Source organism: Salvelinus alpinus, chromosome 26, assembly GCF_045679555.1.
Source record: "Salvelinus alpinus chromosome 26, SLU_Salpinus.1, whole genome shotgun sequence".
NCBI lineage: Eukaryota > Metazoa > Chordata > Actinopteri > Salmoniformes > Salmonidae > Salvelinus > Salvelinus alpinus.
In genome coordinates, this window is record NC_092111.1 from 23,996,571 (window position 1) to 24,061,817 (window position 65,247).

Genomic DNA, 65,247 nt, shown 5'->3' on the forward strand with positions numbered 1-65,247 from the left:
GATCACATTGGTTTCCGTTGTGTGCTGTCCTTACAAGTTATGTGCTGTCCTTACAAGTTATGTGCTGTCCTTACAGGTTGTGTGCTGTCCTTACAGGTTGTATGCTGTCCTTGCAGGTTGTGTGCTGTCCTTACAAGTTGTGTGCTGTCCTTACAGGTTGTATGCTGTCCTTACAAGTTGTGTGCTGTCCTTACAAGTTGTGTCCTGTCCTTACAGGTTGTGTGCTGTCCTTACAGGTTGTGTGCTGTCCTTACAGGTTGTGTGCTGTCCTTACAGGTTGTGTGCTGTCCTTACAGGTTGTATGCTGTCCTTACAGGTTGTGTGCTGTCCTTACAGGTTGTGTGCTGTCCTTACAAGTTATGTGCTGTCCTTACAAGTTATGTGCTGTTCTCACATTTGCAAAAACGTTTCATACAAAACACACACTCCAAGATCTCACACACACACACACACACACACACACACACACACACACACACACACACACACACACACACACACACACACACACACACACACACACACACACACACACACACACACACACACACACACACACACACACACACACACACACACACACCCACACACCCACACACAACCACACACACACAAACGCACCCACGTTATCATACAAACAAACACACACACACACACACACACACAAGCTCGCAACTACACTATTCCACAAGCACATACCCATGCTCACACACACACCTCCTACGCCACCCACAGAAGGGATAATCAATTCAAATTGGAACAGGCCCGGCTGCGCCTCCCACACTAGTGTGTGTGTGTGTGTGTGTGTGTGTGTGTGTGTGTGTGTGTGTGTGTGTGTGTGTGTGTGTGTGTGTGTGTGTGTGTGTGTGTGTGTGTGTGTGTGTGTGTGTGTGTGTGTGTGTGTGTGTGTGTGTGTGTGTGTGTGTGTGTGTGTGTGTGTGTGTGTGTGTGTGTGTGTGTGTGAGAGAGAGAGAGAGAGTGTGTGTGTGTGTTTTTAGCAAACAGCAAGAGGGATAGTTTAGAATATGAGAAAAAGAGAAGGAGGAAGTATAATAGAAAGAGTCTCAGTCCACATGCTGACAAGCTTAATCTGTGGTAATGTTATCATAGGATTAGATTCAGGAACATTTAACAAGTGGCTTGAAAGTTTCCTTGGAGCTGGAGGAAACCAGTGAAAAGACAAGTGAAGACTTTTTCTCTGTGACAGCGTTTAAACCCTCTGATAGATCGCTGGAATGTTGTTCCCTTAACGAGGATATTAACCGGAGACAGCTGATCAATGCCTAATGATTGTTCAGGTCACCACAGTGATCAATGAGTCGCTTTAATCCCTCTTATTCCCATCCAATCAACTGAGAGAGAGAGATAAATGGAGGATGGAGGGGGAGAGAGAAAGTAAAAAGAGAGAGAGAGGGGGAAGAAAGAGAGGGGTGGGAGAGAGAGAATGTAGAGGGGATATACATTTGATGTCGGAAGTTTACATACACTTAGGTTGGAGTCATTAAAACTCGTTTTTCAACTACTCCACAAATTTCTTGTTAACAAACTATAGCTTTGGCAAGTCGGATGACACAATCATTTTTCCAACAATTGTTTACAGACAGATTATTTCACTTATAATTCACTGTATCACAATTCCAGTGGGTCAGAAGTTTACATACACTAAGTTGACTGTGGCTTTAAACAACTTGTAAAATTCCCCAAAATTATGTCATGGCTTTAGAAGCTTCTAATAGGCTAATTGACATCATTTGAGTCAATTGGAGGTATACCTGTGGATGTATTTCAAGACCTACCTTACAACTCACTGCCTTTTTGCTTGACATGGGAAAATCAAAAGAAATCACCTCAGAAAAAATATTGTAGACCCCCACAAGTCTGGTTCATCCTTGGGAGCAATTTCCAAATGCCTGAAGGTACCACGTTCATCTGTACAAACAAAAGTATGCAAGTATAAACACCATGGGACCACGCAGCCGTCATTCCGCTCAGGAAGGAGATGCGTTCTGTCTCCTAGAGATGATCGTACATTGGTGCGAAATGTGCAAATCAATCCCAGAACAACAGCAAATGACCTTGTGAAGATGCTGGAGGAAACAGGTACAAAAGTATCTATATCCACAGTAAAACGAGTCCTATATCGACATAACCTGAAAGGCCACTCAGGAAGGAAGAAGCCACTGCTCCAAAACCGCCATAAAAAAGCCAGACTACGGTTTGCAACTGCACATGGGGACAAAGATCCTACTTTTTGGAGAAATGTCTTCTGGTCTGATGAAACAAAAATATAACTATTTGGCAATAATGACCATCGTTATGTTTGGAGGGAAAGGGGGAGGCTTGCAAGCCGAAGAACACCATCCCACCGTGAAGCACGGGGGTGGCAGCATCATGTTGTGGGGGTCCTTTGCTGCAGGAGGGACTGGTGTACTTCACGAAATAGATGGTATCATAGGGAAGTAAAAGAATGTGGATATATTGAAGCAATATCTCAAGACATCAGTCAGGAAGTTAAAGCCTGGTCGCAAATGGGTCTTCCAAATGGATAATGACCCCAAGCATACTTCCAAAGTTGTGGCAAAATGGCTTAAGGACAACAAAGTCAAGGTATTGGAGTGGCCATCACAAAGCCCAGACCTCAATCCTATAGAAAATGTGTGGGCAGAACTGAAAAAGTGTGTACGAGCAAGGATGCCTACAAACCTGACTCAGTTACACCAGCTCTGTCAGGAGGAATGGGCCAAAATCCACCCAATTTATTGTGGGAAGCTTGTGGAAGGCTACCTGAAACATTTGACCCAAGTTAAACAATTTAAAGGCAATGCTACCAAATACTAATTGAGTGTATGTAAACTTCTGGCCCACTGGGAATGTGATGAAAGAAATAAAAAATAAAATAAAGTGGTGATCCTAACTGGCCTAAGACAGAGCATTTTTACTAGGATTACATGTCAGAAATTGTGAAAAACTGAGTTTAAATGTATTTGGCTAAGGTGTATGTAAACTTCCGACTTCAACTGTAGAGAGAACATGGCTGTGTAATTGTGGGACTGGAGAGGTAGATACCAAGGACCATTCTATTCTACCCCATTCTCTCTCTCCCTCTTTCTCTCTCTCTCTCTCTCTCTCTCTCTCTCTGTCTCATTACGTCTGGAAGTCTGTCATACCTAACTCAAAATCTAAATTCAGTTGATGTGTTGCAATCCAGGTTAACTGGTCTGGACTAACATATAGGTAATGCCCCCTAGAGGGCCTAATGGGCATAACCAAGCTCTCACACGCTGAGAAAACCCACTGACACACACACTGAGTCATCATTGAGGTAAAAGCTGACACAAAACTCAGCGCACACACACACACGCACGCACGCACGCACGCACACACACACACACACACACACACACACACACACACACACACACACACACACACACACACACACACACACACATACACACATACACACACACACTGGGTGGAGAGCTGGGGTGTATATAAGGGGTGTCTCTCTCTCTGAGCGGAGAAGTCCCTTCATCCCTCTCTCAAACACTCCAACACAAGGACTCTCTCTTTCCTCAAGGTAAGAACAGAACTTCTTCTTTCCTTTTCTCTCTCGCTCTGTGAGTGTTTTTCTCCGTATTTCTCTACCTTTATTCAGTTAATTGAGAGCAAATGAATTACCAAATTGGATATAGTTCTTCTTGATTCAGGAATAAGTACAAGATCTCTGGAGAACTATATTTTAACGTAATAATTTTTTTCATTAATCCAAATGCTATATTTTCTTGTTAGGTTGTGTTTGATCAAGAGGATAAATGATGTAGCGTGGACTGCTGTGTGTGTAATGAGTGATATGTTGAAGTGAATGTAAATGATGTAGCGTGGACTGCTGTGTGTGTAATGAGTGATATGTTGAAGTGAATGTAAATGATGTAGCGTGGACTGCTGTGTGTGTAATGAGTGATATGTTGAAGTGAATGTAAATGATGTAGCGTGGACTGCTGTGTGTGTAATGAGTGATATGTTGAAGTGAATGTAAATGATGTAGCGTGGACTGCTGTGTGTGTAATGAGTGATATGTTGAAGTGAATGTAAATGATGTAGCATGGACTGCTGTGTGTGTAATGAGTGATATGTTGAAGTGTATGTAAATGATGTAGCGTGGACTGCTGTGTGTGTAATGAGTGATATGTTGAAGTGAATGTAAATTATCAGTTGAAGTGCAGCAGCTGAAGTGTAGGTTTAGTGATGGGAACAACTGGCAGTGACCTCACTGGTCTCCCCATAGACCACTTTACAGACTGACAACATTTATCAGTCATTCAGATTGACAATTACTGTGCCACACTTACATTTGTGTCATTTTTTCTTTTAGGGTAAAATATGTAAGATTTTTCAAAGATCACTTTAGTCTACATTCTATTATATTCTGTATTATATTCTGTTATATTCTATTGTAGCATATTTTATTTTGACTAATAATCTGGACAAGAAATTCAGTAATTCAGTTATATTCAGACTCAATGAGTGAAGTGATCTCTGAGGGGAGGGAAGAAACAGATCGGGAGTGAAAGAGAAGGAAAAGGTTTATCTATGTCTCTCCAGAACATTTCAATGACCTCATCACATCACTAATGCCTCTTTGGGATGAACAAGTCAAGACTTCAGTAATTTAGTGAAGTTTTCACCGGAGCAGCGCTGAACACAGCAGACAGACGACAGAAGTAGTTTAACCATTCACACCTTTATGTCACATTCCTCTCCACTCCTCTCACCGCTACCCCTCTTCTCCTCTCTCTCCCCTAGATGACGGCAGGGTTGTGTGTGTGTGTTCTGTTGGTGGTCCTGTCCACTAGCTGTTTGGGACGACCCCAGTCCTCTCCCCCCCTCCAAGAGGGCGACCCTGCCATGCCCCCTTCCTCTGAAGGTAAGAACAGGGAGATGTACCACATCTGGATGTCAAATACATTTCAATCAAATACGTTCAAATACTTTAGCTGAGCTTGATTTATCTTTCCTGGTACAATGGAACTGATGGATACGTTTTGTTCAAACTGGTGTCCTGATGATATGATGAATGTTTATGCTTTTTACGGCAATCCTTGGGCTCTAGAAAGACGCACTAGCAATAACAGATTATATCAATCAATTATTATCATAATCTTTTTACCTATGTCATTGAATTGCACCAACCAACCCAAGACAGTAGACAAAAGCTAACAAGGTGTTTCGTACTCCCTTTGATAGCACGTCTTGAAGCCTACGCCCACTTCCTCTCCAAGCCACGCCTCAGACAGACACGCTCCGCCCCTTTGGACAATACCGTCCCATATACGGCAGAAGAAGATGGAGACTCCAGAGCCAACCTCAGTGAATTGTTGGCTAGACTCATCTCCTCACAGAAAGGTGAGTGAGTGAGTGAGTGAGTGAGTGAGTGAGTGAGTGAGTGAGTGAGTGAGTGAGTGAGTGAGTGAGTGAGTGAGTGAGTGAGTGAGTGAGTGAGTGAGTGAGTGAGTGAGTGAGTGAGTGAGTGAGTGAGTGAGTGAATGAGTGAGTGAGTGAGTGAGTGAGTGAGTGAGTGAGTGAGTGAGTGAGTGAGTGAGTGAGTGAGTGAGTGAGTGAGTGAGTGAGTGAGTGTGTGTGAGTGAGTGTGTGTGTGTGTGTGTGTGTGTGTGTGTGTGTGTGTGTGTGTGTGTGTGTGTGTGTGTGTGTGTGTGTGTGTGTGTGTGTGTGTGTGTGTGTGTGTGTGTGTGTGTGTGTGTGTGTGTGTGCGTGCGTGCATGTAAGAGACAGACAGAGAGAGAGATTGAGAGAGAAAAAGAGGGAGAGAGACATGCATGAGAGAGAGGCTTGAGGGTGAGCGGAAGGAGAGAGATGGAGAGAGATGGAGAGAGAAGAGAGAGAATGAGAGAAAGGTATGAGGGAGAGAGAGAAGAGAGAAGAGAGAGACAAAGGGGAGAGAGAGGGAAGAGAGAGAAGATGAATAAAGCTCACATTGTTCTCTTCAAGTCATTTTTAAAGTCCATTTAGGACCTCTATTACAGTGAGAGTGTTGTTTGGTCTAAATGGCTGGTGGTTTAGAAAAGCTTTGGTGGTTTGTACATGAATGTGTGTATATCTTTCCGGTCTTTGGCTTTCGTTCCATCTCCTTGTCTCTGCTTTGTCAGTGACAGGATCTATAAAGACACTTGTTCTGTGACAGGATCAGGGAAGATCTCAGTCAGGGCTTTTACACTGCTGACAACAACTGTAGAGTTATTCTGTCTGAGTTAGTGTGATGTTATACACACGCACACACATACACAGACACACACACACCTCCTTTCAGAAGATAACAGACAGAGAACAGCATGATGAAGACATGTGGACAGATAGCACCATGGGGCTACTGAAGACAGTCTATCTAATGAGTTAGTATTAGACGTATTCTGTAAGAGGTGTTTTTGATAAAGTTCACAAAACAATCCGAATTTACTACTTCCATCTGAGAGAAATATATAAGTGCTGAGTTCACGTGTTAAACTCATGGGTTAAAAACTTGTTGGCCACGTTTTTTCAATTTTCGCCTAAAATGACATACCCAAATCTAACTGACTGTAGCTCAGGCCCTGAAGCAAGTATATACATATTCTTGGTACCATTTGAAAGGAAACACTTTGAAGTTTGTGGAAATGTGGAAGGAATGTAGGAGAATATAACACATTAGATCTGGTAAAAGATAACACAACCGTTTTTTGTATTTTTTTGTACCATCATCTTTGAAATGCAAGAGAAAGGCCATAATGTATTATTCCAGCCCAGGTGCAATATAGATTTTGGCCACTACATGGCAGCAGTGTATGTGCAAAATTTTAGACTGATCCAAATTTTTGATCAATTTTGGATCAATACTATCCAAATGTGCCTAATTTGTTTATTGATAACTTTTCAAGTTCAAAACTGTGCACTCTCCTCAAACAATAGCATGGTATTATTTCACTGTAATCGCTACTGTAAATTGGACAGTGCAGTTAGATTAACAAGAATTGAAGCTTTCTGCCCATATCAGATATGTCTATGTCCTGGGAAATGTTCTTGTTACTCAGGCATTAGCCTACGTTAGCTCAACGTCCCGCAGGGGACCTATCGATCTTGAAGAAGTTTTTAAAGGTCCAATGCAGCCATTTTATTTCAATATCAAATCATTTCTGGGTAACAATTAAGTACCTTACTGTTATTGTCTTTAATTAAATGGTTCAAAATAATTTAAAAAATAGCTTCTTAGCAAAGGGACATTTCTCAAGCAAGAATTTTGCTAGGAATATTTGGATTGGTCTGAGTGAGGAAGGGAAAACAGATAATTAGCTGTTATTGGCAGAGAGGTTTGGAACACTTTCTTATTGGGCCATTAACTAATTCATCACATGGGGATGTCACCTAGCCTGACGACTCACACTAAATTGTTCCGCTGCTCTGTCGTTCGCTACATACTTTAGTCTGAGGCTGCCATCATTGAAGTTGTTTGTGGTGAAGAGAGGCGTTGTACAAAACAAAGTCATCATCGATCGGATTGTCTTCAACCAATCAGAGTATCAAAGCCAACGACGAATCTTCCACGTGTGTTCTGGTTCTGGCCCAACCCATTGGTTTCTGGACCATTTACACGGCCCCAAATGTGCTCGCATTCGGTGAAGGGTCGGGGCGTACTCAGATCCATACTTACTGTGAAGAAGAAACTAAAGTCCGTGAACGTGGCGTAGCATTTGGCCGGAGCAAGGAGTCTGGGTAGCCAGGCAAGATGTCACCATTGAAGGCCAAAACTCCATACCACCAAAACAAGCTGAAATTTCAGGCAACCTTTTCAAACAGCCCTTACACTGAAAGGGCATTATAATAATTTTCACAATATTATTCCAACCTCATTGTGTGGAAATATACACTGCTCAAAAAAATAAAGGGAACACTTAAACAACACAATGTAACTCCAAGTCAATCACACTTCTGTGAAATCAAACTGTCCACTTAGGAAGCAACACTGATTGACAATAACCCCCACCTGTGGACGTCGGGCCCTCATACCACCCTCATGGAGTCTGTTTCTGACCGTTTGAGCAGACACATGCACATTTGTGGCCTGCTGGAGGTCATTTTGCAGGGCTCTGGCAGTGCTCCTCCTGCTCAAAGGCGGAGGTAGCGGTCCTGCTGCTAGGTTGTTGCCCTCCTACGGCCTCCTCCACGTCTCCTGATGTACTGGCCTGTCTCCTGGTAGCGACTCCATGCTCTGGACACTACGCTGACAGACACAGCAAACCTTCTTGCCACAGCTCGCATTGATGTGCCATCCTGGATGAGCTGCACTACCTGAGCCACTTGTGTGGGTTGTAGACTCCGTCTCATGCTACCACTAGAGTGAGAGCACCGCCAGCATTCAAAAGTGACCAAAACATCAGCCAGGAAGCATAGGAACTGAGAAGTGGTCTGTGGTCACCACCTGCAGAATCACTCCTTTATTGGGGGTGTCTTGCTAATTGCCTATAATTTCCACCTTTTGTCTATTCCATTTGCACAACAGCATGTGAAATTTATTGTCAATCAGTGTTGCTTCCTAAGTGGACAGTTTGATTTCACAGAAGTGTGATTGACTTGGAGTTACATTGTGTTGTTTAAGTGTTCCCTTTATTTTTTTGAGCAGTGTATATAAAACACGGGAAAATCTAGTTTTTTGACTGCACTGGGCCTTTAAAGCAACAAGCCAAAAAATTCTAACTTTATTGTTTCAAAAGTTCATGTTCACAGTTTGTACCATGAAATCACAACCTACACAGCTAGTCTGTTATTATGTGCATCACTCTACTGTGTCAATGAGACAGAGGCAGGGGAAGGGTCAGAGAAACAGATGTAGAGCAAAAGAGAGAGAGGGAATAGAATAAGCCAGAAAAAAAGACAGCGGGAGAAAGAGAGATGGAACAAGAGGGGCATGATATTGCAGCTCTGAACCCTGTTAGTAAAGACTGTTATTAATTCTATAATCAGACAGAGGGTTGGGCTTAGAACACTGGCCTCTGACACGCACACACACACAGAGAGAGAGAGAGAGAGAGAGAGAGAGAGAGAGAGAGAGAGAGAGAGAGAGAGAGAGAGAGAGAGAGAGAGAGAGAGAGAGAGAGAGAGAGAGAGAGAGAGAGAGAGAGAGAGAGAGATCATTCTGAGACCTGTGAAGTGTCTTGGCTCACAGGAAGCATGTGAAAGACTCTCTGTAACACGCTTGACATTTACACCTCCTACAATGAATGTGTGTGTGTGTGTGTGTGTGTGTGTGTGTGTGTGTGTGTGTGTGTGTGTGTGTGTGTGTGTGTGTGTGTGTGTGTGTGTGTGTGTGTGTGTGTGTGTGTGTGTGTGTGTGTGTGTGTGTGTGTGTGTGTGTGTGTGTGTGTGTGTGTGTGTGTGTGTGTGGGTGGCGTGGGAGGAGTGTTAAAAGCTCCCCAGTGACACGAACACCATCGATATTACCATAGTTCACACGCCAGTCAAACAACCACGGCCAGATATCTCCAGTGTTAGCCATGTCGTATGTTACCTACTCTCAATCTGGATAATTCATTAGCTAATAAATGATATTCCCACAGCGCTTCTGTTGATACAGTATGTCTCTGCATGCGTGTGGGGCAGCCAAATTGTTCAACCCGCCACAAAGACTCACACCAGTAGAAGATAGACAGGTGATATAGCTCTCTCTCTCTGCTTTCCTCTGTCCCTCCCTCCCTCTAGGTTCTATCCGTAAGAACTCAACAGTGAACAGCAGAGCTAGCGGTCTCAGTGCTAACCACCGGATAAAAGACCGAGACTACAATGGGTGGATGGACTTCGGCCGCCGCAGTGCAGAAGAGTACGAGTACTCCTTGTAAAAAAAGTAGTCACTCTCTACGAGAAAACAACAAACTCAGTCACTGTCCCGCGATAAGAGTATATTTATTCTGTATTTGTTTGTAAACACTACATGATGCAATATATACATATGCCAAATTTTTCAGGAAATGTTTAAAGTTCTGGTTTTCTTTCCTGGTGTTCTGTCTGTTTATGGTTTTGGAGGGAATTGAATGGAATGAAAAAAGGTCAGGTGTTAATGGAAAAATATATATGATGTCATGAGATTAACTTGGATCAATAAAAGTTAAGAATGAACAGTATCTCAACAAATGACTTCCCAAAGACACATGCTCACACCCACGTAAGCATGCACAGATAACAACTCACACAAATAACATAATACCCTCATGGTATCACCTTAAGACGTTAAACTAGAAATATAAATAGTACGTAGTGGCTCATTATAATACATAAAGCTGGTAGAACACAGAGCTCACTTCTCTAGGACCCCAGTCCTGCTGCTTTTCAGTTCTCTCAATTAACCAATGAATATAATTTACTGATTTATAAAGTGCAACGATTGGTCAGAGTGCACACACCTGGTTCCCAGGTCTGAATCAGTCTTTGATTAAAAGGCAAGGATGAAAACTAGCAGACGCTGCAGCTGTGCCCCCTTCACTTACAAACATGTCATTTGTGAACAACAGTACTGCCTGACATAACTGGTTTGCAACAACAACCGACAGGGAATAGACTTCAACATCATGTTGTGATTCATATTTACTGTATGTTGTTGACCAACATCATTAAATGGCAGATGTACCAAACATCAAGCCCAGTCACTGAAATTGAAGTTGAAATTATATAGGGAAATGTAGATCTTGATGTGTTACCAATTCAATTAGTTTTTTTATCAATTGCTTAAGTTGACAAAATGTTTCAATAACATGAAAGCAACATTAGGTTAACCTGTTTGCGCCTGATCGGAATGTTGGCCTACATACTAAACTGAAAATGAAAAAGTGTTTGGAGGTACAGTATCTTGGGACATACCACGTTGAAGTGTTCTGTTACTTGATGGGAATATCATACCATGAACCCGAGATGAGAAAACACAGGAATCTGGAAAATACTCAAATCCTAAAATAGCCTTTATTTTATGTTCTGCTTGGTTTGTGTTCTGTCTGTTCTGTTTCTCTCTACCTGCTGAAATAAAGACTGTTGGAGATAGACTGTAAAGTGACTGGAACGCTGGTGTTCTAACTGGTGGAAATAAAGAAATGACTGCTCATTCTTTTCCTAATAAATAAACCAATTAATAACCAAATCACATCATCAATAAGACAATCACAAGACTATCTCCTGAGCACACTAAACACAGAACGGGTACATATTGACAGAGCTGAGACAGAGAACAGTTAAATATCTGGTACATATTGACAGAGCTGGGACAGAGAACAGGTACATATCTGGTAAATATTGACAGAGCTGGGACAGAGAACAGGTACATATCTGGTACATATTGACAGAGCTGGGACAGAGAACAGGTACATATCTGGTAAATATTGACAGAGCTGAGAAAGAGAACAGTTAAATATCTGGTAAATATTGACAGAGCTGAGAAAGAGAACAGTTAAATATCTGGTACATATTGACAGAGCTGAGAAAGAGAACAGTTAAATATCTGGTAAATATTGACAGAGCTGAAACAGGGAACAGGTACATATCTGGTAAATATTGACAGAGCTGGGACAGAGAACAGGTACATATCTGGTACATATTGACAGAGCTGGGACAGAGAACAGGTAAATATCTGGTAAATATTGACAGAGCTGGGACAGAGAACAGGTACATATCTAGTAAATATTGACAGAGCTGAGACAGAGAACAGGTACATATCTGGTAAATATTGACAGAGCTGGGACAGAGAACAGGTACATATCTGGTAAATATTGACAGAGCTGAGACAGAGAACAGGTACATATCTAGTAAATATTGACAGAGCTGAGACAGAGAACAGGTACATATCTGGTAAATATTGACAGAGCTGGGACAGAGAACAGGTACATATCTGGTAAATATTGACAGAGCTGAGACAGAGAACAGGTACATATCTGGTAAATATTGACAGAGCTGAGACAGAGAACAGGTACATATCTGGTAAATATTGACAGAGCTGAGACAGAGAACAGGTACATATCTGGTAAATATTGACAGAGCTGGGACAGAGAACAGGGGCCTGTTGCACAAAACTAGGATAAGGGATTAAGCCAGGATATCTTGGTGATCCTGGCTCAATTGATCCGTAATCCGGTTGCACTAAAGATGGATAGGGGGCAGGAGGATATGTTATGGTATAAATTACCATGGAGATTTATTCTGTGGAGCTAGCCTGCTCCAGACCAGGCTAAATTCCAGGATCTATTTAATCTCATCCCTAATGTCAGTCAGCAGTCACCACAAATGGAAACCAATAGTTATTTCACTGCTCACTATACATTGTTATCACATATAACTAGACCCACTGTTATTATTTAAACGTTTGTGATCATTAATTTCAATGATTTTGGATAAAAAATGATTTTTAGATGATGTTGCTATCATTAGATAATTTACAGTTTCCCATAGACTATAAGGCTATATATAAAATGATAGAATATTAGGGCCACAGAGGGGAAAAAAACACAAGTCATAATATTGTAACCAGTTGTTTTAAAGGAGGACAGTTGTTAAAATGACAGATGTGGGGCATTTCGTGAAATTGTACTTCAGTATGGTTTCATAAACAAAGACATGCTGATGTGCCAGAATATTAAGTATCACATTGTCATAAGTATCAAAACTGTAAAAACAATATGTAGCTTTTCTGCAGAAAGAACCAGCCTCATAAATTTATGACTTTATCCTTTTTCTTCAGTGTGGCCCTAGTACTCTGTCATATAAACAAATACACATTCCATATGAATATAAAAACACAATGTGTAACATTATGTTCCTTTATTGAATAAGGACAAAACAAAGCAGGTAAACCATCAGCTCCTTTCGAAACTGAAGTCACAGTGACTCTACAAGATGGAAAGCACAGAATCCAAGCATATTATACAAAATGATACATACACATTCAAAGGTCTGTATATAACACACCCTGCATGTCTGCACACTAAAATAAATGCAGGACAAATCCATACACATCAACTGAACAGACAAATGAATGGATGCAGTAGCCTCCCTGCAGCCTTGTATTACACACAGTATAACGCACAAACATCATAAGAGGCCAAATTCGTCAAAAAACGAACCCAAAAAAACCCAAATTCCTCTGCCACCGCAGGACATATTTAACCAAAATTGAAAGCACACATACTAACTAAAATAATTCAACACATATTGGTCCCTCAGCAGCCGACCACTGTCGTCATCAGGGAAGATTGCCGGATTGTCCCAGTCCATGGCTGGTGGCACTCTGGGGGCCCTCTCCTTCCTCAGGCAGGCCACATTGTGGAGGACAGCACAAGCCACAGTAATATCACATGCCCTAACAGGGCTGACCCTTAATTTGTGAAGGCAGTGAAAGCGTGCCTTCAGGAGGCCAAAGGTCATTTCAACTCTGGCCCTGGTCCTGGCATGGGCATGGTTGTAGGCCTGCTGTGCTTCCTGGGGGTCTGTGAAAGGTGTCAGGAGAAAAGGCTGGCAGCCATACCCCCTGTCTCCCAGCAACACACCAGAGAATTCACCTGTCAACACAAAATCTCATCATTACTACCTCATAAACACAGTGATATTCTTGACACAGCCATGATGGTTATAAATAGGGGTTGTGTGGCTTACCTTGTGATAGGCACTGATAGATTTCAGAGGCCCGAAAGATTCTGGAGTCATGGACTGAGCCAGGCCATTTTGCCACAACATTGCTGATCACACAGTCAGCATTGCAGACCATCTGAAATCATAAGATGAGGAATATTACACCAATCAATGCACATCACTGGCAATGCAGAGTGTTCGTCAATGGACAATATCAAAAAGTTATGTTCACCTGAACATTAATGCTGTGAAAGGATTTCCTATTCACAAAATCGGCCTCATGGGCACCTGAGGGGGCTTTTATCCTTATGTGTGTGCAGTCCACTGCACCAATGACATTGGGGAAACCTGTCACACAAAGTAATGAGTATCCTACTATGTGTTAACAGTTGTCCTGTAATTTGTAGATCCTCTTACCTGCAATCCTATAGAACTCCTCTTTGATGTCACAGAGTCTTCTGTGGCCAGGGAAGGAGATGAAGACATCTGCTAATGCTTTGATAGCCAGACACACACTCCTTATTGTGCGGCAAATTGTGGCCTTGTTCAGCTGTTCTGCATCCCCCACTGAGTACAGGAAGGCTCCACTAGCAAAAAAGCGCAAGGCCACACAAACCATTTGCTCCACACTCAGTGCATGGCTCCGTGCAGTGCGGTGCTTAATCCTGGGACCCAGTAGTCTGCATAGATACCTGATGCCATCTGCAGAAAACCTGTATCTTTCATATAGATGGTCATCAGGGAAGGCCAGTGGGTCCAACCGGTCCCTGAAGACCCTTTCTCGCCTGAAGGCTCTCCTCAGCACAAGTGCTTCTTCATCCACCACATCTCGCACGAATGGGCATGCCATTGTCAGAGCAGAAAGGAACACACAATTTTGGGCCTTCATATAGGCTAGTGGCCACACCTGGTGCTGGGGGGGTGGGCAAAAGAGGGCGATGCCTTATAACGATGACTTGGTTGTACTGATTGCTGGGAAAATAAAAAAAAACTTAGAAAGATGCCACCGTCCTGTGTGCTCACAATAAGAGCTCATATGTCATGGCTCACTTGACTTTACGAGAATATACCAAATTTTTATTTTGAGCTGTGTCATCTTCTTGGAGCTGGGGGAGGAAAGAAAAATAATGATTAATACATTTGTGTTACAGTTAGCATACAGTGTACATTGAAGGCATATCTCACCTCCCTCTCAAGTTTTTTTATTTCAAGGTCCAGTTTCCTAATTGTCCTCTTTTTTATTTCGGACTCCAGTGCAAGATTTTCCATCTTTTTCTTCTTGTACTGAATGTCTATGTCTGCCAGTTCTATTTGGCGCCGGAGGTGGTTGCCATACAACTTTCTGATAGCTTGTGAGCTCTGTGAACACAATACAATTAGCGCAGCTGGAATTTGGCAGGATGTGGTGTCCTTTTATTAATACGCACTATGTTGCCAGGCTGGTTTTCCCACTGTATAGCATCTGGGTCCTGTAAAAGAAATTAGATTTTTTGATTTTGATGAGGACTCCTCACCATTGTAGAGTAAATAGTACTTTCACAGTCTTAACATGATACCTCATGCCTTCTGGAATCCAGAGAGATGGTCTCCTCCTCATCATCGTCTCCATCATGTGCTGTTGCTGCTGCACTGGGGCCTTCACCCTATCACATTTAATCGGATTCATATTGAAGCTAGTAGACAAGACATGCCAGGCCTACAGTATGCCTTTGATGGAGTACTCACTGGATCAGCATCGTCTGGTGCTTGTGCTGGTGGCTCTAACAGGAACACAGTGCTGCCAGACACTGCAAGGCAATAGGTAAACCAAAGTCAGACAGTCCAAATTGATTCAATATGAATGTGGTTGTATCCCATGTAGAGATGGAAGGACATACCTTGAATGAAGCGGGTGGCATCTTGGGAGGAACCTATGCTCGTCTCTTTCCCCCCAGGGATCCCCTCTAAGACGGGCCTGCCTTTATTTAGCTCCAAGGCCATGTCCTCTGCTGGGGTAAGGTCAGCCTTTGGTGACCCACCACCCGTGCCTTGTCTGTGGGTATTCTTTTTCACTGCTAAAACAGTACAGACAATGTGTGAGCAGGCACCTTCTGGGTACAATATATGCTTGTGCTTTGTTAAATATTAGTCAGGGACCATACCATTCTGCAGAATGTTCTTGTATTTGATTTTGACCTGCTGCCATGTCCGTTTTGGCCCGTTCATGTTTAATCTACACACACACACACACACACACACACATTTAATGGAGTCACACTGCAAAAAATTACTTGGTATTTTTGTCTTGTTTTCAGTAAAAATATCAAAAAATTTATCATAGCTTTATACAGTGTGATGGAGTTACTTTACACAATTTCACTCATATCTGCAGTGCATTTCAATTAAAAATTTAACCGTTTCATAATTACAGTACAACTGCATTTTTGGAGATGTGAATTAAATATTTGAATTGTAATTGTGATGTTTCAGCGGAGCGGTGAGTGTGTAATTGTGCACTATTTACGCATTCAGGCGGTCTGCAATACTTTGCCACGCTTTTTCTCTTTGCTTTATCACTGTGGCGGTGTTGCCTTTCTTCTTAATTATATCTTTTACCTCCTCGTATGCCTCCATGAGGATTTGTGCTTCCGACGGGGAAAAGTACGCGGCTCTAGTTGCCATGGTAAATCAGTTAATCTGTGATCTGTGGCGGGGTCTATTTGAGTGAGCCGTGAGCGCGCACCTATCCAGGATTGGTTTCACCTGGCTTAATGAATCCGTGTCTGCTCATCCTGGCTTGGTCTTTGTGCAACCAATTAAGCCTGGACGCACATGTTTTGGCTTCATTGAGCTCAGCTGAGTCATTTATCCCGGATGTCTTAATTCTACTTTTGTGCAACAGGCCCCAGGTACATATCTGGTAAATATTGACAGAGCTGGGACAGAGAACAGGTACATATCTGGTAAATATTGACAGAGCTGAGACAGAGAACAGGTACATATCTGGTAAATATTGACAGAGCTGAGACAGAGAACAGGTACATATCTGGTAAATATTGACAGAGCTGGGACAGAGAACAGGTACATATCTGGTAAATATTGACAGAGCTGAGACAGAGAACAGGTACATATCTGGTAAATATTGACAGAGCTGTGGGAATGAAGAGAAATGGACAGAGATTAAATGTGAAGAACATATTCACTTATTCACCTCAGGACAGAGAGTAGTGCATGACAAGTAGAAGAATAGACAGAAATACAGCACATCACTGCTATAATGGATATTCAGCAATGGGTATTATAGCCCAGACGTTCCCAAACTTTTTTGCTTCCTGACCCACCAATTGAGGTGTCTTTCGAGTCGCGGTCCATCATAACGGTTGAGCAGTGAAAAAACATACACAGACCAAAGAATAAGTAAAAAATATTATCTAGGCAGTGGAGAGAACATTCTGCCCTTTCATAGCTAATCTCCTGCAATCCTATACATCCTGCCATGTTGCAGATTAAAAGATAATTTCATACAATTCTACGAATTTTACATGGCTAATGCTTTGTTCTTATGCTCAAACATAACAAAATCAATGGAGGCCTGATGGTGTAGCTGCAATTTTGTTGAATGTAAATGCTCAAAGATTATAGGCTATTATTGAAAAATATATAGGTCCATAATCTTTTCTACATAGTTTCTATTTGGTTTTAGTAATTTAAGTTTACACTGGGTTTTTCTATCCTGAAAATGTATATATTAAAACATGTGGTTAATGTCATCCCACAACCCACATGGACACCTGCTGCGAACCACAAGTGGGTCCCAACCCACAGTTTGGGAACCACCGCAATAGGCCTACATTGGTGGCACATGGCGTGAGATGAAATGCTTCAGTGATAATGGTTCAGATGTCCAAGAGAGAATTTCAGAGAAGGGCATTTCCATGTAAAGAGCCCTATGAGCATTAATGTGACGTTCATAAGAGAACATTACATTTGGTTGCAAATTAAAGCTAAGAGTAATTTTTTTGAATGTTTTATTAAGGCATAGACGCATGTCTACTTTCCATTCAAAAAGTTAGGAACAGGCAAAGGCTTTGATTTTTGGTCAAATGGATGGAAAAGGGTCTTAGAAAACAGCTAGCAGCAAAAGTCTTAAAAGGTATTAGAAATACATCCAAACACAATGTTGAAGTAAAGACCCCTGACAACTAATAGCAACACTTTGATTTCGTTTTGCAAAAATGATTTGCCTTCTGTAAGTTTAAGAAATATAGCCTAGTGTCTTTTCATTTTCAAAATACAGTATAATTTATTGTATTGTGTACTGTATTGTGCTATACTGTACTCTACTGAACTATACTCTACTATCAAGGCACAATGCGAGACCCAGATGCAGACACTGGAGACAGATAGTTGGAGTCTTACAATGTTTATTAATCCAAAGGGGTAGGCAAGAGAATGGTCGTGGACAGGCAAAAAGGTCACAACCAGATCAGAGTCCAGGAGGTACAGAGTGGCAGACAGGCTCGTGGTCAAGGCAGGCAGAATGGTCAGGCAGGCGGGTACAAAGTCCAGAAACAGGCAAGGGTCAAAACCGGGAGGACTAGAAAAAGGAGGATGCAAAAAGCAGGAGAACGGGAAAACCGCTGGTTGACTTGGAAACATACAAGACGAACTGGCACAGAGAGACAGGAAACACAGGGATAAATACACTGGGGAAAATCAGTGACACCTGGAGAGGGTGGACACAATCACAAGGACAGGTGAAACAGATCAGGGCGTGAGACTCTATTGTACTGTGATGTCTTAACTTGTTTGGGGGCGGAGCTCCTTACAATAATAGCCAGTGTGTAGAATAATACCCAAACATGCAAAGGAGGATATTACATATTTCTACCTTTGTGTTGCTATTCAGGATACATCACCATGAAGAGAATGACATGCACAATGATGCATTTCTTTATAGTACAGATCAGGGACCCATGATGTCATTCTGTTACCGTCATTCTGTTACAGCGTTTTAATCCACTTCACTTACTGTAGTTCAATAACCAAAGTCAAGGTGTCATGACGAACCATCAAACAGGCATAGCGTCAATACAGGGCCAAGATTGAATCATACTACACTGGCTCAGACGCTTGTCTTATGTGGCAGGGCTTGCAAACTATTACAGACTACAAAGGGAAGCACAGCCGCGAGCTGCCCAGTGACACGAGCCTACCAGATGAGCTAAATCACTTCTATGCTCGCTTCGAGGCAAGCAACACTGAGGCATGCATGAGAGCATCAGCTGTTCCAGGCGACTGTGTGATCACGCTCTCCGTAGCCGATGTGAGTAAGACCTTTAAACAGGTCAACATACACAATGCTGCAGGGCCAGACGGATTACCAGCACATGTGCTCCGGGCATGTGCTGACCAACTGGCAGGTGTCTTCACTGACATTTTCATCATGTCCCTGATTAAGTCTGTAATACCAACATGTTTCAAGCAGACCACCATAGTCCCTGTGCCCAAGAACACAAAGGCAACCTGCCTAAATGACTACAGACCCGTAGCACTCACGTCTGTAGCCATGAAATGCTTTGAAAGGTTGGTAATGGCTCACATCAACACCATTATCCCAGAAACCCTAGACCCACTCCAAGTTGCATACCGCCCAAACAGATCCACAGATGATGCAATCTCTATTGCACTCCACACTGCCCTTTCCCACCTGGACAAAACGAACACTTATGTGAGAATGCTATTCATTGACTACAGCTCAGCGTTCAACATCATAGTACCCTCAAAGCTCATCACTAAGCTAAGGATCCTGGGACTAAACACCTCCCTCTGCAACTGGATCCTGGACTTCCTGACAGGTCGCCCCCAGGTGGTGAGGGTAGGTAGCAACACATCTGCCACGCTGATCCTCAACACTGGAGCTCCCCAGGGGTGCGTGCTCAGTCCCCTCCTGTACTCCCTGTTCACCCACGACTGCATTGCCAGGCATGACTCCAACACCATCATTAAGTTTGCAGACGACACAACAGTGGTAGGCATGATCACCGACAACTACGAGACAGCCTATAGGGAGGAAGTCAGAGACCTGGCCGGGTGGTGCCAGAATAACAACCTATCTCTCAACGTAACCAAGACTAAGGAGATTATTGTGGACTACAGGAAAAGGAGGACCGAGCACGCCCCCATTCTCATCGACGGGGCTGTAGTGGAGCAGGTTGAGAGCTTCAAGTTCCTTGGTGTCCACATCAACAACAAACTAGAATGGTCCAAACACACCAAGACAGTCCTGAAGAGGGCCCGACAAAGCCTATTCCCACTCAGGAAACTAAAAAGATTTGGCATGGGTCCTGAGATCCTCAAAAGGTTCTACAGCTGCAACATCGAGAGCATCCTGACTGGTTGCATCACTGCCTGGTACGGCAACTGCTCGGCCTCTGACCGCAAGGCACTACAGAGGGTAGTGCGTACGGCCCAGTACATCACTGGGGCTAAGCTGCCTGCCATCCAGGACCTCTACACCAGGCGGTGTCAGAGGAAGGCCCTAAAAATTGTCCAAGACCCCAGCCACCCCAGTCTGTTCTCTCTACTACCGCATGGCAAGCGGTACCGGAGTGCCAAGTCTAGAACAAAAAGGCTTCTCAACAGTTTTTACCCCCAAGCCATGAGACTCCTGAACAGGTAATCAAATGGCTACCCGGACTATTTGCATTGTGTGCCCCCTCCCCCCAACCCCTCTTTTTCGCTGCTGCTACTCTCTGTTTATCATATATGCATAGTCACTTTAACTATACATTCATGTACATACTACCTCAATTGGGCCGACCAACCAGTGCTCCCGCACATTGGCTAACCGGGCTATCTGCATTGTGTCCCACCCACCACCCGCCAACCCCTCTTTACGCTACCGCTACTCTCTGTTCATCATATATGCATAGTCATGTACATACTACCTCAATCAGCCTGACTAACCGGTGTCTGTATGTAGCCTCGCTACTTTTATAGCCTCTACACTGTATATAGCCTGTCTTTTTACTGTTGTTTTATTTCTTTACCTACCTATTGTTCACCTAATACCTTTTTTGCACTATATGTTAGAGCCTGTAAGTAAGCATTTCACTGTAAGGTCTACACCTGTTTTTTTCAGCGCACGTGACAAATAAACTTTGATTTGATTTGATGTCATAACTGACACCCCATTCTTTCTGCAGGTCACATAAAAACTGAGGGAGATTTCATTCATTCTGTTACCAAATTTTACATCTGCACTTTTATTCGAGTAAATTAGTTTTTGTAAAAGAATTCAGTTGAAATTGTTAAAAATAGTAATTGTGTATGTACAGTATTGGTGGGGTCTGAAATTATTGACACCCTTGATAAAGATATGCAATAAAGACGGTATAAAATAAAACTTTCTCACTCATGAATAATTATCAGTACAGAGGGTCAAAGATCATAACTCCAAGACGTGGTAATTGTAGCATGTCTTGGCTGTATGATCTTTGAACCTCTGTAACTTTCTCATTCATCATTATTCACGATTAATTCATGATTATCCGTACTTATGGTAGCATCCACATTAACGTAGAAGTTTTTAGAAACATATTCTATTCTAATTTACAATAAAAGTGACTCCAAAATGACATAATCAGTTATTTATTCGGCACAAAACATTTTACTCTCTTTCTCTGAGCATTTGTGTTAGTATAAAATACATGCAATATAGCTCAGTATTTGAATTATTTATTTTATACAGTCATTTTATACACTCCCCAAAGCACACACATCCTTGGGTCGCTGGTCTTTTCAGTTCGCTGCAGCCAGCGACTGGAATGAGCTGCAACAAACACTTAAACTGGACACTTTTATCTCTTCATTCAAAGACACAATCATGGACACTGACAGTTGTAGCTGCTTTGTGTAATGTATTGTTGTCTCTACCTTCTTGCCCTTTTACTGTTGTCTGTGCCCAATAATATATCTATATATACAGTGGGGAGAACAAGTATTTGATACACTGCCGATTTTGCAGGTTTTCCTACTTACAAAGCATGTAGAGGTCTGTAATTTCTATCATGGGTACACTTCAACTATGAGAGACGGAATCTAAAACAAAAATCCAGAAAATCACATTGTATGATTTTTAAGTAATTAATTTGCATTTTATTGCATGACATAAGTATTTGATACATCAGAAAAGCAGATCTTAATATTTGGTACAGAAACCTTTGTTTGCAATTACAGAGATCATACGTTTCCTGTAGTTCTTGACCAGGTTTGCACACACTGCAGCAGGGATTTTGGCCCACTCCTCCATACAGATCTTCTCCAGATCCTTCAGGTTTCGGGGCTGTCGCTGGGCAATACGGACTTTCAGCTCCCTCCAAAGATTTTCTATTGGGTTCAGGTCTGGAGACTGGCTAGGCCACTCCAGGACCTTGAGATGCTTCTTACGGCGCCACTCCTTAGTTGCCCTGGCTGTGTGTTTCGGGTCGTTGTCATGCTGGAAGACCCAGCCACGACCCATCTTCAATGCTCTTACTGAGGGAAGGAGGTTGTTGGCCAAGATCTCGCGATACATGGCCCCATCCATCCTCCCCTCAATACGGTGCAGTCGTCCTGTCCCCTTTGCAGAAAGGCATCCCCAAAGAATGATGTTTCCACCTCCATGCTTCACGGTTGGGATGGTGTTCTTGGGGTTGTACTCATCCTTCTTCTTCCTCCAAACACGGCGAGTGGAGTTTAGACCAAAAAGCTCTATTTTTGTCTCATCAGACCACATGACCTTCTCCCATTCCTCCTCTGGATCATCCAGATGGTCATTGGCAAACTTCAGACGGGCCTGGACATGCGCTGGCTTGAGCAGGTGGACCTTGCGTGCGCTGCAGGATTTTAATCCATGACGGTGTAGTGTGTTACTAATGGTTTTCTTTGAGACTGTGGTCCCAGCTCTCTCCAGGTCATTGACCAGGTCCTGCCGTGTAGTTCTGGGCTGATAACTCACCTTCCTCATGATCATTGATGCCCCACGAGGTGAGATCTTGCATGGAGCCCCAGACCGAGGGTGATTGACCGTCATCTTGAACTTCTTCCATTTTCTAATAATTGCGCCAACAGTTGTTGCCTTCTCACCAAGCTGCTTGCCTATTGTCCTGTAGCCCATCCCAGCCTGTTGCATGTCTACAATTTTATCCCTGATGTCCTTATACAGCTCTCTGGTCTTGGCCATTGTGGAGAGGTTGGAGTCTGTTTGATTGAGTGTGTGGACAGGTGTCTTTTATACAGGTAACGAGTTCAAACAGGTGCAGTTAATACAGGTAATGAGTGGAGAACAGGAGGGCTTCTTAAAGAAAAACTAACAGGTCTGTGAGAGCCGGAATTCTTACTGGTTGGTAGGTGATCAAATACTTATGTCATGCAATAAAATGCAAATTAATTACTTAAAAATCATACAATGTGATTTTCTGGATTTTTGTTTTAGATTCCGTCTCTCACAGTTGAAGTGTACCTATGATAAAAATTACAGACCTCTACATGCTTTGTAAGTAGGAAAACCTGCAAAATCGGCAGTGTATCAAATACTTGTTCTCCCCACTGTATATATATATATATATATATTTTTTTTTTTTCAAGGGGTTGGATCAGCTTTAATATTGCGGATAGATTGTTGCTGCCATCAATGTAAGTATCTGCATCATTTCCAATCCCCCGTATATTTTTGGGGTAAATATATATATCTAAATACACATATACATACACATACCCATATACATATACACACATAAACATTCATACATATATATACATACATACACATACATATATACAAACATGCATATATATACACACTTTTTTAGAATATACCTTTATTGTTCCCCGCGAACCTACCACCCCAATTAGAGGAAGGTCAGGACTAAAAACAAACAAAATATACCTATTGTAAAATAGATTGTGTCTGTAAAATGTGTATAAGATGTATAAACTGAAGGTAGAAGCCTAAGTGTTATTGTTTATTAGTTTACTCCATTTCTGATGTCCATCCAGTTTGATTTCTATTTGTAACTGTGCTATTTCACAAAAGTTCTGAACCTATATACATTTTACAGACACCGTATGTTTTACATGTGTTATCTTGTTGCTGTTAGTCCCACCCTTCAGCTCCATTCAACCCCTTCCATCTATCTCTTAACACCATCCATATTGGATTTCTATTTGCCATATATTTTTCAACTGTGCAGTGATGCTTCACAAAAGTACTGAACCTTTCTATTGTCATAGCTTCTACAGATTGTAAATTAAAGATAAGCATTTTAGCTCAAATAATTATTATATTATTGATCGATTGACTATGACTTTTCAAATCACCCAGTATTGCTATCTGCAGCGTGAGTTTTAGGTAAATGTTGCAATTCTTCAACCATTCCTGGACCTGTGACCAAAAATTAGCTACATATGGACAGTACCAAAATAGATGATCTAATAACTCTGCCTCCTCGCAGAAATATCTGCAGAGCTGGGAAGATTGTATCCCCCATACAGTATATATAACATTCTATTGGTTGCAAGAATTTTGTATAATAATCTAAATTGAAAAATTTGAAGTTGTCTGTGCTCAATAATGTTTGTACCCTGTTTTGTGCTGCTACCATGTTACCATGTCAATGTTGTGTTGCTACCATGTTGTCATGTGTTGCTTCCATGCAATGTTGTTGTCTTAGGACTCTCTTTATGTAGTGTTGTGTTGTCTCTCTATTTCTTATTTTATTTATTTTTTATTGTAATCCCAGCCCCCGCCCCCACAGGAAGCCTTTTGCCTTTTGGTAGGCCGTCATTGTAAATAAGATTTTGATCTTAAATTACTTGCCTAGTTAATTAAATAAAATGAAATATCCAATTATTGCTAATCTTTATCAAGGGTGTCAACAATGTCAGACCCCACTGTAGTTATATGGTTTGTTTTTTGTTTTTACATTTAAAGTGAATAAGTCTGAGCGTCTTTCTGTTACTGTTGAATTAGTTAGGTCTCCTCTGAATGCAAAGTGCTTTGAGAGCTTTAAAGTGTGATACGGTACTATACAGTTCAGCCAGTCCATTCAGTATCACATGCTCTGACTGCTGCTGTCAGACCCATATAGCAGAGCAATCTAGACCCTATATCTAATCAAAGGTTTTAAAGACAATTTGAGATGTTTTAGAGAGAATTTCTGATTTGACAGTTTGACATCTCTTTCAGTCATAGGCTAACTTATTAAATCATTTAACTGAAGGAAAATGTGTGTAGTGTGTGTGTGTTTGTTGGTAAAACTAGTGAATTATTCAGGTGGTGTGATGAGGTCTTTACGGAGAGATGTGAGCACTGAGTGTAAACAGAATTCCCTGAGGAGCTGCTAACAACAGATCTAGGATCAGTTTACCCTCCCCAATCCTCACCTCAATCATTAGGAGAGGAAACATAACACACTGATCATCGTCTAGTGGACACTTCATCCTTCTCCCTGAGGAAGTTCGTACTATCACGATTCAGGATAAGACCCAGATGCAGACACAGGAGGCGGATAGTACGATTCAAACAATATTTATTATAACAAAGGGGGAAGGGAAAAGGCAGGTCGAGGGCAGGCAGTGGTTCATAAACCAGGTCAGAGTCAGGCAGGTACAGGACGGCAGGTAGTAGGCTCAGGACAGACAGAAAGGTCAGAACCAGGAACATTAGAAAACAAAAACTTGAGAACAGGAAAAACGTGAAACACACTCGTACGACCTGACAACAGACAAACAGAAAACCCAGCAGTAAATACACAGGGGATAATGGGAGACACCTGGTTGGGGGTGGAGACAAGCACAGGTGAAACAGATCAGGGAGTGACAAACTCCTAACATTAGCCCTAACTTTAATCACTAGAGTTAGCTAACATTAGTGTAACATATTGTACATTTAGCATATTCAGAACATATATTTTTTTGCCTTTATTTACCTAGGCATGTCAGTTAAGAACAAATTCTTATTTTCAATGACAGCCTAGGTGGGTTAACTGCTTTGTTATGGGGCAGAAAGACAGAATTTTACCTTATCAGCTCGGGATTCGATCTTGCAACCTTCCGGTTATTAGTCCAACGCTCTAACCACTAGGCTACCTGCCACCCATATCATACGAATTGTAATTTGTAACATATCATACGCAATGGATGATGGAGATCCACAAATTAATATTGTGCATACCATACGAAACATAACTCATACCATATCATACTAAATGGAGTGTCTTGGATTGACGTAGAGAATAATACAAAATGCTCTGAGACCAGGTCGTGAGACCATATTGGCCGGGTAAGCAGTGCTTAACCTGTGATAATCTAATAAAAAAAGATGTTATGAAAAGCCAAATAAAAAAAATAAAAAAATGTAATTAAAAAATGTAAATAAAAATCATAATTTTTTGTTAACTAATGTTTTTTCTCAATGATTCTGGTGGCTTTTATGGTCAAAATAAATGTTAAAAAAATCTAAAACTGCATCAGAACCTCAGGAAATGTGACAATGTATTCATGCCTTCCTTTTTATGCATGCAAATTGTTGACACGCGTGGCCGTTCCTGACTCCAGTCACTGTTAATGGACAGGGTCTGCATAGGCCTCACTGTTAATGGACAGGGTCTGCATAGGCCTCACTGTTAATGGACAGGGTCAGCATAGGCCTCACTGTTAATGGACAGGGTCTGCATAGGCGTCACTGCTTTGCCTAGCTTGAAGTAGCTTCATTCGTTGCGTTGAGCAGTTTTTATATTTTGCGCATGCATATTGCCTAAACGTGAAGACGGCACAACAAGGCCTTTTCCCCCTCGGGAAACTAAAAAGATTTGGCATGGGTTCTGGGATCCTCAAAAGGTTCTACAGCTGCAACATCGAGAGCATCCTGTCTGGTTGCATCACTGCCTGGTACGGCAATTGCTCGGCCTCTGACCGCAAGGCACTACAGAGGGTAGTGCGTATGGCCCAGTGCATCTACTACCGCATGGCAAGCGGTACCGGAGTGCCAAGTCTAGGCCAAAAAGGCTTCTCAACAGTTTTTACCCCCAAACCATGAGATTCCTGAACAGGTAATCAAATAGCTACTCGGACTATTTGCATTGTGTGCCAAAGAATTAAATCTTGGTTTCATCAGACCAGAGAATCTTGTTTCTCATGGTCTGAGAGTCCTTTAGGTGCCTTTAGACAAACTCTAAGCGAGCTGTCATGTGCCTTTTACTGAGGAGTGGCTTCAATCTGGCCTCTCTACCATAAAATCCTGATTGGTGGAGTGCTGCAGAGATGGTTGTCCTTCTGGAAGGTTCTCCCATATCCACAGAGGAACTCTGGGGATCTGTCAGAGTGACCATCGGGTTCTTGGTCACCTCCCTGACCAAGGCCCTTCTCTCCTGACTGCTCAGTTTGGCCGGGCGACAGCTCTAGGAAGAGTCTTGGTGGTTCCAAACTTCTTACATTTAAGAATGATGGAGGCCACTGTGTTGTGGGGGACTTCAATACTGGAGAAATTTTTTGGTACCCTTCCCCAGATCTGTGCATCGACACAATCCACAATCCGCCACAAGCTCTACGGAGAATTCCTTCGACCTCATGGCTTGGTTTTTGCTCTGACATGCAGTGTCAACTGTGGGACCTTATGTAGACAGGTGTGTGTCCAATCAATTGAATTTACCACAGGTGGACTCCAATCAAGTTGTAGAAACATCTCAAGGATGATCAATGGAAACAGGATGCACCTGAACTCAATTTCGAGTCATTATGGGGTATTATGTGTGGATAGATGAGGTTTATTTTTTTAATCCATTTTAGAATAAGGCTGTTACCTAACTAAATGTGGAAAAAGTGAAGGGGTCTGACTTCATTATGAATGCACTGTATATGTGTGGGTAATAATATTTCACATAATAATATTATTGTGTGTGTTTGTACTGTGCGTTTCCCGGCCTCTGCTATTATCCTATTGCTAGTTACCCATTCTAAAACTGGCTATACGTTAAGGGTGTCAGTTATTTATTTTACTGTTGCAGCCGACGTGTATAGTGTTGAGTTGTCAGCGTACATAGACCCATAAGCTTTATTCAAGGTCAGTGGAAGATCATTAGTCAAAACAGAAAACAATAATGGCCCTGGTCAGCTGCCCTGCAGTACATCACACTCAACTCAATTTGTATGAGAGGCTTCCATTAACGAAAACCGTCTGTGTTCTATTAGACAGGTAACTCTCAATCCATAACAAGGCAGAGGATGGAAATCCATAACACCTAAGTTTTTTCAGCAATAGATTATGATCAATGACATCAAAAGCTGCACTGAAGTCTTACAAAACAGCTCCCACAATCGTCTTATTATTATGGTGGCAGAATCTTTGGATAACATTTTCCACAACACTATCAATTTCTTTCAGACAATTATCAGTCATTTGTGTCAGTGCCGAGCATGTTGAGTGCCCTTCCCTATAAGCATGCTGAAAGTCTGTTGTTAGTTTTCTGTAAAATAACTTTATATTTGATCAAGCACCATTTTTTCCTAAAGTTTGCTAAGCACTTGTAACAGGCTGATTGGTCGGCTGTTTGAACCATTAAGGGTGCTCTGCTGTTCCTGGCTAGTGGAATGACCTTTCCCTCCCTCCATGTCTGAGGGAACACAGTCTTCTAGCCTTAAATTGAAGATGTGGCAAACAGGAGTGGCAATGTATTCCACTACCAACTTTAGCAATTTACAATCCAGGTTGTCGGTACCAGGTGGTTTATCCTTATTTATAGATAGCAAAAAAGATATACCTCTTCCACACCCACTTTGTGGAACTCTACACTACAGTGCTTGTCTTTCATTACTTGGTTTATTATGCATGAATATGAAGGCTCAGCATTTGTTGTTTGCATGTCATGCCTAAGTTTGCTAATCTTGTCAACAAAAAAGTTACTAAAGTGGTTGGCAATATCAAAGGGTTTTGTTATGAACAAGGCATCTGCCTCAATGAAGGATGGAGCCAAGTTTGCTTTTTTTGCCTAGAATTATTTAAATTACTCCAGAGATTTTTACTATCTCATTCTTTATATCATTCAACTTTGTTCCATTGTGTAGTTTCTTCTTCTTTTTGTTTAGTTGTGTTATTTCTCAATTTACAGTATGTTTGCCAGTCTGCTGTGTTTCAGACTTATTTGCTCTTCCCTTTGCCTCATCGCTCTCAGCCATACAGTTTTTCAATTCATCATCTATTCACGGGGATTTGGCAGTTCTGACAGTCAGTTTCTTGATGAGCTCATGCTTATCCATAACCGGAAGAAGCAGTTTCATATATGCTTCAAGTGTAGCGTCAGGATATTCGTCATTACACACATCAGACCAACAAATATTTTTCACATCTTCGACAGGTAATGGCTCAGGTGTGTTAGGATTGGAGACAGGGGTAAATGTATGAAGCGAGGACCCAAACTGCCCTTCATCTGGAAGATAGCATAAAGAATATTTAGTGCAGCATTTGGACATCAAATACCAATCTTCACACACACACTCACACTCTCTCGCTCTCTGTGGGAGTTAGTCTTCAAAAGCTTAAGAAACATTCAGTCCAGCGTTCAGACTGCTAATACTCTGGAGAATTGCTCATCAATCCAAACTCACTTCAGTCCGATACACGACATCTCTCTGTCTCTGGCAATCACTCTCCCCATCCCTCTCTCTTTTTCTTATTCTCCCTCACTCTCTCGTACTCTTCCTGTATCCCCTTTATCTTTCTATCTTTCTTTGTTTCTCTCTCCCTCCCTCCCCATCTCTAACCCCCTATATCTCTGTCTATTTTCTTTAAAGGAACTCAAATCTGACACACAATCATTTCCCTTCACATTACAGAAAACAAGTTTCACCATTTCTCAGGTACAGTTTGATCTCAATGACTTATAGAATGTGATTAAAATATTATGAAACTTTACACACATTATCTTAATGATCGACAGCAATGGCATTTGAAACGCAATAATCGTTGACATCTAATTGTGTTGGATTAGAGGCAGCCGCAGTGATATTTGTGGTTATTGAAAGGAGAACACACACACACACACACACACACACACACACACACACACACACACACACACACACACACACACACACACACACACACACACACACACACACACACACACACACACACACACACAGGTATGAAGGTTGAAATGTTCCTGTTCATTTCTCATTTATCCACCAATCACCCTCCATCTTCCTCTCAGCGGCAGTCGCAACACTTATGGAGAGGGAAACATTATATCTGAGTGTGTGCGTGTTCTGAAAACAAGACTTCTTCTAGGAAATAAGCTGTCAAACAGTGCCATCAGCTGGTAGTGGTGTGCAGGCTTTTGCTCACGCCATGCTCTGTCGAAATAACTGTACAAATTATTAGGACCTTGATTAGCTAAATCAGGTGTGTTACAGTGTGGCTTGAGCAAAAGCCTGCACTCCAAGCAATTGATCATTATCAGGAGAAGGGTTGGCCACAAACTCTTATAACTCTATACAGTGCCTTGCAAAAGTATTCACCCCCCGTGGCGTTTTTCCTATTTTGTTGCATTACAACCTGTAATTTAAATAGATTTTTATTTGGACTTCAAATAACTTGTTTCAAAAAATAAATAAAGAATAAAATGGAAAAGTGGTGCGTGCATGTGTATTCACCCCCTTTGCTATGAAGCCCCAAAATAAGATCTGGTGCAACCAATTACCTTCAGAAGTCACATAATTTGTTAAATAAAGTCCACCTTTGTGCAATCTAAGTGTCACATGATCTGTCACATGATCTCAGTATATATACACCTGTTCTGAAAGGCCCCCCGAGTCTGCAACACCACTAAGCAAGGGGCACCACCAAGCAAGCGGCACCATGAAGACCAAAGAGCTCTCCAAACAGGTTGTCCCTGACAACTTTGGGTTGGGTTAGGGTTAGGTTATAAAAAAATATCCGAAACTTTGAACATCCCACAGAGCACCATTAAATCCATTATTAAACATGTTTAAGAATATGGCACCACAACAAACCTGCCAAGAGAGGGCCGGCCACCAACACTTACGGACCAGGCAAGGAGGGCATTAATCAGAGAGGCAACAAAGAGACCAAAGATAATCCTGAAGGAGCTGCAAAGCTCCACAGCGGAGATTGGAGTATCTGTCCATAGGACCACTTTAAGCCGTACACTCCACAGAGCTGGGCTTTATGGAAGAGTGGCCAGAAAAAATAAGCAAACATGTTTGGTGTTCGCCAAAAGGCATGTGGGAGACTCCCCAAACATTTGGAAGAAGGTACTCTGGTCAGATGAGACTAAAATTTAGCTTTTTGGCCATCAAGGAAAACACTGTCTGGCGCAAACCCAACACCTCTCATCACCCCGAGAACACCATTGGCAGGAACTGGGAAACTGGTCAGAATTGAAGGAATGATGGATGGTGCTAAATACAGGGAAAGTCTTGGGGGAAACCTGTTTCAGTCTTCCAGAGATTTGAGACTGGGACGGAGGTTCACCTTCCAGTAGGACAATGACCCTAAGCATACTGCTAAAGCAGCACTCGAGTGGTTTAAGGGGAAACATGTAAATGTCTTGGAATGGCCTAGTCAAAGCCCAGACCTCAATCCAATTCAGAATCTGTGGTATGACTTTAAGATTGCTGTACACCAGCGGAACCCATCCAACTTGAAGGAGCTGGAGCAGTTTTGCCTTGAAGAATGGGCAAAAATCCCAGTGGTTAGATGTGCCAAACTCATAGAGACATACCCCAAGAGACTTACAGCTGTAATTGCTGCAAAAGGTGGCTCTACAAAGTATTTAATTTGGGGGGGTGAATAGTTATGCATGCTCAAGTTTTCTGCTTTTTTGTATTATTTCTTGTTTGTATCACAATAAAACATATTTTCCATCTTCATAGTGGTAGGCATGTTGTGTAAATCAAATGATACAAAACCCCCCAAAAATCTATTTTAATTCCAGGTTGTAAGGCAACAAAATAGGAAAAATGCCAAGGGGCGTGAATACTTTCGCAAGCCACTGTAACTGCAGAAACACAACTGTTTAAATATACACTGAATTAAAATATAAACACAACATGCAACAATTTCAAAGATTTGACTGAGTTTCATATAAGGAAATCAGTCAATTGAAATACATTAATTAGGCCCTAATCTATGGATTTCACATGACTGGGAATCTGTTGGTCACAGATACGTAAAAAAAAATGTAGGAGCATGGATCAGAAAAACCAGTCAGTATCTGGTGTGACACACACATTTCCTTCCCATGGAGTTGATCAGGCTGTTGTGGCCTGTGGAATGTTGTCCCATTCCTTTTCAAAGGCTGTGCAGAAGTTGCTGGATATTGGCGGGAACTGGAACACGCTGTCATACGCATCCCAAACATGCTCAATGGGTGACATGTCGGGTGAGTATGCAGGCCATGGAAGAACTCTGACATTTTCAGCTTCCAGGATTTGTGTACAGATCCGTGCATTATTATGCTGAAACATAAGGTGATGGCGGCAAATGAATGGCACGGCAATGGGCCTCAGGATCTCGTCACGGTATCTCTGTGCATTGAAATTGCCATCGATACAACTTTGACATCAGCAAACCGCTCGCCCACACGACACCATACAGATGAAACCGGGATGTATCCATGAAGAGCACACTTCTCCAGCGTGCCAGTGGCCATCGAAGGTCAGCATTTTCCCACTGAAGTCGGTTACGACACCGAACTGCAGTCAGGTCAAGACCCCGGTGAGGACGACGAGCACAGAGATCAGGTTCCCTGAGACAGTTTCTGACAGTTTGTGCAGAAATTCTTTGGTTGTGCAAAACCTCAGTTTCACCAGCTGTCCGGCTGGTCTCAGATGATCCCGCAGGTGAAGAAGCTGGATGTGGAGGTCCTGGGCTGCGGTTGTGAGGCCGTTTGGACGTACTGCCAAATTCTCTAAAACGTGGAGGCGGCTTATTGTAGAGAAATTAACATTAAATTCTCTGACAACAGCTCTAGTGGACATTCTTGCAGTCAGCATACCAATTGTGCACTCCATCAAAATTTGAGACATCTGTGGCATTGTGTTGTGTGACAAAACTGCACATTTTAGAGTGGCCTTTTATTGTCCCCAGCACCTGTGTAATGATCATGCTGTTTAATCAGCTTCTTGGTATGCCACACCTGTCAGGTGGATGGATTATCTTGGCAAAGGAGAAATGCTCAATAACAGGGAGGAAAACAAACTTGTGCACAAAATTTGAGAGAAATACAAAAAAATGTGTGGACAATTTCTGGTATATTTTATTTCAGCTCATGAAACCAACACTTTACATGTTGCGTTTATATTTTTGTTTAGTATAGAACACCACCACTCTATTTCACCGTGATTGTTGTAAATGAGTGTTCCAGTACTAATAACAATGAATGAATATAGTGTTATATACCGTATATACCGTAAATGTGTTTTATGTGTTAAATCTTAACATGTAAAAAAGCTTGTGAATAATAATAGTTTTGCATATTCAATCAAAAGACTGTTTAGTCAATAAATTACATAATTACACATATCAATGTAAGAGCTAACGAGCGAACGAGTGTGACTCAGTGGACAACTCTTTTGTTAGAATAAGAACATAAACAACCAGTATGAGCATAGTGATGTAGAAACCATATTGAAACACTAATGCTTTTTTTATTCATTTAAGCAATTGAAATTCTCTGGAGTTCTCTGAAGTAAGAAGCAGGAAAAGCTTCTGACCACAAAGACTGTTTAACCTCTATCCCTTTCCTCTGTTCCTCCTTCCCTGTCTCCATTCCAGCAGTGGGTATATTGATCTTTTCATAATTCCCTCACTCACTGACCACTCTGAAACCACTATCCATTTCCCTTTGTCTATAGTCGTTTAGAAAAATAAGACTAATGAAACTTTAACACACAGACAAAACATTAACAAGACTCTTAAAAGTGAACTGACTTATTCTTCTCATTGAGATCAGGGTTGGGGGGAGAGAGAAAGAGAGAGTGGAAGAGAAAAAGAAAGAAGGAGAAAGAGTTGATCATCTATTTCATGAATTTGGTGGAAAATCTTTACCATTAGCAATGGTACATATTCAACATTATCTCACAATCCATTATTACTTAGGAAGAAAGGTTTAGACTATAGTTAGCGGTGCTACATGATACTAGTAATCTAAATACATGGTGATGAAGAAGCTCCAAATCCAGCTGACATGACAATCACATGACGTATAAGTTTCATCTAACTTACTCAGCAAATTGTCAAAGACTGCAGCTACCCAAGTCATAGACTGTTCTCTCTGCTACCGCATGGTAAGGGGTACCAATACACCAAGTCTGAAACCAACAGGATCCTGAACAGATTCTACCCCCAGGCCATAAGACTGATCAATAGTTAACCAAATAGCTACCCAGACTATCTGCATTGACCCTTTTTGCACTAACACTTTTGACTCGTCACATACGCTGCTCCTACTGTTTATTATCTGTCTTGTTTCCTAGTCACTTTATCCCTCCCTATATGTACATATCTACCTCAATTAACAATTTACCCATACACATTGACTCAATACTGGTACCCCGTGTATATAGCCAAGTTATCGTTACTCATTGTGCATTTATTCCTTGTGTTATTATTACTTTTTTTCTCTCTGCATTGTTGGGAAGGGCCCTTTAGTAAGACTTTCACTGTTAGTCTACACCTGTTGTTTACAAAGCATGTGACAAATACAATTTGATTTGAACTACATACATTACGCTTAGTCTACATGTGAGGAGCTTATCCCCCACTGGGCGCATCAATTCAATGTCTATTCCACATTGGTTCAATGTCATTTCATTGACTACAGCAGGGAGAAGTAGCTGTGTTCAAGGGCTAGAGAGGAAAAGTTTGAGCTATTATGGAAGATCATTGTTGATTGTTAGCACTAGTTTGGTAGCTGGTTAAACAGAAGCAGACAGCAGGGTAGCCATTTGGTTTTGGAGCTGGAAGGATAAGCATCGGATAGAACTAGAAGACTAATTCATTGTCAGTAGCTGAGAAAGGTGACTGGTTGTCATTTGTCAATAGCTAGACCAGGAGTACCATTGGTTTGTAGGATTTTGAAAAACTAGCTATAGTACGAGAGGTCTAACAGGTTAGTAACAAGTAAGAAGTTCAGTCTCCTGGGGAAACTAGTTGGTTAGGGTTAATATTAGGGGTCAGGGGTTAGATGCCAGAGGTCCCAGCCTCTACTTGAGGCTCTTCTCTTTAGGCATTTTGTTAGGAGGCAGGAGTAGTTCTGAGTCCTCCTGGGGCCCCGGGCCCTTCATCGCCATACTGGCCCCTACCATAGCTGGATAACTCCTGTTCCTCCTCATCCCCTCTGGTCCAAAGGGCGACCCGGGCCTCCGTAGCCCACCCAGAGGCCCCAGGAGGGGGCTTGGTCCCCCGGTTACACCCCCTGGTCCTGGAGGACACCCAGCCACACCCAGGCGCCTCACCTTGTCCACCAGGTTCAGGTTATGAACTGTGACGCTAACATCTGTCTGGCTCTCACAGTCTCTCCCCCTCTGCTGCCTCCTGCTCCGGCTGCTCCCCATCCCCCCCGCTACTTCCTTCAGAATGGACCGTGCCGGCTTGGAGGCCAGGAAGTTGTCATAGGAAGGAGACTTGAAGTCGAAGCCCGCGGGGGTGTTGGTCCCCGAGGATGGGGGGTCGTGTCCTGTGGGGGAGTTGGGGGGAGTGGAGGGGCGGAGGGAGTCGGGGTGGGGGGCTGGGTGGAGGTTAGGGGTGATAGAGGTACTGAACAGCACCCCTCCGCTCCCCACCCCGGGCCCGCCAGCCCTGTCCCAGCCCTGGGTCTGGTGGTGGTACATGGCTGCAGAGATGCCTCTCTCCTGCAGAAGGCGCACTAATCCCAGAGAGGTACTGGTGGTACGTGTGGCTTCCCTGAAGAAGGGGAAATCATATACACACACGGGCAGGTGCACACACACACACACACACACACACACACACACACACACACACACACACACACACACACACACACACACACACACACAAACACACACACACACACACACACAAAGTCCTGGGAATGAGACGTAGTAGCTAGAGTCAATCTATCAAGTTTTATATATTGTGTGTGTGTGTGTGTGTGTGTGTGTGTGTGTGTGTGTGTGTGTGTGTGTGTGTGTGTGTGTGTGTGTGTGTGTGTGTGTGTGTGTGTGTGTGTGTGTGTGTGTGTGTGTGTGTGTGTGTGTATGTGTGTGTGTGTGTACCTGAGGTTGGTAGAGGACTCAGAGGGTCGTAGTAGACTCATCCTGCGGGGGGTGTGACAGGGCGTTGCAGCGGGAGTGGCCAGGATAGATGATGTCATCACACAGGATGACGAGGACATGCCGGGGTTAACACTGGAGAGGAGGGAAGGGAGAACAACACCATTTAAAAAAGACGTGCAGAGAAAGAACAGAGAACATCACAACAATTGTGATCTATTAGATAACGTGTGGACAGTGAACAAGTGTACACTTTAGAGAGAAGAGGGAGAAGGAGGAGTATGGTGGTAGAGAAGGAGGAGAGGGAGGTGTATGGTGGTAGAGAAGGAGGAGAGGGAGGTGTATGGTGGTAGAGAAGGAGGAGAGGGAGGTGTATGGTGGTAGAGAAGGAGGAGAGGGAGGTGTATGGTGGTAGAGAAGGAGGAGATGTAGGTGTATGGTGGTAGAGAAGGAGGAGAGGGAGGTGTATGGTGGTAGAGAAGGAGGAGAGGGAGGTGTATGGTGGTAGAGAAGGAGGAGAGGGAGGTGTATGGTGGTAGAGAAGGAGGAGATGGAGGTGTATGGCGTGTCTCTGTACCTGGGTGTGACGCGGGTCAGCTCATCAGTTGGGTGTAGGATACGACAGGTAGTAAAGGTGTAGGTAGAGCTGGTATGGGCCATGCATTTACCTGGGTAGTACACAGCTGAAAACACAAAGACACAAACACACAGAATAGTCTATCTGTTCTCCGCTACCTTTTCTGGCTGGAAAAGTGGCAGTGAACCACTGAACCACTCAGTGAACCACTGAACCACTCAGTGAACCACTCAGTGAACCACTGAACCAGTGTGTATATGACTGAACCAGTCAACCACTCAGTTAACCACAAAACCACTACACCACTTTCTCTTTCTCTATCGCTCTCTCTCTGTCTTTTGAATCGCTCTCTCTCTATCTCTTTGAATATAAATGGTTAAGTATTCTTAGTATCTAACGTGTTGTTGTAGCATCTATCATAGTATCTGTATGTGCATATAGAAACATACCTGCAGGATCAGTGTTGCTTAGGTGAGGGGAGGGAGAGGGGGTTGAGGGTGAGGCGAGGTGGCTGGGGGGGGTAGAGGGGTGAGGAGGGTGAGGCTGAAGGGGGAGGGCGGGGGAGGCGGAGGCTGAGGAGGTGGGGAGACTCTGGAAGTATTGCTCTCCTGGTTCATCCTCCTCGAAACCACCCCATGGATACACCTGCAACACCCAAACGCACACACACACCCATGGGAAACACACACACACACACACACACACACACACACACACACACACACACACACACACACACACACACACACACACACACACACACACACACACACACACACACACACACACACACACACACACACACACACACACACAGGTTATTCCATATACACACACACCCATGGGAAACACACACACACACACACACACACAAACACACAGGTTATTCCATATACACACACACCCATGGGAAACACACACACACACACACACAAACACACAGGTTATTCCATATACACACACACCCATGGGAAACACACACACACACACACACACACACTTACCTGTTCCAGCTCTAGTTCCAGAGGCCTGAAGCCTTTAGGTACAACCCCAGGTCTAGCATCCAAGATCACTCCTAAGTGGGGCTGAGCCAACTGCTGCCAGTGGTGAAGGGTCGCAGAGCCTGGAGAGGACAGGACCAAGAGGGAAATACAAAGGGTGAGAGAAACATATTACATACAAGCACAGGCACACACACACACATACATTTTCACAATTTGCTAAATATGGTTAAACATTTGAGAGAAGTGAGGAAAGTGGGTATGTTTTATTGTACTGCATGAAAACATCTCAACTGTAGACTATGGAGGACCTGAGCCCTAGGACCATGCCTCAGGACTACCTGGCATGATGACTCCTTGCTGTCCCCAGTCCACCTGGCCGTGCTGCTGCTCCAGTTTCAACTGTTCTGCCTGCGGCTATGGAACCCTGACCTGTTCACCGGACGTGCTACCTGTCCCAGACCTGCTATTTTCAACTCTCTAGAGACAGCAGGAGCGGTAGAGATACTCTCAATGATTGGCTATGAAAAGCCAACTGACATTTACTCCTGAGGTGCTGACTTGTTGCACCCTCGACAACTACTGTGATTATTATTATTTGACCTTGCTGGTCATTTATGAATATCTTGGCCATGTTCTGTTATAATCTCCACCCGGCACAGCCAGAAGAGGACTGGCCACCCCTCATAGCCTGGTTCCTCTCTAAGTTTCTTCCTAGGTTTTGACCTTTCTAGGGAGTTTTTCCTAGCCACCGTGCTTCTACACCTGCATTGCTTGCTGTTTGGGGTTTTAGGCTGGGTTTCTGTACAGCACTTTGATATATCAGCTGATGTAAGAAGGGCTATATAAATACATTTGATTTGATTTGATTAAAGCCATAAAAGTAAAGCCCAACACAAAGCTAGGGAGGTTGCAGAGAAAGATGAGACTGCAGAGAAAGATGAGACTGCAGAGAAAATGAAAAAAACACACACAGAAAACAGAAGTGAAAGAATAAAGAGATAAAAAGAAGAGAATGAGGTCAGGTTTTTATTGAAGATGCAGAGTAAAAGTTGAGTTAAACAGAAGATGAAAAATGAACAAAGGATTTCATTAAAATTAGTAAATGAGATGAAAGAAATGTAAGTATTATAACAAGAAAGAAAGTAGCAGGGGAAAAAGTACACCAAAACAGATGGAACGGTGAACTAAAGACAAAATAAATAGACTCAGATATCTAACATATTTAGGGGGTGGTAAAGTTGACTAAAACATTAATGTTACATCAAATGTTATCATGTTGCATACTTCTCCCCTCACCAGCAGAGGGTAGCAGCAGCACAACAAAACACCACACTGCTCATGATTAAACTTATATTTTTAGGTTATCCCCAGCCAGCCTCTAGGCTGAGGGTCTCTATAGTAGGAGTGTTGTGAGGTGGAGAGGCCTGACTTACGATGGTGATGCATCAGAGACCAGAAGGAGTTAAACAACATTAAAGATACAGGACGCTCTCCTCTTTCTATCCCTTCTTCTGTCTCTCTCCCCTGTTCTACCTCTCTAGCCCATCTCCTCCCTCGCTCCCTCTCTCTATCCAACCCCCTCTTTCTGCTCCAACTTCTTCTCCCTCTCTCCCTCTCTCCTCCACTCTTTTCCCCATCCCTTCCCTCTCCCTCTCCTTCTCTCTCTACCTCGCTCCCTCCTTCCACATCTTGCTGCCATTCCCTACCTCTCTCCCACGGCTTGGCCAGCCCCTCCCTCTCTTCCCTCTCCCTCTCTCTCCTCCACCCCATCCTTCTCTCCTCCTCTCCCCTCATCCCCACCTTTCTCTTCTCCTCTCCCCTCATCCCCCTCTCCTCCTCTCCCTCACCTTCCAGGGGTTTAACGATCTGTAGTTTGTCGGGGAGGTATGGTCGGGAGGCCCACAGGTGTAATGACCCCAGAGACATGATGCTATCTGAGGGGGTCATCCCGCCCCCCTGTCCCCCCCCATCCTGCGCAACTCCTCCTCCACCTCTCCTCCTCCCTCTCTCCTCTTCAAAGAAGCGTCTCTCGCTCAGGTTGTTCTGGCGGCGCAGGGACAGGCGGCGTAACGCCAGCCTCAGGTCCTCAACACCAGCTGCTTTCTTAGCACGGGCGTCCACACTAAAGCCCAAACAGAAATAGATAAATATTACTAGACTGATGCACAGAAATAGACTATTTAAAAAAAATAACCTGGTGAATATGAAAAGATTGCTCTAATTTCATTTTAATATGGTTTGTTAGATTTTAAACATTTCTTCAGGCGAGGTAAACTGTACAACTATACTGTGTCAAAGACAGGCTGGAACAATCACAGGTTCAGGTATGCACGACTTACCTGTCCTGATTGTCTGCTGCTGACTCCATGAGCATGCTCTGTTGTCGGTTGTCAAGGGCGACGCCGTCACCTCTGACATCCCAGCTAATGCTAACAGCCATGGGCGTGGTCCTGCCACTAGAGTGAGCGGAGCTAAGAGACGACGCCTGATTGGATCCCGGGATGTTGGCGTTGGACGGGATTGGAGAACGCTGTCGGACCATCTGGTTGATGTTCTTCACTGTCTCAAACACACGCTTGTGGTGCACCCTGTTCACACACATAAAATGAAATAGGCATGAGTGTAGGCAAGTATGGTAGCTATGAGTATATATTATGAGTATAGGTGAGTTTATGTTACTAGACAGTATTGAGAAAGATTAGAAGAGTGTTATAAACTAATAGAAGCGTGTGTACTTCTGTTCCCCGCACTCAGGGTCATCCAGACTCATCTCCTTCCTCATCGTCCCCTCTATCTCTGCTGCCAGGGAGTCCTGCCGTACACACACAGCATACACACACACACACACCATAGACACACACACCGTCAGCTCTATGATATGCACCTACACTCTCAAAAGGAGATCACTCTTTTGAGAGTGTACGTTCTGATAATCCCTACCACACACATACCATAGGGTAGAGACCCAGAGGATGGAATCTGCGTGGTGTTCCAGCAGGATGGTTTCTGTTCCTCAAGTACTTCAGCTCTTCCTGAGCCTCATGGAGCATCTCTATACACTCTGAATACTTATCATCCAAATCTGTTAGCTAGAGAGAAGGAACAGAAGAGAGCAGGCTTGATTACTTTTCTCATTGGTAAAGTATTCATGAGGTGTAGGTTGGCAAAGGGTTAGGGTGTGAATCTAACCTCGACTGTGAGTTGTCTCTGGGCATCTTTAGCTGCCCCTAGGTGCTGAGAGAGCTCCTCATTCTCCACTGCGTACTGAAGAAAAACACACACAAAGAGAGTATTGTACTGAGCATATACCACATTGCGTGCAGTGTAGTACTGAGGGTAAAGCATGCGTCTCTCACCGACTTGGCTTTCTTCTGTAGGTCAACTATTTGAGAGAGCAGGTGTGTGATCTCCTCCTGCTGTCGCATGGCGTCCTCTGTCTTCCGAGCCAACTCCTCCGCTATGCTGTTTATCTGCAGACTGGACTGTCCTGGAGACAGGAGAGGAGAGAGGGGAGAGGGGGGATTCATTAGGTGTTTATCTGCAGACTGGACTGTCCTGGAGACAGGAGAGGGGAGAGGGGAGAGGGGGGATTCATTAGGTGTTTATCTGCAGACTGGACTGTCCTGGAGACAGGAGAGGGGAGAGGGGAGAGGGGGGATTCATTAGGTGTTTATCTGCAGACTGGACTGTCCTGGAGACAGGAGAGGGGAGAGGGGAGAGGGGGGATTCATTAGGTGTTTATCTGCAGACTGGACTGTCCTGGAGACAGGAGAGGGGAGAGGGGGGATTCATTAGGTGTTTATCTGCAGACTGGACTGTCCTGGGGACAGGTGGCAGAAGAGGGAGGATTCATTAGCTGCTCTGGCAACATTATTTTAAATATAGAGGCATTCAATGCCAGTGAAGTATATTTTAATTGATAGAAAAGGATGGAGAGCATAGAGAGAGCATAGAGAGAGCGAGAGAGCGAGAAAGAGCTAAAGAGGAAGAGAGAGAGAGAGAGAGAGGAAGAGAGAGAGAGAGAGAGAGAGAGAGAGAGAGAGAGAGAGAGAGAGAGAGAGAGAGAGAGAGAGAGAGAGAGAGAGAGAGAGAGAGAGAGAGAGAGAGAGAGAGAGAGAGAGAGAGAGAGAGAGAGAGAGAGAGAGAGAGAGAGAGAGAGAGAGAGAGAGAGAGAGAGAGAGAGAGAGAGAGAGAGAGAGAGAGAGACAAACTCAGGAGGTATGGATCATGAGGAAAGAAAGAGTATAAGAGTATATTACTCCTCCACTCACTGAGTTCTTTAACACAGTCGTTGACCAGCTGTTGTTCCTTCTCCTCGTAGGTCTCAGTCTCAGTCTTCAGATTACAGGCCTCTGAGCGGAGGGATAGGTTCTCTTCCTCAAGCTCTCTGAGTTTCCTCTGCATAGAGTCAGCTCCAAATCCTGATACACCCAGCAGCTTACTTCGCTTACTCCTAGATGTAGAGAGAGCGGGGGAGAGAGAAAGCGAGAGAGAGAGAGAGAGAGAGAGAGAGAGAGAGAGAGAGAGAGAGAGAGAGAGAGAGAGAGAGAGAGAGAGAGAGAGAGAGAGAGAGAGAGAGAGAAAGCGAGACAAAGGGGGAAAGCGAGAGAGTGAGAAAGAGTGCGAGCGAGAGAGCGAGAGAAAGAGAAAGAGGGAGAAAGAGAAGTTCAGGGGGTATGGATCATGAGCTCAGGGGCTCCTGAGTTCTTCTGGAAAAAATATAATTATAGTTGGATAAATGTGGATAAACTTCAATTTTTTTGCAAGGACTTATACAGGATACTACCCTCTACATCAAAACCTTAAAATAAAAAATCCTTGATGTTGGACAAAATTACCAGAATGGATTCTTAGTACCAAGGACTATCAAGATCAAACGTCTAACAAACCAAAACCTGCAGAAGAAACACAGCGGAACCTGGAAATACCATCCAACACAAAACTGAGTGAGTAATGTTCAGTCTGAACCTGGAAATACCATCCAACACAAAACTGAGTGAGTAATGTTCAGTCTGAACCTGGAAATACCATCCAACACAAAACTGAGTGAGTAATGTTCAGTCTGAACCTACTTCTGAAGTCAAAAAGTAAAAGACAATAATCTCTAGGTAATTTTGTTATATAAAGCTTAATAAATAAGGCTACTAAGCTACCAAGCTGCTAGAACAGAACTGACCTGGCTGCAACTCCAATTAGCACTGAAGTGTGTGAAGTGAGAGGTGTGAAAACTCTTCTGCCATTGTTAGGCTCAAGAGTTTCACAGCCTCCCCCACCCAAATGCAGAGGCCTTTGAAGTCCCTCTCTTAACAGACCCCCTGTCAGCTCTCCCGATAGCTCTCCTGACAACCCCCACACATCCACTGAGGACACCCAAAAGCCAGAAATTGTGCTCCTCATTGACTCAAATGGCAAATACATTAAAGAGAATAAACATTTTCGCAAACACCAAGTGGCTAAACTCTGGTGCCCAAACACTAGGCATGCCCTGGAGCTGTTGTCAGAGGACAGACTAGGGTCCCCCAGCCACATTATAATTCACACGGGCACAAACAACCTGAGGTCCCAGCAGCAAAGGGTGGCCACAGCACTCAAGGGAGTGATTGAAAAAACTTCTTCCACTTTGCCCAACGCACAAGTGGTTATCTCCACCCTGCTACCACGAAAAGACATTCACCTTGTCACCATACAGTGGGTGAATGCAAGCATTTCCAGGGACTGTGCCTCAAAACCTAACGTCTACCTGGCCCACCACTCCAACCTTGACTTGAACAGCCTTTACAACCAGGTCCACCTCTACAAGGCAGCAATCCCAACTTTTGCCAGGACCCTGAAGGAAGTCACCCTCAACCGCAGCCACAGCACCTCACACAGGAGCAACATAGCAATTGTAAACAGGAACAGTTTACATCTGGCTCGAAATTAATAAGGAAATGATCTCAACAGAGAAAAATGTCCTCATGTGTGCTACCTACAGTATCTCTCCCCATACTTTAACGATGACAGCTTCTCCATCCTAGAGGGGGAGATCAACCATTTCCAGGCCCAGGGACATGTACTAGTCTGTGGCGACCTAAATGCCAGAACTGGACAAGAACCTGACACTCTCAGCACATAGGGGGACAAACACCTACCTGGAGGTGACAATATTCCCCCCCAAACTATGACAAAACAACCAACAGAAATGGATCACAACTCCTGCAGCTCTGTCGCACGCTGGGTCTGTACATAGTCAATGGTAGGCTTTGAGGAGAATCGTATGGTAGGTAAAGATACAGCTCATCCCTTGGCAGTAGTACTGTAGATGACTTTATCACTGACCTCAACCCAGAGCGTTCACAGTCAGACCACTAACACCCCTATCAGATCAGAGCAAAATCACAGTCTACCTGAACAGACCAATACTCAATCATGAGGCATCAAAGCCAAAGGAACTGAATAATATTAAGAAATGTTATAGAAGGAAGGAAAGTAGTGTAGAAACCTAACAAAAAACTATTAGGCAACAACAAATTCAATCCCTTTTAGACAACTTTCTGGACAAAACACTTCACTGTAATAGTGAATGTGTAAACTTGGTAGTAGAAGCCTAAACAGTACATTTGACCTCTCAGCTTCTCTATAAAATGTAAACATTTTAAGCAGACAACCGAATAAAATTAACAACAAAGACAAATTGTTTGATGAAGAACGCAAAAACCTAAGAAATAAATTGAGAAACCTATCCAATCAAAAACATAGAGACCCAGAAAACCTGAGCCTACGCCTTCACTATGGTGAATCACTAAAACAATACAGAAATACACTACGGAAAAAGAAGGAACAGCACGTCAGAAAAGAGCTCAATGTAATGGAAGAATCCATAGAATCTAACCACTTCTGAGAAAATTGGAACACACTAAACAAACAACCACATGAAGAGTTATCTGTCCAAAACGGAGATGTATGGGTAAACCACTTCTCTAATCTTTTTGGCTCTATAACAAAGTACAAACAGCAAAAACATATATATGATCAATTACAAATCTTAGAATCAGCTATTAAAGACTACCAGAACTCACTGGATTCTCCAATTACATTGAATGAACTACAGGACAAAATACAAACCCTCCAACCCAAAAAGGCCTGTGGTGTTGATGGTATCCTACATGAAATGATAAAATATACAGAACACAAATTCCAATTGGCTGTACTTAAACTCTTTAACATTATCAGCATTTGGAACCAAGGACTGATAACCCTAATCCACAAAAGTGGAGACAAATTTGACCCCACTAACTACCGTGGGATATGCATCAACAGCAACCTTGGCAAAATCCTCTGCATTATCATTAACAGCAGACTTGTACATTTCCTCAGTGAAAACAATGTACTGAGCAAATGTCAAATAGGCTTATTACCAAATTACTGTACGACAGAACACGTATTCACCCTGCACACCCTAATTGACAAACAAACCAAAACAAAGGCAAAGTCTTCTCATGCTTTGTTGACTTCAAAAAAGCTTTTGACTCAATTTGGCATGAGGGCCTGCTATACAAATTGATGGAAAGCGGTGTTGGAGGAAAAACATATAAAATCCATATAGACAAACAACAAGTGTGCAGTTAAAATTGGCAAAAAGCACGCATTTCTTTCCACAGGGCCGTGGGGTGAGACAGGGCCAGGGGGTGAGACAGGGCCGTGGGGTGAGACAGGGATGCAGCTTAAGCCCCTCCCTCTTCAACATACATATCAACGAATTGGCGAGGGCACTAGAACAGTCTGCAGCACCAGACCTCATCCTACTAGAATCTGAAGTCAAATGTTTACTGTTTGCTGATGATCTGGTGCTTCTGTCCCTAACCAAGGAGAGCATAGAGCAGCACCTAGATCTTCTGCACAGATTCTGTCAGACCTGGTCCCTGACAGTAAATCTCAGTAAGACAAAAATAATGGTGTTCCAAAACAGGTCCAGTTGCCAGGTCCACAAACACAAATTCCATCTAGACACCGTTTCCCAAGAGCACACAAAAAAACGATACATACCTTGGCCTAAACATCAGCACCACAGGTAATATCCACAAAGCTGTGAACGATCTGAGAGACAAGGCAAGAAGGGCCTTCTATGCCACCAAAAGGAGCATAAAATTTGTCATAGCAATTAGGATCTGGCTAAAAATACTTTAATCAGTTATTGCCCTTTATGGTTGTGAGGTCTGGGGTCTGCTCACCAACCAAGAATTCACAAAATGGGAAAAACACCAAATTGAGGCTCTGCATGCAGAATCCTGCAAAAATATCCGGTGTACAACGCAAAACACCAAATAATGCATTCAGACCAGAATTAGGCCGATACCCGCTAATTATCAAAATCCAGAAAAGTGCCGTTAAATTCTACAACCATCTAAAAGGAATCGATTCCTGTCACGTCTGCTCCTGCTCCTCCTCTCCGGCGTACGATGGACTCCATTACCTTCATCATCTCCTCCCCTTTATATGTCACTCTCCCATGTTCACTCACCAGTTGGTATTGTTCTTGTGTATCACCGTACTGCCTTATGTTAGTGTCGTGTTCTTGGTTTTGTTGTTTTATTAAAACGTTTCACTTGCACCTACTTCTGACTCCCCGCCCATCATTACAATTCCCAAACCTTCCTTAAATAACAAAGCCGTCACCTACAGAGAGATGAACCTGAAGAAGAGTCCCCTAAGAAACACATTAGACCCAACCAAATCATGAGAAAACAAAAAGATTATTACTTGACACATTGGACAGAGCAAACTGAAAACAGAGCAAACTAGAATGCTATTTGGCCCTAAACAGAGAGTACACAGTGGCAGAATACTTGACCATTGTGACTGACCCAAAATTAAGAAAAGCGTTGACTATTGTTCGATTCTATTATTAGAGTAAGAACTCGACGGATACTCTGAAAGCTTAAACCAAGTTTATTCTTCCCAGAGGGTCAATGCAGCTGTATTGACCCTCTGAGTTCTTACTCCTACTGATAACAATTAACTTCTGGTGTAGACCCTCTAAACCTAAGCACCAAATATTTCTATAGGATACCTGATAATTAACCCTATCCCAAGTTTAGGAGAATCCATCACTATGTACAGACTCAGTGAGCATAGCCTTGCTATTGAGAAAGGTCGGCGTAGGCAGACATGGCTCTCAAGAGAAGACAAAATGAGCTAGAAACTGAGCTGCACTTCCTAACCTCCTGCCAAATGTATGACCATATTTGAGACATACGTATATCCCTCAGATTAAACAGACCCACAAAGAATTCGAAAAAACAAATCCAATTTTGATAAACTCCCATATCTATTGGGTGAAATACCACAGTGTGCCATCACAGCAGCAAGATTTGTGACCTGCTGCCACAAGAAAAGGGCAACCAGTGAAGAACAAACACCATTGTAAATACAAACCATTTCTATTTATTTTCCCTTTTGTACTTTAACTAATTGCATATCGCTAAAACACTATATAGACATAATATGACATTTGACATTTATTATTTTGGAACTTGTGTGAGTGTAATGTTTACTGTTAACTTTTTTGTGGTTATTTCACTTTTGTTTATCATTTTCACTTGCTTTGGCAACGTAAACATATGTTTCCCATGCCAATAAAGCCCCTTGAATTGAATTGAAAGGGAGAAAGAGATAAAGCGAGAGAGAGAAAGAGGAGGGGTGAGCGAGAGAGAGAAAGAGGAGGGGGTGAGAGAGAGAGAGAGAGAAAGAGGAGGGGGTGAGAGAGAGAGAGAGAGAGAGAGAGAGAGAGAGAGAGAGAGAGAGAGAGAGAGAGAGAGAGAGAGAGAGAGAGGTGGGGGTGAGAGAGTGAGACAGAGAGAGAAAGACATTTAGGAATAGTAAACACACAGACAATACTAACGTGGGTGAGCCAGTAGTAGAGTCCTCTTCACTCTCCTCTGATGCATTGGTGTAGAACTGCAGCAACTCATCCTTCAGGTTCAACTCATGATGCAGCTGGGCCACCTGAGAACACACAGATCACTGAGCTGGTGATGCAGCACTAGCACTCAGTGTTGTTTACTGATATCAAAAACGAAATACCTATAACAGTGGATCTTTAAAAAGTCAAGTTTATACTACTGAAAAAATATACCCAAAATGTATTTTAAAAAACTGACCAATGACACCTAACTTTGCAACATTGGCAAAAAACAGAGCTGGGTTTATGCATGAGGAACTAATGCCCTTGTAACTCAGTTATTATAAATGCATGTGTGTGTACATGCACATGTGTGCTCTTCTGTGACCCAATGTCTCTCTCACCTCCTCTGTGATGTGTCCCACTTGTACCTCCAGGTAGTCATTCTGCTCTGTGAGCGTTCTGTTCTTCTTGAGCAGTGATTGGCCGATCCGAGCAGCCAACTCCAGGTCCCTCTCTTTCTCCTCCAGCAGACGTGTGACAGCATCGATGTCATTGTAGGTCTTCGTCATCTGGCCCACTCTGTCTGCACATAGCACTGTGGATGGAGAGAGGAGCTAGAATACACACACAACTGACTTGACACACACTGTTTATAGAGAAGAGTAAGAACACATTGAAATCTGATTTTAACCAATAGCCATAACCTCAACATATCCTTAACCATACCCCTAACCCAAAGCCTAAATTACACTAATTTACTTGCTAATCAATTCAAATGATATTGTCCATTTCATCCTTTACAGCATGGCCATCTAGTGAGAACCGGGGAATAGTGGTGCGCGGGTCAGCTGTTTGTTTACCCGCACCCGCCCGCAATTGCTAATAACCCATCCACAAGCACCCAACTATCAGAGACTATATGTGATAAAGTGAAAATCTGATGCCCGATCCCGAGACTAACCCACTAATACAGAACAGTCAGACACGTAAGGATTTGTTTTTTTAACAGGAGTGCAGGATTTTTTTTTGCCTAATTTAGATATAGTGCCTTCAGAAAATATTCACACCCCTTGACTTTTTCCTCTTTTTGATGTGTTACAGCCTGAATGTAAAATGGATTACATAGAGATTTTGTGTCACGGATCTACACACAATACCACATAATGTCATAGTGGCATAATGTTTTTAGAAACATTTACAAATTTATAAAAAATGAAAAGCTGAAATGTCTTCAGTCAATAAGTATTCAACCCCTTTGTTATGGCTTGCCTAATTAAGTTTAGGAATAAAGATTTGCTTTAAATGTTACATAATAACATTTACATTTACATTTACATTTACATTTAAGTCATTTAGCAGACGCTCTTATCCAGAGCGACTTACAAATTGGTGCATTCACCTTATGATATCCAGTGGAACAACCACTTTACAATAGTGCATCTAACTCTTTTAAGGGGGGGGGGGTTAGAAGGATTACTTTATCCTATCCTAGGTATTCCTTAAAGAGGTGGGGTTTCAGGTGTCTCCGGAAGGTGGTGATTGACTCCGCTGACCTGGCGTCGTGAGGGAGTTTGTTCCACCATTGGGGTGCCAGAGCAGCGAACAGTTTTGACTGGGCTGAGCGGGAACTGTACTTCCTCAGAGGTAGGGAGGCGAGCAGGCCAGAGGTGGATGAACGCAGTGCCCTTGTTTGGGTGTAGGGCCTGATCAGAGCCTGAAGGTACGGAGGTGCCGTTCCCCTCACAGCTCCGTAGGCAAGCACCATGGTCTTGTAGCGGATGCGAGCTTCAACTGGAAGCCAGTGGAGAGAGCGGAGGAGCGGGGTGACGTGAGAGAACTTGGGAAAGTTGAACACCAGACGGGCTGCGGCGTTCTGGATGAGTTGTAGGGGTTTAATGGCACAGGCAGGGAGCCCAGCCAACAGCGAGTTGCAGTAATCCAGACGGGAGATGACAAGTGCCTGGATTAGGACCTGCGCCGCTTCCTGCGTGAGGCAGGGTCGTACTCTGCGAATGTTGTAGAGCATGAACCTACAGGAACGGGTCACCGCCTTGATGTTAGTTGAGAACGACAGGGTGTTGTCCAGGATCACGCCAAGGTTCTTAGCACTCTGGGAGGAGGACACAATGGAGTTGTCAACCGTGATGGCGAGATCATGGAACGGGCAGTCCTTCCCCGGGAGGAAGAGCAGCTCCGTCTTGCCGAGGTTCAGCTTGAGGTGGTGATCCGTCATCCACACTGATATGTCTGCCAGACATGCAGAGATGCGATTCACCACCTGGTTATCAGAGGGGGGAAAGGAGAAGATTAATTGTGTGTCGTCTGCATAGCAATGATAGGAGAGACCATAATAAGTAGCATGGGCCTACTCTGTGTGCAATAACAGTGTTTAACATGATTTTTTTTATAACTACCTCATCTCTGTACACCACACATAATTATCTGTAAGGTCCCTCAGACGAGCAGTGAATTTCAAATACAGATTCAACCACAAAGACCAGGGAGGTTTTACAATGCCTCGCAAAGAAGGGAATACTTTTGGGGAACTGTGGGGGGGATCTTGGAGGGCTGGTGGCCTGGCGGTTGGGAGGTTGAGCCGGTGGCTGATGGGTTGCTGGTTCTGTTAGACTAATGACTAATGTGATATAGATGTTGAGCGGCTTCATTGCAAGTAGATTGTATGTTTTAAATATTCAATCAAATTCCATTTTTTTAAGGACAGGCAACGTCCTCCATGAAAACCCGTTTCAGTCTGCTTTCCACCAGACACTGGGATATAAATTCACCTTTCAGCAGGACAATAACCTAAAACACAAGGCCAAATCTACACAGGAGTTGCTTACTAAGTAGACAGTAAATGTTCCTGAGTGGTCGAGTAACAGTTTTGACTTAAATCTACTTGAAAATCTATGGCAAGACCTGAAAATGGTGATCAATGATCAACAACCAATTTGACAGAGCTTGAAGAATTTAGAAAATAATATTGGGCAAATGTTGCACAATCCAGGTGTGGAAAGCTGTTAGAGACTTACCCAGAAAGACTCACAGCTGTAATCACTGCCAATGGTGATTCTAACATGTATTGACTCAGTAGTGTGAACACTTCATTTTTAATAAATATGAAAACATTTCTACAAACATGTTTTCACTTTGTCATTATGGGGTATTGGATTGGTGAGAAAAAACAACAATGTAATCCATCTTGAATTCAGGCTGTAACACAACAAAATGTGGAAAAGGTCAAGGGGTAGGAATACTTTCTGAAGGCTGTACATGTACGTTTCTGCTCATAATTTCCGGCATTTTGGTAGGCTATTTGATAGTCAACTTGTCTATAATTAGATACATACAACTTCTCTTCTGTCATTATATTTTGCCCTAGAACACTAATAAACCCTTGCTCACCAGAATAATGTCAGAAATCAATAGAATTAATGCTTTAATCTAGTTGCCATGGGTAAAATGTTCTCTGTCATCTCTGCTTCTTTCGCAGAGCAAAGACGATTAGGGACCTGGGAGAAAAATTCAATAACAAAACAAAAATTGAAAGATTTTCTGTGCAAAATGTCCAAATGACATCAGTTTGACCAGTGGTAAGAAAATAGAAAGCTGTGAAAACGACCCAACATGTTTCTGACAAGATTTCAGTTTGGATGTATATTTTATGTGGTTGAAATACTATCATAATTTATGATGCTGATAAAGACAGCCACTCTACAGACGGTATCTATTTGCATTCACATTCTCTTAAGATGCTGAAAGAAATCACATTTCTCCACTCATGTTCCCAGTCTAAATTTTACCTACATTTGGTATATAATTTTACTGCAAGAAATGCTTAATTCTGCAGGAGTTAATATTAAGACTATGTGAGAGGTTACAGACCTACAGTCAGTGTCCAGATTTCAGTTTACATTTAACCCATCTGAACAGTAGGCTACAGTTCCCTTGACGTGCCATAGGTCTATTTGAAGTCCCTGTCTTGTGACTGTCAATACAATATTGAGCCTCACATTCATCACACATAACATAATCACCAAATCTTCCTCAAACATTACTTTTCTGGCCCTCCCTTGTCTTTTTTTTCAACTCTCCATTGTGCAGCTTTTCTCTTATTGAATTAAACTTAACACCACAGACACATTGTCTTTATTGCCTCCATGAATTGACGTTAACTTTTTTTGGCCATTACCAAAAATATTTTCCGATTGCCGTGTAGGCTATTTTGCGCGTGTAAGCTTAGGCTTACGCACTAATGCCAGATAGCCTAAAACAATAAGAAAAAACTCAATGTGTAGCCTATAGATATATTATTGCACAACAATGATACATTTATGGATTTAAGGCATTGTTTTCTCTTTATTCAGACCGCTCGCCAGCCACCCTTCATCCACACAGTATTTCATTACCCTAAACCTGCCCCAGATTATGAGTCAACCCGTGCATCACTACTGGGGAATGCTTTTCCTGGAACACACTGAGGGTTCAGATAAGGGGACTATTTTCCATGTCGCACACGGCTGATGCGCCCAATAGGCCTGAAGCTGATATTGATCAGAACTATAATAATCAATTTAATTAGTAATGACCTAGAAACTCACTAAAACATAACATAGCCTCTTCTAAATCAACCAGCTTTACAATAAACTTCTAACTAAATTACAGTTAAAGAGAGCTAGAGCATCCATAAAATACAATGCTTCTTTAGCTTCCTCAACCTCCAATAGACAGACAATTCCTAAACCTGACGTGCTGTCATTAAACCAAGTACCAAAACAAAAACAAACATGAATCGAGACGCTGAGAAACTGAGACATATGATGTAAGGGAGTGTTTGTGAGCCTGAGGGTAGACAGCTCACACTGAACCAGCTCATCATCACACAGCTCCATCAGTTCCTCTTTTAACCTATTATAACACATTATTAAACATTATTATAAACTGGGTGGTTCGAGCCCTGAATGCTGATTGGCTGAAAGCCGTGGTATATCAGTCCGTATTCCACGGGTATGACAAAACATTTAATTTTACTGTTCTCATTATGTTGGTAACCAGTTTATAACAGCAATAAGGCATCTCAGGGGTTTGTGCTATATGGCCAATATATCACGGCTACGGGCTGTGTCCAGGCACTTAGCGTTGCGTCCTGCGTAAGAATAGGCCTTAGCCGTGGTATATTGGCCATATACCACACCCCCTTGGGCCTTATTGCTTAATTATACACTTACTAACCTTTACTTCTCTGGAGCCACAACATGAGAGTCAACTATGAGCGGAAAACAAGCTATACTAAAACACATTACAGACAAATCTCAAATATGAGCCTGAAGCACCATTCTCTCTACACAATACAGAACTAAATCCCTTAATGATAGGGTCTTACAATCTCTCTACAACAAACTGAAAAACAGGTTTACACTTAACACAACTCTCACCCTCTTTCTCTCTCTCTCTGAAAAACAAAGACACCCACAGACAGACAGACAGACAGACAGACAGACAGACAGACAGACAGACAGACAGACAGACAGACAGACAGACAGACAGACAGACAGACAGACAGACAGACAGACAGACAGACAGACAGACAGACAGACAGACAGACAGACAGACAGACAGACAGACAGACAGACAGACAGACAGACAGACAGACAGACAGACAGACAGACAGACAGACAGACAGACAGACAGACAGACAGACAGACAGACAGACAGACAGACAGACAGACAGACAGACAGACAGACAGACAGACAGACAGACAGACAGACAGACAGACAGACAGACAGACAGACAGACAGACAGACAGACAGACAGACAGACAGACAGACAGACAGACAGACAGACAGACAGACAGACAGACAGACAGACAGACAGACAGACAGACAGACAGACAGACAGACAGACAGACAGACAGACAGACAGACAGACAGACAGACAGACAGACAGACAGACAGACAGACAGACAGACAGACAGACAGACAGACAGACAGACAGACAGACAGACAGACAGACACACACACACACACACACACACACACACACACACACACACACACACACACACACACACACACACACACACACACACACACACACACACAAACACACACACACACACACACACACCAGTACTACCCTCAGTTCCCTCCTCATAGCACCAGTCCTCCAGCTCACATCCATCCCCTGTTATTCTCTCCATCCTCCTCATCCTCCTTTCCTCTCGTTACCTCCCTCTTCCCCTTTCCACAGTGACAGTACTTAGGTAGGAAAGTCACACACACACACACTGTAATGTACTGCTGAGTGAGAGCTGTAGCTGAGATAGCATCCTGATTGGAGGGGAGGAAGACAGAGGGAACAAATCAGAGATTGTAAAATCAGGGACAGACCCTCCTCCATTCCCAGTCACACCCACAGTCATGCTCACAGGCCATCTCAATACAGTAAACACACACGTATTCCCTCTCTGTCCAAGGACAAAGAGCATCCATCCACCTATATAATCACGGTTAAGCTTCCATCCACACTGAACACACACACACACACACACACACACACACACACACACACACACACACACACACACACACACACACACACACACACACACACACACACACACACACACACACACACACACACACACACACACACACACATCTCATCCCACACGACCAAAACAAGGCTGGGAACGATATTGTTTGGACTTCCCCCTGATGGTGTAGACCATGCCTGGGCAATTATTTCCCATGGAGGGCCACATTAGGATATATTTTTGCCATCGCGAGCCATAATCATATTACAGGATTATACATCATGTGTATGACTGTGTTGACAGATATATCTACTGTAAATCACATTCAGATATGCTACTTATTTTACTTTTTTAACATGCACAGAAATAAACCACATCCATGTTCTCCTTTTGGTAGGAATTTTCATTTTTAAACATGCAATGAACTACACGTAGGGAAAAGTACAGTGTGCATTCAGCACCACGGACAGAACTCCTGTTAACGGCTATGCACAAAAACACAAGAAAGAGAGAGCTCAACATTACATTTAAACTACTCAATCAGAGTGAGGAGTGAAGTCTCTGATGGGCATTGACTAGAGGAGTGAAGTCTCTGATGGGCATTGACTAGAGGAGTGAAGTCTCTGATGGGCATTGACTAGAGGAGTGAAGTCTCTGATGGGCATTGACTAGAGGAGTGAAGTCTCTGATGGGCATTGACTAGAGGAGAGAAGTCTCTGATGGGCATTGACTAGAGGAGGGAAGTCTCTGATGGGCATTGACGAGAGGAGTGAAGTCTCTGATGGGCATTGACTAGAGGAGTGAAGTATCTGATGGGCATTGACTAGAGGAGTGAAGTCTCTGATGGGCATTGACTAGAGGAGTGAAGTCTCTGATGGGCATTGACTAGAGGAGTGAAGTCAGGTAGTTTCTGACGTCACTACGAACAGGACTGCTGAGAGGTGAGAGTCGGTAAGAGATGATCTGTGTCTTGACTTGTTATATTTCATCACTGAAAATGTCTGTTCACATACATAGGTTGACCCAAACAGTACAAACATCTTCTGAGCAGAACTCCTAATCTTTGGAAAGTTTTGTTCATCGAGAGATGCATAGAACCTCATCAGTGACATTGTTTTGAATAGTTCTCCAATCACAGCATCAGACTGAAGATTGTTAATCTCAAATTGCAGGTCAGTGAGAGCGTTATCCACATTGAAGGTGAAAGGAGAGGAAACCAACAGCATGTAATTTTCCAACACTTTGAAATCCTCAAAACGACGAGAAAACTCACAGTTCAAAGTACAATGTATACTTCTCCCGCTGGTCATCTGATAGAGAGCAGACTGGTAGTGTCAGAAGGTGGGAGAGATTGTTGGCTTCTACTTGGCGGGTCAGGAGGAGTACAGCCTGGCCATGCTCTCTGGGCACAGCCTGGCCATGCTCTCTGGATCAGAGCTCTGTCCCTTTGGCTGTTGTTGCCTGCACGCAGCCGGTGTCTCAGCAGCCCTCTTCTCAGGTGAGTTCTGTGGCTTCGAGACACGGCAGAGGCCAGATCATTCCGCTATTGTGATAGGGAGTTCGATGGTGAGGCATATATCTGTACCTGGGGCAAAGACTTTGTGTTTTCCTGGGGGAAAAGTTGAGGATATCACCAGGTTGCTTCCCGGGCTGTGCGTCAGTCACCAGGGGTTGACACTGTCATGGTTCATGTGGGGTCAATGACATTATGAAGGGCAGCTCAGAACAGCTGAAGATGGATTTCAACAAACGCCCCGTAATGTCTGTCCCTCTGCCCTCCCTAAATCGTGGCATTGAATGGTTCAGCAGACTTTTAGCTCTCCATAATGGGCTACGAGACTATTGCAGATCTGTGGGTGTAACATTTATTAACAATCAATGGAAATAGTTGTTTTCCAGTTCAACATCTGGTTAGAATCTGTGTAGGGGTTTCAGTCCTGGACTCATAGCTACATGTGGCAAGATCTCATTGGTCTGAATGGTCTATACATTGAGCCTGAAACAGGACACAAGGAATTCTAATTGGTCAACAACAGGCTAGGGTTGGGGGTTATAAATTACATCCTGTCACTTTGTTCTGTGGAGAATCACTGCAGACAGGGAAGAATGAACATCTACTTCTCAGCATAACAGCTATGATCCGTTCTCTTTGAATAAGCCTATTTTTCTCCCCCTGATTTGCTTTGGGGTCTGTGTTAAGAATAACATCAACTGCTAACACACATCAACTAACTCATGCAAGCAGTAAAATTAGATTTTAAAAAACAGATACAAATACACCTTATGGAACAGCGGGGACTGTGAAGCAACACAAACATAGGCACAGACATATGCATATTACACACACACGATAGCATACGCACTATACACACACGTACATATGGATTTTGGGTTGTGGATATGTGGTAGTAGAGTAGGGGCCGGAGGGAACACACTTAATATGATGTGAAATCTGTTGGGCAAAACTGAAAGCGCGAACCACCGCATTTAACCATGGCAAGGTGGCAGATGCACAATTGAGAGCCAGCTGTCGGGCTGTATCACTGCCTGGTACGGCAACTGCACCGCCCGCAACCACAGGGCTCTCCAAAGGGTGGTGCGGTCTGCCCAACCCATCCCCGGGGGCAAACTACCTGCCCTCCAGGACATCAACCGCCCGAGCTACGGCCTATACACTATACATTATACATTATACACAGAGATCTAATATACTTGCTGAGTTATGCAACAGAGAAGATCTAGAACCTGTGTGGAAACTGTCTGTCATCTTCCCAAGCATTATAACAGCAAAAACCCTACACTATACTGCACACATAACCGCCCTCACACACAAACACTTACAGAAGTATTTGAGCGTCTCCTCGATCTGTTCTGTGGTCAGGTCGATGCGTGCGTCTGATGACAGTAGCGGTGTGTGTAGCCAGTCGTCATGGTCGTAACCGAAGACGGTGTCGGCACGTAACCGATACACCGGCAGCTGCTCCTCCAACAGACTGATGATCTCAACTTCCGGCAGGTCAGCAGTGTTACACACATCTAGGGGGGGGGGGGGGGGGGGGTTAAATCTGTACACTTATTTATGAATGAGAAAAGTATCACAGCCAGAAACAGGAGACACATCACATCCTATAACTATTTTCTCATTCCTGTTAGTAGATGCATACACACATTCATACGCACTCACACAGACTTACAAACATACTCATACACACACACACACCTACCAGTGAGGGTCTCAGCGTCCCTGCATGGTGGTGGTGGGGTGGGTGGTTCAGGCAGGCTCACATACTGCTCCTCCTCTCGGCTGGCCGGTCCGGGCTCTGGCTCTGGCTCTGGGTCCGGGGGCAGGGCGGGGGCTGGGGAGGCCAGCGTGGCTCACCTCTCACTGGGGGAGAGAATGGAGGGCCATGGGCCTACAGACCTGGAGTTCTATCTGGGTTACCAGGTACCTGCGGAGGAAGGAGAGGTGCAGAGGTCTAAACCTGAGAACGAGAGAGGGGAAGAGAAAGAGGGGGCTGAGAGAGAGAGGGGGGAGAGAGAGTGAGAGAGAAAGAGAGAGAGAGATAAGGGGTGTTGGAAAGAAAAAGTGAAAGCGTGAAGAAGAGAGATTAGATAAATGTTGGGGAAAGAGACAGACAGAAGACACTTTATAAATCAGTAGACCACTAGAACATGCTGATAGTGCACTTGGCCTCCTGCCAACCAAACATGCAATGGACAGACCATGGGCACATAGTAACTCACAACTACTGCAGTGACACTGCTTCTACTCTGGATACTATTTACTTCTATTTGTACTTTCATACCCTGGTCCCAGATCTGTTTGTGCTGTCTTGTCAACTCCTATGGTCATTGTCACACAGCGTGAGAAGTTGGCAAGACAGCACAAACAGATCTGGGACCAGGTTAGTACAGTACTTTGCTGATGTACTAGAATATCCATATCTGCCTACCACTCTATTTAAGACTGCAGATGGAGAGAGTAGAGAGGTGAGCAGAGGTTTCATCTGAACAGCTGGCTGCAGTCACACCACACACACCACACACAGTTACACACACACACACACACACACACACACACACACACACACACACACACACACACACACACACACACACACACACACACTCACTCACACTCACACCTCGCAGCATCTAACATTCTCATTACAAACGACATCACATCCCTCAAGTCATATCATTCAACTAACTAACAATCAATCAATTCAGAAGTCAATCACTCAGTACATTTCAGGCAATGTCATTCCAAACATGTTACATTTCATCTATTATTCACTGGTTACTATTTCCTCTAGGTGATATATGTTCTAATGTAATTAATGCAGCAGCTGGCAGTGACGTCGTCACCATAAAGTCTCAGTAATGTTTTTACTATACAAGGCTCTGTAATGTTGTTATTATTTGTATTTCTTTTATTTATTTCACCTTTATTTAACCAGGTAGGCCAGTTGAGAACAAGTTCTCATTTGAAACTGCGACCTGGCCAAGATAAAGCAAAGCAGTGATGGGCTGTTTACAGATGGGCTATGTACATGTGCAGTGATATGTGAGCTGCTCTGACAGCTGGTGCTTAAAGCTAGTGACGGAGATATGAGTCTCCAGCTTCAGTGATTTTTCCAGTTCGTTCCAGTCATTGGCAGCAGAGAACTGGAAGGAAAGGCGACCAAAGGAGGAATTGGCTTTGGGGGTGACCAGTGAGATATACCTGCTGGAGCGCGTACTACGAGTGGGTGCTGCTATGGAGCTGAGATAAGGCGGGGCTTTACCTAGCAGAGACTTGTAGATAACCTGTAGCCAGTGGGTTTGGCGACGAGTATGATGCGAGGGCCAACCAACAGGTCGCAGTACAGGTAGTGAGCGTACAGGTCGCAGTGGTGGGTAGTGTATGGGGCTTTGGTGACAAAACGGATGGCACTGTGATAGACTGCATCCAATTTGTTGAGTAGAGTGTTGGAGGCTATTTTATAGATGACATCGATGAAGTCGAGGATTGGTAGGATGGTCAGTTTTATGAGGGTATGTTGGCAGCATGAGTGAAGGATGCTTTGTTGCGATATAGGAAGCCAATTCTCGATTTAATTTGGGATTGGAGATGCTTGATTTGAGTCTGGAAGGAGAGTTTACAGTCTAACCAGACACCTAGGTATTTGTAGTTGTCCACGTATTCTAAGTCAGAGCCGTCCAGAGTAGTGATGTTGGACAGGCGGGCAGGTGCAGGCAGTGATTGATTGAATAGCACGCATTTAGTTTTACTTGCATTTAAGAGCAGTTGGAGGCCACGGAAGGAGAGTTGTATGGCATTGAAGCTCGTCTGGAGGGTTGTTAACACAGTGTCCAAAGAAGGGCCAGAAGTATACAGAATGGTGTCGTCTGCGTAGAGGTGGATCAGAGAATCACCAGCAGCAAGAGCGACATCATTGATGTATACAGAGAAGAGAGTCGGCCCGAGAATTGAACCCTGTGGCACCCCCATAGAGACTGCCAGAGGTCTGGACAACAGGCCCTCCGATTTGACACACTGAACTCTATCAGAGAAGTATTTGGTTAACCAGGCGAGGCAATCATTTGAGAAACCAAGGCTGTCGAGTCTGCCAATAAGAATGTGGTAATTGACAGAGTCGAAAGCCTTGGCCAGGTCGATGAATAGGGCTGCACTGTAATGTCTCTTATCGATGGCGGTTATGATGTCGTTTAGGACCTTGAGCGTGGCTGAGGTGCACCCATGACCAGCTCTGAAACCAGATTGCATAGCGGAGAAGGTACGGTGGGATTCGAAATGGTCAGTAATCTGTTTGTTAACTTGGCTTTCGAAAACCTTAGAAAGACAGGGTAGGATAGATATAGGTCTGTAGCAGTTTGGGTCTAGAGTGTCACCCCCTTTGAAGAGGGGGATGACCGCGGCAGCTTTCCAATCTTTCGGAATCTCAGACGATGCGAAAGAGAGGTTGAACAGGCTAGTAATAGGGGTTGCAACAATTTCGGCAGATCATTTTAGAAAGAGAGGGTCCAGATTGTCTAGCCCGGCTGATTTGTAGGGGTCCAGATTTTGCAGCTCTTTCAGAACATCAGCTATCTGGACTTGGGTGAAGGAGAAATGGAGGGGGCTTTGGCGGGTTGCTGTGGAGAGGGCCGGGCAGTTGACCGGCTCTGTAATGTTGTTACTATAAAGGAATCTGTAACGTTGTCACTATAAAGGGCTCTGTAATGTTGTTACCATAAAGGGCTCAGTACTGTTGTTACTATAAAGGGCTCTGTAATATTGTTACTATAAAGGGCTCTGTGATGATGTCACTGTAAAAGGTTCTGTAATGTTGTTAATATAAAAGGTTCTGTAATGTTGTTACATAAAGGCTCTGTACTGTTGTTACTATACAGGACTCTCTAATGTTGCCACCATAAAGGTTATCTAATGTTGTCACTGTAAAGGCATTGTAATGCTGTCACTATAAAAATATCTGTAATTCTGTTACTATAAAGGCTCGTTAATGTAATTACCATAAAGGCTCTGTAATGTTGCTCTTATAAAGGGCTCTGTATTGTTGTCACTATAAAGGCTCTGAAAAGTTGTCACTATAAAGGCTCTATAATGTTGTTACACAAAGGTTCTGTAATGTCATTACCATAAAGGCTCTGTAATGTTGTTACATAAAGGCTCTGTAATGTTGTTACATAAAGGCTCTGTGATGAGGTTACAGAAAGGCTATGTAACATTGATACATAAAGGCTATGTGATGTTGTTAATATGAAGGCTCTCTAATGTTGTTACTATAAAGGCTCTCTAATGTTGTTACTATAAAGGCTCTTAAATGTTGTTACTATAAAGGCTCCGTAATGTTGTTAACAAAAAGGGCACTGCAGTGTTGTTACTATAAAGGGCTCTGTATTGTTGTTAATATAAAGGCTCAGCAATGTTGTTATGTAAAGGCTCTGTAATGTTGTTACTATACAGGATTCTCTAATGTTGCCACCATAAAGGTTATCTAATGTTATCACTATAACGGTTCTGTAATGTTGTCACTATAAAAATATCTGTAATTCTGTTCCTATAAAGGCTCTCTAATGTAATTACCATGAAGGCTCTTTATTGTTGTCATCATAAAGGCTCTGTAATGTTGTCACCATAAAGGCTCTGCAATGTTGTTACTATACAAGGCTCTGTACTGTTGTTACTTACTATAAAGGCACTGTATTGTTGTTACTTACTATAAAGGGTTCTGTAATGTTGTTACTATAAAGGGCTCTGTGATGATGTCACTGTAAAGGGCTCTGTAATGTTGTTAATATAAAAGGTTCTGTAATGTTGTTACTATAAAGGCTCAGCAATGTTGTTACATAAAGGCTCTGTAATGTTGTTATGTAAAGGGCTCTGTAATGTTGTTACCAAAAAGGGCACTGCAGTGTTGTTACTATAAATGGCTCTGTATTGTTGTTACTATAAAGGCTCAGCAATGTTGTTACATAAAGGCTCTGTAATGTTGTTATGTAAAGGCTCTGTAATGTTGTTACTATACAGGATTCTCTAATGTTGCCACCATAAAGGTTATCTAATGTTGTCACTGTAAAGGCTCTGTAATGGTGTTATCATAAAGGCTCTGTAATGTTGTTACTATACAGGATTTTCTAATGTTGTCAACATAAATGTTCTGTAATGTTGTCACTATAAAGGCTCTGAAATGTTGTCACTATAAAGGCCATGTAATGTTGTCACTATAAAGGCTCTGAAATGTTTTCACTATTAAGGCTCTGAAATGTTTTCACTATTAAGGCTCTGTAATGTTGTTACACAAAGGTTCTGTAATGTCATTGCTATAAAGGCTCAGTTATGTTATTACCATAAAGGCTCTGTAATGTTGTTACATAAAGGCTCTGTAATGTTGTCACCATCAAGGCTCTGTAACATTGTTACATAAAGGCTCTGTAACACTGTTAATATAAAGGCTCTGTAATGTTGTTACTATAAGGGCTCTCTAATTTTATTACCATAAAGGCTATGTAATGTTGCCTCTATAAAGGCTCTATAATGTTGTCATTATAAATGCTCTGTAATGTTGTTACTATAAAGTCTCTGTAATGTTGTTACTATAAAGGTCTTTGTAATGTTTTTACTATAATACGCTATGTAATGTTGTTACATAAAGGCTCTGTAATGTTGTTACTTACTATAAAAGGCTCTGTAATGTTGTTACTTATGATAAATGCTCCTTAATGTTGTCACTATAAAGGGGCTCTGTAATGTTGTTACTATACAAGGGCTCTGTAATGTTGTTAATATAAAAGGTTCTGTAATGTTGTTACTATAAAGGCTCAGCAATGTTGTTACATAAAGGCTCTGTAATGTTGTTACTATGAAGGGCTCTGTAATGTTGTTACCAAAAAGGGCACTGCAGTGTTGTTACTATAAATGGCTCTGTATTGTTGTTACTATAAAGGCTCAGCAATGTTGTTACATAAAGGCTCTGTAATGTTGTTATGTAAAGGCTCTGTAATGTTGTTACTATACAGGATTCTCTATTGTTGCCACCATAAAGGTTATCTAATGTTGTCACTGTAAAGGCTCTGTAATGGTGTTATCATAAAGGCTCTGTAATGTTGTCACTATGAAGGGCTCTGTAATGTTGTTACTATACAGGATTCTCTAATGTTGTCAACATAAATGTTCTGTAATGTTGTCACTATAAAGGCTCTGTAATGTTGTCACTATCAAGGCTCTGAAATGTTTTCACAATTAAGGCTCTGTAATGTTGTTACACAAAGGTTCTGTAAAGTCATTGCTATAAAGGCTCAGTTATGTTATTACCATAAAGGCTCTGTAATGTTGTTACATAAAGGCTCTGTAATGTTGTCACCATCAAGGCTCTGTAACATTGTTACATAAAGGCTCTGTGATGAGGTTACATAAAGGCTCTATAACACTGTTAATATAAAGGCTCTGTAATGTTGTTACTATAAGGGCTCTCTAATTTTATTACCATAAAGGCTATGTAATGTTGCCTCTATAAAGGCTCTGTAATGTTGTTACTATAAAGGCTCTGTAATGTTGTTACTATAAAGGGCTTTGTAATGTTTTTACTATAATACGCTATGTAATGTTGTTACATAAAGGCTCTGTAATGTTGTTACTTACTATAAAAGGCTCTGTAATGTTGTTACTTATGATAAATGCTCCTTAATGTTGTCACTATAAAGGGGCTCTGTAATGTTGTTACTATAAAGGGCTTTGTAATGTTTTTACTATAATACGCTATGTAATGTTGTTACATAAAGGCTTTGTAATGTTGTTACTTACTATAAAAGGCTATGTAATGTTGTTACTTATGATAAATGCTCCTTAATGTTGTCACTATAAAGGGGCTCTGTAATGTTGTTACTATAAAGGGCTCTGTAATGTTGTTACTATAAAGTCTCTGTAATGTTGTTACTATAAAGGCTCTGTAATGTTGTTACTATAAAGTCTCTGTAATGTTGTTACTATAAAGGGCTCTGTAATGTTGTTACTATAAAGTCTATGTAATGTTGTTACATAAAGGCTCTGTAATGTTGTTACTTACTATAAAAGGCTATGTAATGTTGTTACTTATGATAAATGCTCCTTAATGTTGTTACTATAAAGGGCTCTGTAATGTTGTTACTATAAAGGTCTCTGTAATGTTATCACTATAAAAGCTCTGTAATGTTGTTACATAAAGGCTCTGTAATGTTGTTACTATAAAGCCTCTGTAATGTTGTTACATAAAGGCTCTGTAATGTTGTTACTATAAAGCCTCTGTAATGTTGTTACATAAAGGCTCTGTAATGTTGTGACATAAAAGCTCTGTAATGTTGTTACTATAAAAGGTTCTGTAATGTTGTTAATATAAAAGGTTCTGTAATGTTGTTACTATAAAGGCTCAGCAATGTTGTTACATAAAGGCTCTGTAATGTTGTTACTATGAAGGGCTCTGTAATGTTGTTACCAAAAAGGGCACTGCAGTGTTGTTACTATAAATGGCTCTGTATTGTTGTTACTATAAAGGCTCATCAATGTTGTTACATAAAGGCTCTGTAATGTTGTCACTATAAAGGCTCTGTAATGTTGTCACTATCAAGGCTCTGAAATGTTTTCACAATTAAGGCTCTGTAATGTTGTTACACAAAGGTTCTGTAAAGTCATTGCTATAAAGGCTCAGTTATGTTATTACCATAAAGGCTCTGTAATGTTGTTACATAAAGGCTCTGTAATGTTGTCACCATCAAGGCTCTGTAACATTGTTACATAAAGGCTCTGTGATGAGGTTACATAAAGGCTCTATAACACTGTTAATATAAAGGCTCTGTAATGTTGTTACTATAAGGGCTCTCTAATTTTATTACCATAAAGGCTATGTAATGTTGCCTCTATAAAGGCTCTGTAATGTTGTTACTATAAAGGCTCTGTAATGTTGTTACTATAAAGGGCTTTGTAATGTTTTTACTATAATACGCTATGTAATGTTGTTACATAAAGGCTCTGTAATGTTGTTACTTACTATAAAAGGCTCTGTAATGTTGTTACTTATGATAAATGCTCCTTAATGTTGTCACTATAAAGGGGCTCTGTAATGTTGTTACTATAAAGGGCTCTGTAATGTTGTTACTATAAAGGTCTCTGTAATGTTGTTACTATAAAGGGCTTTGTAATGTTTTTACTATAATACGCTATGTAATGTTGTTACATAAAGGCTTTGTAATGTTGTTACTTACTATAAAAGGCTATGTAATGTTGTTACTTATGATAAATGCTCCTTAATGTTGTCACTATAAAGGGGCTCTGTAATGTTGTTACTATAAAGGGCTCTGTAATGTTGTTACTATAAAGTCTCTGTAATGTTGTTACTATAAAGGCTCTGTAATGTTGTTACTATAAAGTCTCTGTAATGTTGTTACTATAAAGGGCTCTGTAATGTTGTTACTATAAAGTCTATGTAATGTTGTTACATAAAGGCTCTGTAATGTTGTTACTTACTATAAAAGGCTATGTAATGTTGTTACTTATGATAAATGCTCCTTAATGTTGTTACTATAAAGGGCTCTGTAATGTTGTTACTATAAAGGTCTCTGTAATGTTATCACTATAAAAGCTCTGTAATGTTGTTACATAAAGGCTCTGTAATGTTGTTACTATAAAGCCTCTGTAATGTTGTTACATAAAGGCTCTGTAATGTTGTTACTATAAAGCCTCTGTAATGTTGTTACATAAAGGCTCTGTAATGTTGTGACATAAAAGCTCTGTAATGTTGTTACTATAAAAGGTTCTGTAATGTTGTTAATATAAAAGGTTCT

At 42.6% G+C, this 65,247-nt stretch overlaps 3 protein-coding genes across 5 annotated transcripts; 1 reads left to right on the top strand and 2 right to left on the bottom strand.

Annotated features, from left to right (window-relative positions):
- The first annotated feature begins 3,465 nt into the window (after positions 1–3,465).
- On the top strand, positions 3,466–10,161 carry cckb (cholecystokinin b). Its single transcript, XM_071368321.1, has 4 exons — positions 3,466–3,580; positions 4,807–4,927; positions 5,248–5,406; positions 9,748–10,161. The coding sequence occupies exons 2-4, from the start codon at positions 4,807–4,809 to the stop codon at positions 9,882–9,884; spliced, it is 417 nt and encodes a 138-aa protein (XP_071224422.1). The 5' UTR covers positions 3,466–3,580; the 3' UTR covers positions 9,885–10,161.
- Positions 10,162–12,805: 2,644 nt separating this feature from the next.
- LOC139554983 (putative nuclease HARBI1) lies at positions 12,806–16,532 on the bottom strand. Of its 3 annotated transcripts, XM_071368322.1 has the most exons (11): positions 15,792–16,532; positions 15,528–15,704; positions 15,376–15,437; positions 15,207–15,293; positions 15,078–15,119; positions 14,836–15,009; positions 14,721–14,756; positions 14,068–14,622; positions 13,883–13,998; positions 13,675–13,786; positions 12,806–13,580 (listed from the first exon to the last, which is right to left on the bottom strand). In XM_071368322.1, exons 8-11 carry the CDS (start codon positions 14,537–14,539, stop codon positions 13,210–13,212), a joined length of 1,071 nt encoding a protein of 356 aa, XP_071224423.1. In that variant the 5' UTR covers positions 14,540–14,622; positions 14,721–14,756; positions 14,836–15,009; positions 15,078–15,119; positions 15,207–15,293; positions 15,376–15,437; positions 15,528–15,704; positions 15,792–16,532; the 3' UTR covers positions 12,806–13,209. The 3 variants fall into 3 exon arrangements, with proteins under 3 accessions (XP_071224423.1, XP_071224425.1, XP_071224424.1); XM_071368324.1 differs by lacking the exon at positions 13,883–13,998; XM_071368323.1 differs by having other exon boundaries at positions 13,883–14,622.
- A 16,394-nt stretch (positions 16,533–32,926) lies between these two features.
- Positions 32,927–57,303, bottom strand: LOC139554984 (trafficking kinesin-binding protein 1-like). The gene is made up of 16 exons (XM_071368325.1): positions 57,153–57,303; positions 56,770–56,964; positions 47,794–47,987; positions 47,390–47,493; positions 41,781–41,962; positions 40,866–40,996; positions 40,699–40,773; positions 40,461–40,598; positions 40,245–40,321; positions 39,849–40,097; positions 39,357–39,631; positions 37,510–37,628; positions 36,955–37,150; positions 36,506–36,611; positions 35,932–36,063; positions 32,927–35,596 (listed from the first exon to the last, which is right to left on the bottom strand). Exons 3-16 carry the CDS (start codon positions 47,959–47,961, stop codon positions 34,897–34,899), a joined length of 2,652 nt encoding a protein of 883 aa, XP_071224426.1. The 5' UTR covers positions 47,962–47,987; positions 56,770–56,964; positions 57,153–57,303; the 3' UTR covers positions 32,927–34,896.
- Between the last annotated feature and the right edge of the window lie 7,944 nt (positions 57,304–65,247).

Coding starts and splice junctions, on each gene's coding strand:
- LOC139554984 (XM_071368325.1), bottom strand. CDS start 47,961: ATGACGAAGACCTACAATGACATCGATGCTGTCACACGTCTGCTGGAG. Junction 47,494..47,793: donor TGGGACACATCACAGAGGAG/GTGAGAGAGACA, acceptor GTGTGTTCTCAG/GTGGCCCAGCTGCATCATGA. Junction 40,599..40,698: donor AGAGACAACTCACAGTCGAG/GTTAGATTCACA, acceptor CCTTCTCTCTAG/CTAACAGATTTGGATGATAA.
- cckb (XM_071368321.1), top strand. CDS start 4,807: ATGACGGCAGGGTTGTGTGTGTGTGTTCTGTTGGTGGTCCTGTCCACT. Junction 4,928..5,247: donor CATGCCCCCTTCCTCTGAAG/GTAAGAACAGGG, acceptor TCCCTTTGATAG/CACGTCTTGAAGCCTACGCC. Junction 5,407..9,747: donor ACTCATCTCCTCACAGAAAG/GTGAGTGAGTGA, acceptor CCCTCCCTCTAG/GTTCTATCCGTAAGAACTCA.
- LOC139554983 (XM_071368322.1), bottom strand. CDS start 14,539: ATGAAGGCCCAAAATTGTGTGTTCCTTTCTGCTCTGACAATGGCATGC. Junction 13,999..14,067: donor GGAGTTCTATAGGATTGCAG/GTAAGAGGATCT, acceptor TTTGTGTGACAG/GTTTCCCCAATGTCATTGGT. Junction 13,581..13,674: donor CTATCAGTGCCTATCACAAG/GTAAGCCACACA, acceptor TTGTGTTGACAG/GTGAATTCTCTGGTGTGTTG.